Source organism: Eleginops maclovinus, chromosome 22, assembly GCF_036324505.1.
Source record: "Eleginops maclovinus isolate JMC-PN-2008 ecotype Puerto Natales chromosome 22, JC_Emac_rtc_rv5, whole genome shotgun sequence".
Lineage (NCBI taxonomy): Eukaryota > Metazoa > Chordata > Actinopteri > Perciformes > Eleginopidae > Eleginops > Eleginops maclovinus.
The window spans coordinates 14629907-14687294 of NC_086370.1; the positions used below are offsets into that span (position 1 = coordinate 14629907).

General features: G+C 41.4%; 4 protein-coding genes and 1 pseudogene across 4 annotated transcripts; 3 read left to right on the forward strand and 2 right to left on the reverse strand.

Moving 5' to 3' along the window:
* Positions 1-2139: 2139 nt before the first annotated feature.
* Positions 2140-4711, forward strand: LOC134858991 (peroxiredoxin-like 2A; annotated as a pseudogene).
* A 673-nt stretch (positions 4712-5384) lies between these two features.
* Positions 5385-11428, forward strand: LOC134858992 (peroxiredoxin-like 2A). Its single transcript, XM_063875250.1, is given in 9 exon segments — positions 5385-5631; positions 7828-8070; positions 8128-8130; positions 8786-8968; positions 9368-9459; positions 9492-9496; positions 9567-9702; positions 10410-10574; positions 10643-11428. Coding segments are annotated over 8 exon segments (876 nt in total). The 5' UTR covers positions 5385-5631; positions 7828-7874; the 3' UTR covers positions 10739-11428.
* Positions 11429-12340: 912 nt separating this feature from the next.
* On the reverse strand, positions 12341-21459 carry sfxn3 (sideroflexin 3). Its single transcript, XM_063874984.1, is given in 12 exon segments — positions 12341-15728; positions 15838-15885; positions 15997-16046; positions 16227-16276; positions 17303-17430; positions 17546-17631; positions 17738-17813; positions 18341-18398; positions 18401-18438; positions 19402-19572; positions 19846-20018; positions 21377-21459. Coding segments are annotated over 11 exon segments (966 nt in total). The 5' UTR covers positions 20010-20018; positions 21377-21459; the 3' UTR covers positions 12341-15631.
* Positions 21460-24174: 2715 nt separating this feature from the next.
* On the forward strand, positions 24175-37624 carry pdzd7a (PDZ domain containing 7a). Its single transcript, XM_063875285.1, has 15 exons — positions 24175-24375; positions 24805-24942; positions 25086-25260; positions 25794-25970; positions 26420-26567; positions 28114-28174; positions 28740-29267; positions 30465-30620; positions 31071-31243; positions 32055-32146; positions 32223-32314; positions 32442-32510; positions 33650-34306; positions 34593-34693; positions 37241-37624. The coding sequence occupies exons 1-15, from the start codon at positions 24183-24185 to the stop codon at positions 37406-37408; spliced, it is 2928 nt and encodes a 975-aa protein (XP_063731355.1). The 5' UTR covers positions 24175-24182; the 3' UTR covers positions 37409-37624.
* Positions 37625-38498: 874 nt separating this feature from the next.
* On the reverse strand, positions 38499-54214 carry lzts2a (leucine zipper, putative tumor suppressor 2a). Its single transcript, XM_063875211.1, has 8 exons — positions 53973-54214; positions 44547-45200; positions 43210-43872; positions 42972-43094; positions 42677-42823; positions 41873-42388; positions 41614-41718; positions 38499-41481 (listed from the first exon to the last, which is right to left on the reverse strand). Exons 2-8 carry the CDS (start codon positions 45165-45167, stop codon positions 41299-41301), a joined length of 2358 nt encoding a protein of 785 aa, XP_063731281.1. The 5' UTR covers positions 45168-45200; positions 53973-54214; the 3' UTR covers positions 38499-41298.
* Between the last annotated feature and the right edge of the window lie 3174 nt (positions 54215-57388).

Genomic DNA, 57388 nt, shown 5'->3' on the forward strand with positions numbered 1-57388 from the left:
TATTGGCCCCTTTTGCTTTTCAATTTAAAAGCAGGGGTCAGGGTTTTTGGGTTTTAGAGTTAGTCAGATTCAAACTTGCCAGAACAGGATGAGATAAATGAACCCTGGCAGCGACCGGGGCTGTTAACACCTGTTTGTCTTTCCGCGGGTTCAAGGACAGGGAGCTTGCCTCTGCAGCTATGCACTGTGTCTGTCTCTTTACCAACCAGTTTCATCTGGATGTCAGTCACAGCAGGCAGGATAATTTGGATCCTTCCAGTCTTGAACTTGTTTTGCATGGTTAAGAGGGTGTGGAGTATGCAAATTGTGTTATATAATGGTTTACATGTCAATTAAGAGCAGATAATCCACACCATCTACCACCGACAATATACTTTACTGTATATTTATGGAGATTTCTTTTCATCACTGTTATTTTTCTGTGTTTTACAGACTTTATGCTTCAGGTGGCTTTCTGTGTTTTTGTCACTTCTTGTTTGTATTAATTTACAGAATTAAAGGGTGGAAATCTGTAGTTATAAACACATTGATATTACGCGTTCTTTCTGATACAGACTTTTTGAAGTAGTCTGATGCTGCCTCTCAAATGAACTTGGACAATTATTAATGTTGCACTCTGTGTCCTTTTTTTCTTACTGCCCACCTTGCTCTCTGATTGGTTTCACTTGCACAGTAAAAGTTGTACGGGTCAACCAATGTCTGCAAACGAGAACTCCATACAGGAGGTGGGGTGCAAATCTTCAGCTGTGATTGGCTGTTTGTCCCACACTGTCCCCACTAGAGCACCATTGGTCCAAGTAGAGGCTGTTATGTATTTGTGTGTATGTTTGCATGTGTGTGTGATAAGAATATCAGCTGGAAAACAGTACAATCAGACGCGGCCGACACCTCACTTAACCTTACAGATTGTGCATTGTGATGTGCGAAATGTGACTATAGCCTTCACAAATGACCGATTATCTGATAGATTACAAGCATCAGTTTCACTTTGTTAAATAGTTTAGGGGGGGGAAACAATTTGATCATAGATGGAATTAAATACTTTTCAACTACAAAAACAAGCATGTAGGCAAGAAGGCAAACTCTTTCACACACACAGCCCTGCATGTCCGAGGATAGCAACTGCTGGGCTCCTGGAGTCAGAGGGTCAAGCTTTCCCTTCTCTATTCCACCCATATTGGACTCTCAGCACATTCCCCACTGCCACCAATGAGTGAAATATTACCACAATACCATTCCAGCAATGCACTTTTATTTCACACAGAGGTAACGTCAGTCACTCTCTCTCACACACACACACACACACACACACACACACACACACACACACACACACACACACACACACACACACACACACACACACACACACACACACACACACACACACACACACACACACACACACACACACACACACTCCTTTCACCTTGTTCCCCCTTAACTACACTGCAATTGGGTGGACTTGATGGCTCCTCTTACAAAGAGGAGCTGCTATCTTCACAGGCAGTGGTTGTAAAAAGGGTAATAAAACAGAGACAGGATGTTTTTGAAGATGAACTTGATCTTAAGGCGTATCCTTTTCAGAAATGTAATCAGATTTTTAATTATAACATTTTATTCCTCATTTAATTTTCATTAAGTATAGTCAAGTCAAACACCTTTTTGATAATCAATCGATAAATAAAGTAATAAAAAGAAAGAAAAAAGCAGCTTTGATGAAGTATGATAGCAAAATGAACAGCTTTTGGTTCAGGGGTTGGATAAAAGAAGCACATTTTTAGATTGCACCTTAGACCCTGTAAAACTTCACACTTCTCTGACTATACAAACACGTGTTATTAAAAAAGTGTGGTTAATCGGTAAAGAAAATAACAGTTAGCCCTGCAGCCTTGAATTCAGCCACTGAGCAAATTGGATGTAATCGCTCTGTAATGTCACTAACCTCCTGCAGGGGTCGCTGTTGCTCTTAGCCATGTCAACTGGGGAGTCTCAGGACCTCTGCCGTTACTTTGGTACAGACCTGAAAGTTCATTAAAAAAAATCTAACAAACATATTTTCATGTTCTTAACCAACACATGTATTTCAGCAGTAAATGCAAGACATTCACTTGGTGTTTATTAATTAAACTTATATATGTTTACATCTTGAACATAATGAAGGCAACAGGCTGCGATCTGCACCACTGAGAACCAGGTACTGAGGATTCAGCTTAACGTGAGCCTTGTTTCACAGCAGTCTTTGAGGAATTCCTACCATGTAACGTTCAGATAATCAAGGCTTTCACTGGGATTGGATTTATCCGAGTTGAGAGGGTTTAAGGGGCTGGTTGCAAACTTCAGATTCCTCCACATTAGCAGCGAGGCACAGTCTGGTGAGTATCACATTTTTGTTTGAGATATTGAAAATTAACAAAAGTTCAATGTTGGGCCATTATAAACTAAATTATTTAATCTAATTGGCATTTTTCTTTTGCCAATATGTGGAGTTCATACATGTTGTTAATCTAATTAAATGCTGAATGTGTGTGAAGCGGTCACATGGAACACTGCATTCCTGCTTCCTGAACAATAGCATGAATTTTCTTTTCAATCTTTTTGTTGGAGCATCTAAAAAAACTAGGACAAACATGTTTATGGCTACATCTAACTATTTTCTATAGTGAACAATCTGCAGAGACATTTTTGTATCAATCAATAATTGTTGGGTCTATACAATGTTAGAAAATAGTTCCTCAAAGTCCAAGGTGAAGTTTTTCAAAATCTGTTTTGTACCCAAAGATATTTTTTTTCAACATGAGTTTTTATGACATATTTTCCTGAAAAAGTATTTTAAGGATTTATCGGTTGTCAATATAACAAAAAGATTAGATAAAGAAATTAGCAAAGCATGTAACAGTGTGCCTGTTTTGCTTTGTCATGCCATCTTACTGATAAATTAAAACATCCTAATACTGTTAAAAGGTCCCGTCATAGAGAAGATTTAACATTTTATATTTGTACATGTTCTCTTTGTAGGGGGGCTGCGGAGCGAGTTTAGGGTCATGGTGAGCGTGACCACGGTCCTGAAGGCGGTGAGCCTGTTTGTTGCAGAGCTCATCACCTCCGTCACAGACTGGTTCCAGACCAAACCAGCATGGGCAAACTTAGAAGTGCTGGAGGACACAGAACTGAAGACCACTGGGGGCAGTGAGTGTAGATTCAGAATCAAGCAGAATCTATTAACTTGCAGATATGCTGCATCTTTGCTCACAAAGTTGCACATTTTAGTATAAAATGCCCCTTTCATGATGAAACCCTGGGGAAACCAAAGAAGAGGGAATTCTTTACTAAAAGACTGTAATGACTTGTTGTACTAATTGTTTTAACGATCTGAATTCCTGATAATCAGGATAGAATGACACAAACCTGTTGTCTTACAAACAACACTTTAATCAAAGTTGAATACAAATCTGGTTAAAATATAACTTTCGAGATTTGTCATTATCATTTAGATTCAAAACATACTCTTTTATCTCTTCAGTCCATGAGCGACACAGGGCCAAATCTCTGTGGGAGAAGACTGGAGCTGTGGTCATGGTTGTACGGCGACCCGGATGATTATTGTGCAGAGAGGTACGACATCATTTGCCTGTTAGATATCTGTACTCTGTAGTTACCAAAGTGATTTGTATTCCCAATTTTGTTTCTATCTGTCCTTCCCTCTAGGAAGCTGCTGAGCTGTCCTCTCTGAAGTCCCAGCTGCAGGACCTTGAAGTCCCTCTGTTTGCCATAGTCAAAGAAAACATTGGCAAAGAGCTGGACTGCTTCAAGAAGTCCTTCACTGGGAAAGTCTACGTGGATCAGCAGGTCTGCTTTTACACACGGCTTTACAGATGATATGTGTAACACTAAGGGTTACACAATATAAGACATTAAACTACTTTTTTTAATTCTCATAGAGAAATTTCTACGGGCCTCAACAGAGGTGGATGTTTCTCTCCATGTTCCTGCGTGTTGGTGTGTGGAGGAGCATTTGGCGGGCCTACAGGAGGGGCTTCAGGGGAAACATAAGAGGAGAAGGATTAATCCTGGGTGGAGTCTTTGTCATCGGGCCTGGAGATCAGGTAGGCATTCATTTACAGAATGAATCTTTTTTTGTGTGTACCGGAGGTTTTGAATGGGTAAATATATTTATTTTTTCCCCTAACAGGGTATTCTACTTGAGCACCGTGAGAAGGAGTTTGGGGATAAAGTAAATTTGCTGGCAGTGCTCACAACAGCCCGCAAAATGCAAGATGGCTTGGCAAGATAGGCCTAAGTTCATGAATGGATTGATTGTTGGTGAGCCCTTATGTAATTTATGCCATTTGCATGTCTATAATCTTTAAAGTTTTCTCTACACAACAAAATAGCCTCTGTTGAACTTGTATATTTCATTTAATTCCCCCTTTGCTGATAAGTTAGGAAGTGAAATATCTTTGTGTTTGAAATGTGACACTTTGACTGTTTATTGACCCACTGTCTGCAGTTCTTGTCTTGTTTATGTGAAGATATTTTGTGTGTTTTAATGACGATCTGTTTCTAAACTCTGCTGAGAGAACAGCTCTGATGCTCGCACATATCCAACACATTTAAAAAGACAGTCTTTGCCTGATATAATGGAGATAGAACCTTTGGAGTGATTGAACACATTTTATGTTTACCATAAAATAAACTACCTAACAACTCATGTTACTGTCTGTGTGTCGTGTTCCACCTTGTCTTCTTCTTTTGCTGGGTGGCATCTATTTTATTGACGCTTATATTTCTGCTTATCAATCCTATCCTATATAAAACTCTTCACACACAGTAAGCTAACAGGACCTTGATATGTGCTCTCTCACAAATGTTTTAAAAACTCTTCAATGTTAATTTGTATACCCCTAATTCCCCTAGGAATTATTCCTGACATCCATCCCACAAGCCTGTCTGAAGTTTCCTAAACATTTTCAATTAATTGTTTAGTCCACAGAAGTGTTGGAATAAACACCAGAATTTGCATAAAAAATACAATATTAATAATATCTGATATTGAATTGGAGTCACTGGATCACATGTGATGGACCATATTAAAACGAATGAAATGATCGTGTACTGAATGTTGATGTTTAATCAATCCATGAATTATCTGAAAAGTAGTGCCACACAAGACACTTTTATTATACTTTCTTGATGAGCAAGTTAGCACGGCAGTACTGAAAATTGCATTGTTTTTATGTCCTTCAAACTGTTATTTATTGCTGGTTCCAAAGGGAAATCTTGTGGTTAAAAGCGAGGACTGGGTGTGACTGCAGACAACTGAGAAACTGAGTAATAGACAAGTCTGTCGAATATCCAACCTAAAACTCACTTCATCACGGTCTATTCTTGTGACTGCCCGTAGGACTTCATGACATCTTGTCGGCTGAATAGCTTATACCGGACAGGGCCGAGTATATCCCATCACTTGCTCCTCACAAACACCCACGCCAATGTTGAAGTCTTCTGAGCCAGCCATCTTGCTCGATTAGTTCCCCCTGCTCCGTGCCAGGATCGTTTACTACGCCTGTGCAGAGATCTGTTGTTTACAAAAAGCTCCGTTGAGAGAGGCTTGCCGCTTCATTGATTCTGGTGAGTGTACATTATTACAACACTACTCTTAATACAGTGGCAGCATGAGGTGCACCTGCCTCGGAAGATCCGCTAGTTTCAGACAGTGAATTAAAGGTTTAACTGGAAGCTAACTGCTATTTTATAGTCGTCACCGTGCCAACAGTAATTATAGCCACGGGAGCTTTGTAGGCCACTGGAAGTATGTATTCATTACGTAAATGTCATCACCATCACATCTCAGGAATGGTGAATTATTTTGATCCTTTTCGGTTACAATTTAGGTTTAATCTGTAGAGTTATAAGCTAATGTCATTGATTACACATTGGTAGAATGAAGGTCATTTTCTGTCCTGTTGGCTGTCATCACGCAGGCTCAAAGGGCTGAACAGGTTTAACAGCTTTAGTGCCCTTATCATTACTCAGGCTATTCTAATGAAAACAGACTGCTAATGAATGCAGCAAAGTTAAGTATTAAGCCAGAACAATACTACTAGACTGGGCCTAATGTAAAACATAACAAAACAATAATGACCAATGGAGTTAGGTATTTTGGACAATATAATGTTGGGCTTGTTTAAAAGAGGCAGCATTGTTCAGCTTTTGGTGAACATACAGTAAATCAAGAACCAGTCCCTTATCTTTCATGCTAAATGATTATTATAAATAAGGATTTTAACTGGTGGTAAATATATATGTATATTAAAAGTGAAGTTGATTGTGCAGAATGTTCCTCTTCAGATCGATATATTATTATTTAATTATATCATGTTGTTAAAAACAGGGAAGGGTGGGAAGTAACTAAGTAGATTTACTCACTGTCATTAAGTACACTTTTGAGATTCATGTACTTTACTTGAGTATTTCTATTTTATGCTACTTTTACTCCGCTACATTTATTTTGTACCTTTAGCTACTTTACAGATTTGGAATAATAATGTGAAATATAAATAACACTTAAATATCACTTCAGTTACACCTGGAGTGAATTCACAATCTACCCTGCAGTATACAAAGCCATTCAAACTAGCTGCACCTTTACCATCATTGATTATAATCACAAATATAATCTATCAACTTACTCTGAAATTGACCAATATGCATAATAAGTACTTCTACTTTTGGTACTTAAAGAATATGTTGAGGTAAATACTTCTGTACTTTTAGTTGAGTAACATTTCTTTGCAGGACCTTTACTTGTAACCGAGTAAACAACACTCTTGTACTTCTACTTTTACACTTTTACTTAAGTACAACATTTTCTTCAACCTCTGGTTATAAAATTCATTAACATGCAGAATTATGATGTTGTTTTAGCTTTTATATACTGTTGGGTCAAATCCTTGGCACATAAAACATCATATTTCAGAAAAGCAGTATCGGGCATACATCATGTTTGGCATTACCCGTCTTGAAAGTTCCTCTTACTGCTTGTTTTGCAGATGCATTCAAGGAATCTAAACTTCCTGTAGTTGCAGGCGTGGGCATCAGTCTCTATTGGCTGCTGCTCTTATCATATTTTCAGCCCTTTGTACTCTCTGTCGTTACGTTTCAAAGCACAAATTCATTTACTACTTGAGACTGGATGAGCGCAATACCAGGAGAATAAGTTGTCCTCACTTTGGAAATGGAGACACGTTAGTATATTCACTTTTTACTTTTTAAAATAATGAAAGACAAAATATAGATTTCTATTACTCTTTTTTTTCTTTTTTAAATCTGCAATCGTGGTCATACTTTATTATCAGTGCATGAATTGTTGCATACTGTAAACCGACTTTTGAATTAACCCTGCAATTGATTTCCTGATGTTAAATGCACAAACCTAGAGCGTAGGGTGCAAGAATAGGAAGTTTAAAAACAGAACTAACAACTCCAGTGAGATTAATAAGATAAGAATAATACCTTTTATATATACATGCTTTAATCGTTAGTTTTTATCTTGATATTGCACAATTTGCAGGGTTGGATAATACATTCTTATTTTAAGTATCTAAACTTGGCTCACTGGTTTAATGGTTGGTGTAACATTTTATCTGGGCAGTTTAATCATGGAGAAATATGCATGGTGTTTTTCTTTCTTTAATCTGTGAAATCAAAAGCAGACTTCTGGAGAGTCATGCTTGCAGTTGAGGTGGATTGTATTGTCTATAAACAATCTGTGGCGGTACAAGTAGTTTACATTTCTTAGAAAAGATTTCTGTTTCTTTCTTCCAGTGAAATCTTGAGGGTATTTCTAGTCAGATACTTTTTCCACGGTTCCGATGCTGGCTCTGTCCAGGTGTCCGGCAGCTTTGAGGTGGGGACTGTCCCTGCGCTGTTCTCCCCTCTCTCTGGGGAGCACGACCAGGAGCAGCCAGCCTTCCACCACAGCCGGGCTCCAGTCTCTAAGAACCCAGACAGCTCTGTTTCACCAAAGTGAAGCCAATGCCAGTCCTGATACAAACAAGCCCACTACAGGCAAGGACATATTTGACTGCCTACACAATTAGCTCTTCCTGTAACCCAAACTTTAAGTGTGTTGTAGAAACAAATCAGTGACCTGAGCAAAGTATTACCTGTTTCCCACCCACTTGTTATGAAATTGGACATAATATACTGTTCACTTCCTGTATTAATTTAATCTTCTAAGCATTGTCAAAGGTTTTTGGTACGAGGTAACGAAGTTTGGATATATAGGATATTTTAGGATTAGCGAGGTTGATGGATAAATAGTTTTACTTATCGTACTTAAAGACACTGAAGGATTTCCTAAAGGAAAAAGAACGCATTTAAATTACAATTGAAGGCATCCTTCATCAAGAACCACACAAGCTGCAGAAATAACATTTACAAACTGGTTATCTCGTCATGCTGAATAGCATCTCATCTCCTTTGTATGTGCTCTATTTAATCTCTTGGATGAGCTTCGGATAAGAGTAAAGTGAGAAGAACTTTACTGGTAAAAGGCACCACATGCTCTGATTCAACACGCCACTCAAACTCAAGACTGCACGCTGTAAGCTTGGCCTCAGGGAGTTCTGAGTTGGAGGGAACGTGGTAATATCTAATAGTCTGCACACCTTGTGCAAAAACTGTATAATCAACATGCAGCATGTTTTTTAACAATTTATTATGATAATGTCAAACTTGTAACACATTTCTCTCCTGGTGTTGTTGCCTGTTTGTGCTGCAGTGTCCTCCGTTTTTGGGCTGGAGGGGGAGCTGTTTGGGATGGGAATGTGGTCTTTGGGTCTGGGGGCTGTCGGAGCTGCACTGGTAGGGATCTTCCTGGCCAACACTGACATGTGTCTGCCTAAAGTTGCGCAGGCATCGCTGGAGCACCTTGAAGAAGCTGACCTGCGCTCCACCATAGATGGTAGGAAGGCTTTCTGATTTGCTCTCCAATAAGCTTGTTCGTAAAACCAGCTGTTGTTAAACCTACTGAAGGAGAATTAACATTACATCAGTAGTATCAGCTATTTCCAGTTTTCGGCATTGCACATGCTCTGAATGAGGTTTTGTGCAACATTTAATGCAAAGCCGCTTTCTCAAATCTGCTGGCCCTACAGATTAGATCACTGTGAAGGTCTTTGTCTGAAGTGGAAGGGCTTGTACCTATTCTTATTTATTCATATAGATTTTCCATGCGACCGTGAACATTAAGTCTTTTTCTCTGTTTGATGGCTGCATCTTTTATCTTCTTGTGCTTTTTGTCAGAGACATGTCAGATTGAAAACCTTGTTTTAGGAACAGTTTCTTCTTGTTTTTTCTGCAGATGATAATGTCATAAAAGCAAAGAGCCTGTGGGACACAAACGGGGCGGTGGTCATGGCCGTACGACGTCCTGGATGATTTTTGTGCAGAGAGGTGATATAAAATGTTTCTGAATGACAGAGGAGAGGTCGCTGAATGTGTACAGTGAATGTGAATTATATTTTACTTTGTGTTTTAATCCCTCTTCTCTCTCTCTGTAGGAGGCCTCTGAGCTCTCTGAAATCTCAGCTGGAAGAGCTCGGAGTCCCTCTGTTCGCTGTTGTGAAGGAGAACATCGGCACAGAGATCCAGGACTTCAGACTGCACTTCGCTGGGGACATCTACATAGATGAAAAGGTAAGCAGTGAAAACATAACATCTTCCAGAGCCACTGTTAGTTCTCATCTTCCTGTCAGTCCATCAAAATTACTTAGTAAAATAGTCTTCACTGGCTTCCCGTCTTCCACCGCATGAACTAAAAAATACTAGTCCTCACCTACAAAGCCTTCCACCATCTAGCCCTCCCCTACAAACCCCCATGGTCCGAACTACGCAGCTTCGGAGACAGATACTTTTCCGTGGCATCTCCCAGGCTTTTGAATTCCCTCCCCCAAGATCTCCATGATTCCTATTCCCTCACACTATTCCAGTCAAAACAAATCTCCTCTGTCTACTCATAGCACCCCCATCAATCCATGCACATTGATCGTCTTTCTTTGTCCTTGTTTGTTTGTACTCCTCCCACCCCATCCCTGGTATTGTAAAGCGACTTTGAGTGCCAGAAAAGGGCTATCAAAATATCAAGTTTTAGTTATTATTTCTATCTTTAATTTTCATTACAGTCTTTTTAAGCTAAGCAATTTACACACATTAGTAACAATCCTTTGATGGGGAATAAACTCGTAATCATTAGTTATTACAAATATAAATCACATGTGTTAAGAGCTAGTTAGTTGAGTTGACAAATGATATGATAAAGCTATTCTAAATTTGTCACATCACAGGAAATCCTGTAAGATAAGAACTTGATCAGGCTAAGCTGACACTTAATTTTGTGAATGCAGCAACACTTCTACGGCCCGCTGCAGAGGAAGATGGGGGGTCTGGGGTTCATTCGCCTCGGGGTGTGGCAGAACTTCATACGGGCCTGGAGGTCCGGGTACCAGGGCAACATGAACGCCGAGGGCTTCATCCTGGGGGGAGTGTTTGTCATCGGAGCAGGAGACCAGGTGACTATAGCAGACTGCACAGGGACATTTCCATACAACTGTATTTTAAATGCTTTATGTCTTTGCAGGGGATTCTCCTGGAACACCGGGAGAAGGAGTTTGGCAACAAAGTTGAAATTGCAGATGTTTTGGAGGCTGTTAAGAATATTGTGCCAGTTAAATAATTCATTTTTTAGACATTAAACACTGTTTTTAGATCAAAGCTAGAATCAGGAATTTGTCCATCACTGAAATACCAATAATATAACAACATTTAAGTCTGTGTTGTATGATGTTACAATATATTTCTTCATTTGCACATTCATTTGCTGTTTACTGTTGGTTATGAAAGCAAAGCTGTGAAATTCAGGACAGGTACAATATTATCACTTATTGTTTTTGTTAATCTCTGCAGACACCTTCTGCTTTTGAGATGGGCAATAAAAACAGGTAGTAAGGGACTTAAAGGCAGCATTTTCATTCAGGTACATCAGCCACTCAAAGACACTTGAAATCTGAACTAAAGGCTGGGTTGCACATTTGATTAATTATTCTATTAGCGGCGTTAGCGGTACATTCATAACAATGTTCCTGTGTCATTATTTGTTTGCTTCTCCTGGTCAGGCACCACAATGGGCCTCCAGCATGGCAGACAAGTGTATGTGTAGCCTGTGTGTGTGATAATGACAACTTGACTCTAAACTCGACAGAGAGGAGCAGGTTTGATGCTCAAACACACACAGGCTCAGCCACTGGCACCATGTTAAGGAGTGTTTGTGTTGCCTGGAGCATTTGTGTGTGACTGAGAGTGTGTGGATCTGTAGATGTTGCTTCAGAAAATGAAAGTAATAAATAAAGAAGACCTCATCACCATATTTCGCCGTGTGCGTTTAATTATTTTAACATTTCAAATGAATGTTTGGGCAACACTTGATCGACTTACAGTTATGTTGGTAATAAATGATTGCATATCCTTTTAGTAGATGTATTTGTAATTACATTTTTTGGACAAAGAAAACACAGATAATTGGATTCAGATTTTCTGGTAGGTGTATTTACATGTTTGTGTTAACTTAACTGTATACCAGAGATAATTGTTTGCTGTTATAAATTACTACACTAGTGTGTGTTTGACACTCATCCACAATTGGTCTGGTATTATGTATTTATGTAAACATTTTTCAGATTTTAGAAATATTATTTAGAATAATTTACAGTTTATCCAGATTTAAACATTAAAGCCTTCATCCTTCGTTTTGAGATACCAGTCTGACTTGGTCCAGTTTGTGTGTAAATATCATATCCATCTATTTTCAATGACATACACACTCCCTTTTTCCTGAAGTTAAAGTGATAATCCCGTAGCGTATAAATCAATCCTATGTCTTGTTTAATAGTAATTATTAAATAATATAATAAGTTGTCACATCAACAGAACATACTATTCTAAAAACCAAAGGCCAAGGCTTATTTTCTGTTGAAGGATGTGTGCAAACCTGTTGTAAAACTTCACCCTAAATCACTAATCTTGTGAATTTTTTTATCCTAAAATCTGAACCAAGACTAGATTAGACTTGGACATATAATCGTGTTTGTATGTCAAGGATTTGTGTGTCTTGCCAAAACATACTGCACCGATTCATTATCATTTATTTTATCTGATTGTTTTATACTTTACTGGTATTCAAACCAACAAGCCTTCTCAGATCCAAACTGGGTTTTCCCCAAAAGCAGGATAACATTATAAATATTTTTTAATATAGAATTTTTAATAATCAGCAGACAGCTTTGATGTTACATGTTTTATTCTATTGCTCTGAGTAAAGTACATTCCACATCATGGAAATATATTTCAACACAATACAAAATAGAGGGAGAAAGCACGGCACCAATAATGACAGGACTACATGTGGAAGTTTATGTACATGAAACAACCAAAACATTCAAGGAGTGTACCCATTACAGATTGTCTTTCCATCGTGCCTCCAGTATGCAAAGATTGGACATTTTCTTCATGGCATACAAAGGTACAAATGAGTGGGTTTTCAATCAGTGCGTCAACATTAACTTGTGCTATCATATTTATAATGAGATTTTGTTGTGATGCCAGAAACATCGATGGCAAAAACCTTTATTTTAGATGCTATTTGTTAACGGCAATGCTTTGCAATGTTTTTTTTAAGATTTGGTGAGTTACACTGAGGACCATTTCTAATAAGAAATAAAATGGAAAACATGTTTTTGCAGCACAAAGTCTGGCAAAAGGTCCGTAAGTTAAAGCTGGAACATAAATATTCAAAGCTACACACTTCTGCTCCTCATTCCTCCACAATCCATACCCGTCTCGTCTTTGGCTAGATCCATTAGTGCGACACGTTATGGTGGTACAATACAGTCCAAAGCTGAGTTCCACATGTTTACAAATGTATTTAAATGCTAAAAACCCTACGTTTTGTTCTTGACACTTTTGCGCCATAACTCCAAGAAAAAAAGAGGAAAAAAGCACAAGCTAAATCTACTTGGTTATGAGCAATGAAAGCTGCCAGACAATGACTGAATGACTAATTAGCAGTAACCATAGTTCCTTCAACATCGTCCAGCACCATAAACAAATACAATCAACATTAAAAATGTCATTTTAAATAGCAACACAAATCCTAGCACCTACAGCAGCACAGCAAAGGTTATAGCGCAGTTTCACCCTCAGCAGGAACCCAAACACAACACAACATGATGTCTTAACGATGCAGCCGTGGTATCAAATATTTGAATACAGTAGTGATGCTAACTCTGAAACACTGTCCGGCAGTGCATGTGATCATGTCTTACAGTTACAGTTAACAATCATCTGGGATTAGCTGTTTGTATGGAAATATGAATGACAATGGAAAGTTCAAAAAATGATTTCCTCTCCAAATTGGACATCCAACCTTTCCAAATAATACAAAGAGTCATATCAAGACGGTAATTCAGGATAGGGTCTGTGGGTTTACAAAATGATCTGATAGCACTTTTTGTAGGATCACATAAACACAATCATTGTGCATTTCTGTACAGAAGTTGCTTCAGTGCCCACAATCAGTTTACTTTAAACACATTAACGTTGAAACAATTGACTACAGATCCTTAATGAAGGTGAATTTACGTGTAAAAAGATCTGTACAATCTTAATGTTGGGTATAGTTTTCATGGACCTACATACACAAAACATCACGTTACATAAACATTAAATCATAGTTTTAAATCTATGACTGTGTACACTTCATCGAGCTAAAGTCCACTAGAGGAGCGCCCCTCTAATCTGAAAACACATAAGCCCTAAAAAGGTGCACTCGCTCAAATTAGTTTGCAGCAAAACCCCTCTCTCTGTTCTCCGTTAATACGAGCAGCTGAAATTGTTTCCGATGCATATGTGTTGCCATCTGGTGGATTCACTAACAGAGGCACACCTTAAAGTTAAAATCTCTTATTTTCCACATGCATATGTGCTCCATATATAATACATCATATATATATATATATATTTAGAAATATATCCAAGAAAAATATGTATTTTTGCATAATCCAGACCGACAACACTGGGATAAATTCACGTTATATCTACTCACGTACAACATCACTATCTAACCACACAGTTTAATCAGAAAAGCTCAAACTCAGACAATCTTTCCACTGCAACAGAGCAACAACAAACACTGCGCACTGATTTTGATTTTGTCCAACAACTATAGCCATTTCCATTTGGTACAATGGGACTTCAATGGCTCCAGCGCTTACGACAGTTTTGGTTGTCTGACGGATGCACGAAGGAGGAACTGAAATTAAAGAGCATAGACTTCGTCCAACCTTCTCACTCAATGCTTCAGCTGAAATGTGGACATGATAATGAGCTACGGGTTCTCAAATAGCAGTACAACGTGGTCTGTCTTCTGCATGTGGCTGTGCCTAAAACCCACAAGTAATCTTAGCAACAACATGTAGACACATTACAAACAATATTCCTCCACCTGACACAACCAGCAAACAGGCACCACTACCTACAACAATTACATATTTCATTTCATTCATTCATTAGTTTCTCCCTAACGATAGCAACGGCAGTATAGTTTATAAAGTCCTCTCAAATGATGAAAGGCTGCCATGGCAAGTGTTTATTTATGTTGATAAAAAGCACACATACTAATGTTTTCACTGATGCCCTCTACGGCTGCGCTTTGTGGGTTTTTTGCAATATCACTTATATTTAATTTCTGCCACATTGCACCTCAATTACCTGGTCTCTTATTAGGAAGGAGTATAAGTACACTTAAAGGAGAAATGAAAAGAGTAAGCTGCTCCGGTTAACAAGGAGTACAACAAAAGACTATTCTTCAGAGCTAATAAACACGGTTTTTTCTACTATGGCCACATGGTTCAACTACAAGGTGGAAATTAACTGGTGGCAGTAATCTCAAAATACTATAGTCAGTGTAGTTTACACATTTTTTAAACAGAATATCGCAACTCTGGCTAGGCAAGAATTGGAAAGGGTACAGCTAAGTGTAAGGAGACGCAAGGCAAAACATTATTATGTGACATACATGACTTACAACCAAACGCCTACATAAAAACAACAACTCACCAGAGTACTTAAAAACTGGGCTGGATCTAAATGCACCGTAGACAAATTGGTGAGTGAAAAACAAATCTGTAACTTCATGAACTGACTAAAGGAAGACAGAAAACACATCACGAAACAATAAGAAAAAAAAAGAAAATCTGTTCATTTTTTCATTTGTAAGGAGTCATCTATGTACAGAGAGCAATGCCAGTGATCTTAAAGTGTTGTTTTGTTTACCTTCAGTTATTCTTAACGCATTAACCCTGCAATGTCAATAATGGAGCAGCTTTGTCCAGGTACTTTTGAAAAATAAATGATGCACGACCAAAAAAAAAACAACTAAAAAGGAACAAAAATACATGTTTTACCCTCCCACTTGTGCCCTTGGGATTACAGACGTGTGCATAAATGTGCAAGTGTCAGTTTGTGAGTGTGTGTGTGTGTGTGTTTGAAAAGTGTGGGGATGTATTGCAAGATCCTACAGGCCCTTGTTGAAGAAAACGGTGGTGGTGTTGGGACTGGTCTGTCGTATCCTCTCCTGCAGATCTGCTTCCAGCCCGCTCACACGCATAGAGCTACAATGAGATGGTTGAACATGATTAAAAATCATTCTACACGTAAGATAACACGGCTTGTACACCTATAAGCTCCTTTAACTCCAAGAAGAGTGATGTGGGCGCTTACCTTTTCTGTGGGAAGAGGGCGCAGCACAGAGGAGTTGCAAACACCAGGCTGGAAAAAGGAGACAGGAAGGACGTTTGTGGACACTTGCATATTTTAAAGTACAGAGAATAGAGTCCATCCAATATAAGATCAAAATGAAAATGTATGTAATTTACTCACCATAGACCGACAAGCCCAACCTGGATCGGAGCGTTTAGAACGGGGAACCGCTGCAGGGAGACCAAATAAGTTAGAGAAGACTGCAGTGAAACAGACAAGCTGAACATTTGACATGTTTGTATACACGGACATAATGTGGAATGTGTCTTTTCAGCCTGACAAAAACACCAGCAGATCCACAGACTACAAAAAAAACAACAGTATGAAAGCCATGCATGCAGTCTGCTTACCTTCAGGAAAGCTCTCTTCTCCAGAGAATTCATAATAACAGGGGGAATGGCTGTGGGAAAAATGAATTAAAATTGGTGAGTCATAAAAGTAAATGTATTCATGATCCAACAAATTGACCCTGCAGTTATGAAAGTTGTTGATTAATACTAAATAATTATATAATAAAATCCAACAAAAATCGATCATAATATTCCCTTACCAAAAAAACAGGTGTTATCTAAAGTCTGATCTTAGTGTGCAAAAATGAGTATATTTACTGCTAAGAGTTGGTGTGCGTCTAACAACATTGTAATTAGTTTTCACTCAATCACAGTTTATTTATAAAGCCAAACATTACAAATTTTACATTTTCTCAGGGGACTTTACTGTTTGTACAGCGTATGACGCCCTCTGTCCTAAGACCCTCACATCGGACAAGGAAAAACTTCCAAAGAAACCCCACATTTAACTAGGGCTGAACAATTTTGGAAAATAATCTAATTGCGATTTAATTGCATTGCGATTATATGTGATTATTTTTCGAGGTCCTCTTCTCATGTATTTTTCAACAAACACAAGCAATACATCAATCGTGATTACAATCGTGAACCTTGTGAGGTAGCAACAGTAGCGAGGCACGTTCTGCACAATACCTGACATTGCGAAGCATCTTCCTTTTTAAAGCCAAAATAATTCCACACAACTGACGTGCCGCCCCTCTTTGGTACCAAACTTCCAGCCATGCACTCTTCTGATGAGCCTGAGGCCTTGCACAGGTTCAAGCGCAGCGTTGACTTCTTTCCCTGCCTGCTCGGCTTCGCTTGGCTCGGCTCGCTCGCAAGTCACGTGACCAGAAATCTCGTTTTGTCATATCGCGATATTATCGCAAATGCAATTAATCGTTCAGCCCTACATTTAACAGGAGAAAAATGGAAGAAACCTCGGGGAGAGCAACAGAGGAGGGATCCCTCTCCCAGGACGGACAGATGTGCAATCGTTGTGTGTATGTCCTTTTACTCTCATCCTATCAACTACCCTCATTTTAGATCTATTACAGTAATGAATAACCAAACAGGAGACGTGATGTTGACTTTACCCATTGCTGGCACTGCCATGCCGATCCTCGACACCACCACCTGCATGATGGCCTGCTTGGCAGCATTGGGGGACTCTCCTAACCTGTTTCCATTCTCATCCATCACAGGGATACCGAACTTCAACTCTCTGCAAGAAAAACAGAAGTCATTAGACCAGCTGTAGCAGCACTCGCAGCTCCTAAAAGCTCCAGACCCGAGGGAACCGAGCAGAGGTCTTTGGAATTTTACTTTGGAGATCTCACCTCTGCCTCATGAAGGGGATGTTGATGCAGTTAGCAGCAGCGACCGCAGCGAAGGGGACGAACCGGCTGGCGATTGGAGGGAGACGCTGAAACACATCAGAAACACATTAAGACAGCTGATCCCTGCACAAATATTAGTTACATATTGAGTGACATATTTTATGTGTTGATTCACTTGACTACAGGCATTACCGAAGCTAGAGTTTTGAATCCCAAGGCAGTGACGACAGCTCCAGTAGTAGCGCTGACGTAGGCCACGCCAAGCTGACTGCAAAGAGACGGATAAGATGTATATCAAAGATAAATTACCCACTTCCTTTTCAACATTTTAACACCTCATAAATAGGTTGGGGCTGTGACACATTTTCAGACGAGTCGCTTCCGTAAGTGTGCAAGTCCATGCTATGCTTGAATATGCAAAGGTAAAATAACTTCCCCAAAAAAATGATAATGCAGAGGAAATGACATGCTTAAAGCATGAATATGTATTTGCATGTTCTGAAGGCAACCCTCTATTCCTCATGCATGCATTGGATGTTTTTCTGCAGTCTGAAGGATGCATTTTGAGGCACAATGACAAGAATATGCAAGAGCATTTTGACCTGACATCAATTCGTCACACATGTCAGCACGGGTGCATGGTGACATGGGGCTGAACATGCTAAACAGTGGAACGTAATACCGCTGTGAGGGAAGGGGAGGACAGCTGCTCCCACAGCCTCCTTACAGGCACTACTTTAGAGGGAGGACAGGATTGATCTAGAGTGGAAGTGAAGTGAGAGAAGTCCTCCCTACTTCACGGTCATTGGGGCGTCTCCGCTGCGGTTGGTGTAGTTGACGACGGCGTTGAAGACTGGTTTACCCACTGCCAGAACACCACCGCCGGAGTGGTCCTGGAAACACAGGCAGACAGTGTTTGAGGAAGTGATATTTCACAGAGTGAGCACAAACCACGAGTTAGGCTCTGCAGCAGAAGAGTTTGTTGTCAACTTAAATCCTGTCTTTGTAAAAAATACAAGCAAGTCTACAAATGATGGCTGACTAAGAGTAACTTTATTATTTGTTAATCTGCAACAAATGAATCTCTTGGTCTATAGAATGAATGGAAATACTGAAAAATGTCCACCTCTTCTTTAAATTACTTTTAATTATTAGATTTCTTCGCAATTACTTTTATTTTGTTGACTCGTACATTAGTCACCCTTTATGTGTGTTGTTCTCGTATCCCCACAGTGGAAACAATGTAGGTCTGATTTGGTCTTCTTAAACACTCTGTACAGATTAACCTAAGTGTTTTGTGTGTATTTAAAGAACAATCTGATTTCTGGCCTTATATTAACTTTAACTGCTCTGGGGCCTATTTTTATTTTTAAACGCCACTATGTATAGAATGTAAAATGTCAGACTTTGGCGCCCTCGTGTTGCAGTATGCAACAATTACAGTTAAATCTGGAGTTCCTATGTATTGGTAATGAATATATTCAATAATAATTAAAAACTAAAAGAAATGTGTACTATTGTAGTAACTGGCTGGGTATTTATAGTATGTGTAGTCAACATTATAACTTGACTCCACAGTCCTCTCAGCTGCCCAGTAGTTATTCAGAAGTGTCAGCAGTGAGAGTGATATTTTTTATTCTTTAATAGGAGTTTCCCTCGTGCAGGGATTAAAATCTCTACTTTATGCAGGGGTGTTAGCTCTATTAACATTACTTTGGTGTCACATGGAAACTGTATTTTATTTATTAAGTATATTTCTCAATTTCGATTTCTTCCATTTTCTTGCTTTTGTTAAGATGATGATATTTTACGTTATTTAGAATACATTGAATTGTGTATTGAACTTTCAGCTTTACCTGTAGAAGGTGAGCATGGAGCCGGTGATGGACATGTTCATTGGGACCTGAGCAGACATCCTGCCAATCACAAACATCTTCTCCCCGGTGTCGGGGTGGAAGGCGGAGTCGTAGACGTACTTGGCTCTCCAGAGCTCATCCTCTGTCAGGCCGGGCTTCACAATCCCGGATCTGAACAAGTCCAAACAGAGTAGACTTAGAATTTTCCACATGAAGAATCGGTCATCACACAAAAACAACATTTGTTTCTTGCATTGAAGGAGAAATGTACAACATAAGACAACAAGCATGATTCCCCAAATCTAAAATAAGTTTTTACTTACAAAATAAAGAACACTTATATTGTTAGTATTTAAACTATTTGTAGATCTAGGTTTTAGTTGTGGCTGCATAGGCCTATTTTATTTTACTCCGACTCTACCCTTATATCTTATTACCATCTACCTGTAGTTCTCCATGGTCACTCTGGCATCCTCCAGAGTCTCCGAGGACAGCAGGACGTTCCTGGGATCTGTCACCATGAAGAAGTGCTTGGCGCGCCCCATGAATGTGCCCTGGTCCCATCTTGGCTCCTTGATGTTTATGTTGAGGGACAGTTCTTCAGACATCCTGTCTCTCTTCAATTATTAGCAGACATGTGAATTAGTATTCATACCATGTTACAAATGTATACTGGTTTCACATGTAAATACAAGTGATTTTGTCACTTCCTTTTGTCAATCATTACTAAAATAACAACAACCTTGGATGCAGTCAGGTCTCCTCCACCTCTGCTGTATTAATAGCTCTGCTACTATGCAGCGCTGCATTGAGGTAAAGCCCCCTCCCCCATCACTGAACACAACATACATTTCTGAGCAAATAACCCCAACCTGACTAGTGAACCAGGTTTACCTGCTGCAAGCATGATCTGTCTCTCCACACATTCTTTAATTTTGGTACAAAGTTAAAGGTTGATCACTTGCTCTAATTTCTGTCTTAAAGGGGTGCTTTTGTCATGGATGATAGGTTAGTCAAAAGCACTTAGATAGAATCGGAGGATGAAACCCTCTTTGTTAGTCACATACATATATACATAATATTATCTTGATTTGTTTATAAAGTTCATCAATTTGTAAAAAAAAATGTGCCACACAAGTTTCTTTAGCTAATTGTGAGGAAAGACTCTTAGACGAGCAATTCAATATTATTATTTTTGCTTTAAAAATGCAACACAAATACAACACAGCTCTACATTGACACATTTTCCCCAAGTACATAGCAGACACTCCTGGGGCTGAGCACTAACACTCAACTATTACAGGAATGTATTTTGTGTGTGTGTGTGTGTGTGTGTGTGTGTGTGTGTGCTCATTTTGCAGCAGCCCTATAGCCTTAAGCAGATGACCATCTTTAAAAGCATCTGCAAAATGCAAATGTATAACAACATACTTCTATAACTGATATGGTGGATTTGGTAACAAAATGTTTCTGAACACACTAAAGAGTTCTGGTTGTGTTGCTCGTTATAAATACAATTGAACCTTTCAGTTAACTAGAAACACGTGTATTGAGTCCCACTGTGAGGAGATGATGAAATGAATATCGTGACACATTCACTGACAGATGGGATTGGGGAAGTCACGACACGATGCCGGTTGGCTAGCTAGCTAGCAAGGTACCTGATAATGCCATTGAAATTCACAGAGACGTACACAAATATGCACCCTTAACAGTGCAACAAAATCATATCCCTACAACATCAAACTCTAGGTTTTAAGGATTTAACACAGCTTTTTTAACGCATAAAAACAAACCATGTCTGTGCTCTTGGTAAACTAACGTTAAGCTAGCCAGGTAGTTTACAGGCTAACTCATATGCTAACACTTTAATCAGAGTCATACGGACACACAGCGAGGCGGAGTGAACGGTAACTTATCCGTAATGTGATTTTAATGTATTAAAGTTGTTAATGCAAGCACCTCTGAAACATACCTGGTTTGCAGTCGTTGTTTTGCGAAAATGTATGACCTCTCAATAACACAGCTACACCGGGTGGACCTGTGCTGCTTTCAGTACATTAAAAAGTGTCGTAAAACTGAGTTTCGCTGCAAATGATTGAGGTATGCTCATACACTATTTTTTGTTTTACCCAATGTAACTATATTTCATCTTATATAGTGCAATATCTTACGTCCTATTTATTTAATATCATACTGTACTATATTATGCTGTTTATTGATACAGCTTTAGTTTAGCAGGTAATCACACCACTGTCAGTTTTGTGCTTTAACTTTTTCTTGAATTACTCTTCTTCATTTCATTGGAACTGTATTTTGTATACTTGTTCCCAATAAAAAATGTCGATTGATAGTAACTTTTTAGATATTACTTTTTTCCTATTTTAAACGCTCTATTTCATACCCCTCTATTCGACTCTATGTATCTGTAGGTTAGTATTTTTTCTTGGTGCTGCTGTGTAATTACAGCATCTCATCCTATCTTATTAGGACACACTCCTCGGTTATACCACATTTTTGATCAAACATTATTCGATAAAAAATAGTTAAAACACGGTCATATTCGTCCATGTGAGGTTGAGTGCCGGAAATCAGAGCTTCGTACATGTCTTTGAAAGTAGCACCGTGCAGTCAGATACTGGGAGCGGTGTGTCGTCATGGAGGACGTGAGCAGATGGAAACCCCTGGGCGTGGGAGGGTGGACAACACACGATTGGTTAAAAGCAGCTGACTGGCTCGAGGTTGTTTTGTACTTAACATTTTTCAAAAGTTTTACATTTGTCCAGAAAAAAAGTCATATAAATGTATTCAGTGCAAAAAAACCAAAACAACAATTGAATGATTATTCCTGACAAAGTTTTGAAAAGATGTAGGCCTATAGGAATTTGTAATGTAGACAGTATGCAGCTACTGTGATTACGATCGTCTCTTTTCTATTCAATGAAAAAAAACATATTTTAAGTATTTATTCTGCATTTAAGAAAGTGTTTTTAAAAAAATCATAAATAACCAGTGAAACCCTTCTGTAGCAGTTTTTTTCTTACTTAACAGTAGCTATAGTCTAATATATTAATCATATGTCAATAGTATCATATGTTTGGTTATATCTATTTGGGGAAAATACGTAGGGCTACTGTATTTGTTCAAGCTAAGATTCCCTTTGATGTACATGTTTTTTCAATAAAGTTGTATACAATTATAATTATTATGACCAACTGAAACAACCTGCTTTTAAAATGAGTTGTAAACTTTAATCATTTGTGGATGATCCTATGTTTTAACAGTACTAATCAACCACATCAAACGGATCCTTTTTTTTCGAATAAAAAAAATCAAGATTTTCAAGGTCGAAATGTCCTGTTTCTTTTCAGTACCACTGGTATTAATATGATTAATAAATACCCAGGGCACTGCAGCAAATCGGATTTACATGGAGATTGTGATGTGACACATCTGGCCACCGGGTGGGGTTGTTTACCCACCTCACAGGCAGGAGGGAAGAGCTCACTTTCTCCACACATCTCTGCAGTTTTACTGGGAACAATGACTTATTCGACACATTAATAACCTGACGACAAACTGACACAGACTTGAAGCAGTGTAGCTGTAATATAATTCCTATTGGTGTACTTAATCATCATTACTTCAGCGCTAATGGCTGCACAGCTGCAGAGGCTTATGTAAAAGGATTAAACCTTATAGGACAACAATTGTCACCTGGAGAACTACTGGGGTGGCACTAATCCTCCGGAGGTGTCCGATAATAATGCATCAGCCAGGCGGACCGGTGAGCTTATCCCGGACAAAATGGAGACACAGCAGGTAACTCTCATACGATGTTCACTTTATTTTAAACGCTATGTCACGATGAAACAGTTTTGTAGCGTTTCACGGGTTGAAGTATCCACAACATACTTGGTGTGGTTAAAGTTTGTTGATACCTCTGCAAAAACTCAACAAGCAGTTCAAAGGTTTAGTTAGGAATAGACTATAATGAACTGTCAAAAAGTATGTCACTTTACTGTCTCTTAGACGCTGTCCATGGTGCTGATTGATAAACACGTGATGTTTAATGAGAATATGACAACGTAACCTCTTTTTTTTACATTACATTACATTTTATTTTATTCAAGGTCCCAGGTTAAAAGTCATTACTTAACCAAAATGAGTATCCCATGAGGTTCTTCTGAGCCCACAGTACTCTTTACAGTATATTGTCCTCACAACAGATATCCATTTAATTAAACATGACTCGAGGGGAATCACCATGCACCACTGACTTCTCTGTAGACAGGCCGGCAGCAGCTGAAGCAGGGGAAACAGGCACCGTGAGCTCTATGGAGATGGATTCAGATTCTGCAAAGGAAATAAGTGGAATATACCAACTTCTTTAAACTACAAAGTAAAGTCAACAGTTGAATCATGGATCAAGGAACTATTTCGCCATTGGTTTTATTCAGCTGTGTGGAGCTCAGCTTTCACTTTTTTCATGTTGCATTTCTCCTTTGGATCTAGGATTCAATTATTAGGCCTAGTATTGGGTCAGAATTTGTTTTTAATGAAGATCAGAGATGTTGCCTGCAGCCTTGTAAGTTGCGTGCTCCAGTTTGGACCTTTTTCTCCCACTTTGGACAAGCAAGTGAAAGAAAACTCCAGTTCCCCACCACATTTGTCCTCCGTATCCATACCTTCATCCCAGGCTGCACCTCTTCTATTCTGACAGCAAGCACAAGATATCCTCCTGTCTGGATGACTAAGGGAAGGATTGCCAGACACATAGCATGGCTCGCTCTCCTCACCCCTCTGGCTGGAGGGAGATGACAAATGGAGAAGGGCACCCCCATTACAACCATGGCGGCCAGACCGGGGGTTCCCACAGCACCACGCGCTACATGCAGAAGAAACAGCACCGCCACAGACGCAGGTCCTCCTCCCCGATGGGCCGGGTCATTATCATCAACTCACCTGTTGACGGTGAGTTCACCGTGCACATTAGTTGAACAATATTTAAAGGATTACTTCTCTTTTTAAAGCAAAAATAAATACCAAAAATAAGCAAGAAGTGTGCAGACTTTAATTTTGGATGTGAAAACCTGAGGCATTTTTACTATTCTAAATGTTAATAAGATAAAATTGTATTGATCCCAATTTGGGAAACTATTTGACAAGTATGTTGTTAACAAAACAGTTAATGAATTAGTTGGTAAAATAATTGACAATTAAAATATTTATCAGTTGCAGCCTTAGTAAACAGATGTATGTTCCTCAGTGAATCATGGTTGAAAAAAGTTACACTTCTTGGAGGAACAAAAAAACATTATTACTATTTGAGAAATAATATTGATGTATTTGAAAATAGTTTTGAAATATAAAACCTGACTTTCTTTTTCCTTGGTATTGCAGGAGGGGAGGACAGTGAAGACATTCACACAGTGACAGTAGATAAGAGTCCAGATGGGCGGTTGGGGTTCAGTGTCCGTGGGGGGTCTGAACATGGACTTGGCATATTTGTCAGCAAGGTGGAGGATGACAGCACTGCAGGTTAGGAGGAAGTGTGTATGTGTGTGTGTCTGACGCTGACTGCAAGCTTATTTTAGAGTTTGCTTCCATCTATGCATGTGGTCTTTTGTTTCCTTGTGACATTTACTCCGGTGTATCGTACTGAGTGCCACCTGTGTCTGCAGAGCAGGCTGGGCTGACGGTGGGTGATAAGCTGGTGGAGGTGAACGGGGTCAGCCTGGAGAGCATCACCATGAGCAGCGCTGTGAAGGTCCTGACGGGCAACAACAGGCTGCGGATGGTGGTGAGACGGGTGGGCAAGATTCCCGGCATTCGCTACTCCAAGGAGAAGACCACATGGTGAGTTTATTCAGTGCAGGTTGTGCCAATGTGAAGGAGGCTGCCAAAAATGATATCTCTCCTCTGTTCTACAATTAAATATTTACACCACATTCCAAACTTCACTAAACAGAGAGTAAATATTGTGATTGTACTTCGCTCTGTTACGTGAAGTACAGACTACAACCTTGTTTTAACCACCACTGACCCTAGCATGGCCCGTGTTTTGTGAAGTCTTGTCACTTGACTGCAGCTCACACTGGTTATCTTTCTTTTGGGATATACTGTATCTTGGTTTCATGTGGCAGCGGTGGATGGATTACCGCTGTGACCTTTATGGCTATTTGATTAACCGATGCTGATGGGCTTGAGTGCTGGAGATAAAGACTATATTTGAGTTTTTCATGCATGAATATTTGTCATCTATTGCATGTGTGTGTATGTGTGTGTGTGTGTGTGTGTGTGTGTGTGTGTGTGTGTGTGTGTGTGTGTGTGTGTGTGTGTGTGTGTATGTGTGTGTGTGTGTGTGTGTGTGCGTGTGTGTGTGTGTGTAGGGTGGATCTGATTCACCGGCGGATGGTGGTGGAGGAGAGCGGTCGAACACCGTCAGAGACGAGTTCAGACAGTGCTCTCCGGAGGATCGTGCATCTCTTCACCACATCAGATGACTACTGTCTGGGCTTCAACATCAGAGGAGGCAAAGAGTTTGGACTGGGAATTTATGTTTCTAAGTATGAACCATGTGTGGATTTAAACACATTCAGCTAATGTTTTGCACCTGAAGAGTCTAGAGGCATCCGACAAACACAATTATTGAGGGTGGTGCCATGCGCGGGTTAGGAGGAGTCTAGCTGTTACTCCTCCAAAAGTTTTCTTGAGCAAAAAGGAGCACGGTTGAGAACATATTTTTGCATTAAATCTAAGCAAAGAGACATCAATTGGAGCCTATCAAACTGATATGATAAGCTTGTAGAGTGATTAAGACACAAACAGCTCGTAAATAAGATGTACTTATGAAATACTAATAACATCACAGTTAAAAAAAGGAATACTAGAACATACAATTAAAGAAGTATACAAGCAGTTAAGCTTCAGCTTTTACTGTAAGTGCCCAGGCTTTACCTAAGTTCAGATTTGACATACATCTACTGTATATCTGTTTGTGTGTGTTCCTCTCTAGGTTGGACCCAGGTGGGCTTGCAGAACAACATGGCATCAAAATGGGTGATCAAATCCTTGCAGCAAACGGGATCGGCTTTGATGACATCACCCATAGCAATGCAGTCGAGGTTCTGAAGAGCCACACTCATGTCATGTTGACCATCAGGGTGAGGGACAATTTCATAAATAACATTATAAATAATAAACTTGAGGTCACAATTAAACGCTGCATTTATCAACAGTTTTATATTAAGCAGATTCTGCACCTTTAACCTCTTACAGGTCGTTTTAGCTTCTTTAAGCTTACCCTCCACTTCACTTCGTCCAAAAAAGGTCTTACAAAACCCTGTCGATTCCCGCTCAGCAACTAAGAGCTGCAAAGTTAGCGGCTAGCTGGTGAACAAAATGGAGCATTTAGTAGCTGAAAAGTGAAATAGGAGTTGTAGGAGAACAAAACAGAACTAAAAGGAGAGTTAATACTGGGCTTACATTCATCAAATTAATTCTGATGTTGTTCCATGTCAGCTGGTTGTGTAGATGGGAAAAACATGTGTTAATTTCCACTTGAGAAAGTGATAATATATCAATGTTGTGTTCACCGCCTATTCCTTTTAAATGCTTTAAAGATCAGTAAGGTTGTTTTAAGTCTGATTTCAGAAATGTTTGGGCGTTTATACCTCACTGCTGCAGTGTTGTATGACAATATTAATCATCTGCTCAGGTTTAAACATAAGAACTGATTGGGTGCTGTGACAATAATAAATGTTACAGCATGTTAAACAACACCGGCTCTTCTCAGAGGAGACATGGTGAACCTGCAGAGCAGAGCGAACAGCTGGCTCAGCCCTTCAGTTCCTTATGTGTCTGTGTACGCATGCATGTGTGCAAGGGTGCGTCACTTAACCTGTGACATTCTTAGATAAAGGAATTGTGTGTCTGTGTGTATTAAATGGGCACATGTGTGTTGCACAGTGTGTTTGAGCGCTCTCTTAGCTCACTGACACTGCTACGTGCTCATTTTACTCCTCTGATCTCAGGTTCCGCGTGTGAAAAACAGACAGGGAGGACGTTCATTATTCAAAGGCAGTCAGGGATCGGGTTATAATCAACAGAAAGCTGAATATTATTTCTTTCTTGTCTCCCCTATTAAACTCAATTGTGTGTCACACATAGTGGAGCCATGGTTAATTGTAGTTACTAAACTCTGTCACACCTAGGCACTGGTTTTTTGTGGAACATTTTAGAAGTGACCTGCATCTGTGTGTTATTTATTTGACCTTAAACGGTGTTGGTGAAACAATCCCTTAAAATAGACTCAAGGCTATCGGGTACTAGTTCACACAGAAAATGTCTCTTTCCTCGAAACCATTGTAAACTATTGCACTCCGTCATCCTGTTTATTTGTCCTTCTGTGCATGAACCCTTTTTAACTAAAATATCATTCTTTGTATGACATTTTAGGGATAGGTATAAGGATACACATGGATACATTTTGACAAACTAACAAGGCAAATAAAATTGATGTGACACATGTACAGTATATGAGGTAATAAGTATTAAATCTGATAATAGAGGCTACCAAAAAAATATCTATGAAAGTGTAACTTCTGTAACTCTGTCTAACTTTGCTTGTTTCCTTTTCATGGCTTTTATGACTTCATTGACCAATATGTTTTCACTGAGTGTTAATATAATGATGTTTTTGCACTTCAGGAAGCTGGGAGATATCCTGCATACAAGGAGATGGTGGCAGAATACGGCTGGCTCGACAAACGTATGTTGATTACTACATCAGAGATAATGTTTAAGATGAAGTTTTAACAGCGATGATGACTTAAGTAGTAGCATGGAGAGTGTAATTTACAAGAGATTGCAAATCTGACTGGGTGAATTGGAGTTTTACATTTTAAATATCTGTTTGCAAGCCTCGTATTTGCTTTTAAACAAGACTGGCACAGTGGCCACATGTAGCCTGCTTACACTAAATCCCTCTCATTTAATTTATTCACAGGACCCAAATGCCTTGTTCTTAAGTTTTATAACAGCACTTCTGAACGTCGGCAGGGATTAATTCAGCGTACTGAAATGTCTGGAACATAGCATGACCTGACATCTGGGTCATTCAAAGCCAGACAGACGTTGTTCTAATCAAAGCACACAGTAGAATAAGGAAATTAAGCTTCCTGTGCAAATCTGATTCACTTTATAACGTCGCAGCTGTATCTCTGTGTGATTTGCTCACATAATAATTGGACAGTTTGGTTAGGCATTGCACTTGCACAATATTATTAAAACACCAATCTCCATACTTCATACTAATTATGAATTGTTTTCTACAGTGGCCAGTGGGGGCCGTGCTCCATCCTCCCAAGGTTCAGATTCAAACTCCTCTGCCTCCTCGTTGTCCTCCAGCACCCCTCTCAGCTCCCTCAGTGGTCTTTCCCAGGTCCTTTTCCCTCCAGTCTTTGGCTCAGACATGGTAGACATCGCCATCTCTACAGAAGACTGCTCCCGACGTCCAAGCAGTGCCGAGCGAACTGCTGATACCGCCATGCAGACCGACCCCCATCCTCCAAACTACCAGGACCACTCCTTAAGTAATGGGTCTTTCCCTGAAACGCCAGTTACCACAGAAACCAGCAGGACTGTAGGGACCACCATGCTCCTGAAGGACACAGTCATTCGAGGGAAAGGGGAAGGGCCTAGGGAGATGGGTGGAGCTGGAGAAAGAGGGCGGAGACATACAAGGACACTTTCATCTGGGGACCAGGAAGAAGTGAAACAATCACCTCAGACCGCGGCACTGATGGCCTTGAGCAGACCGCGGAAACCAATCAGACGTTCCCAGAGTCACATCACTGCATCAGGTGAGACCCACAGGCTCACTGGGATTGTAAGGATTGTATGGTCACTTCATAGACTTACATTTCAAATGAAAGAAAGGGTAGGCAGGCTTTTTTTTGTTGTTAATCCTTTTTACACCCTGACATAATTCAATAGATCAAATGCTCTCCCAGGCTGGAAATTAGATTGTTCAATCTCTTCATAAATCTAGTGGACTCTTGATGGGTTCTGCTGCCTACTACAGCTTTAATACAAATAAAAAAGATTGAGTGTTTAAGACTGATAAGTTGGTGGGGTTGATATACCAGCTGATATAAGGCTATGGCATACAATTTATATCAGTATTGTTGTGTATGTTGGCAAGTTTAGTATCAGGTTGTACTCTATATTTTGGTTGTTGATTGCAGTGGCAGTTTCATCCATCTGAGTTGAGACATAAACCTTTCCAGAGTCACTGCACGGTGAGAATTGCAGCAACAATCTGGTTGAGTTTTGCGACAGTACCTGACTTGGTTTTGTAATTAGATCCACTCTCAAATCCTCTAGCGCTCTTTCAGCAGGTCATCTGTCAGTGAAAAGACCAAACTTCTTTGAATCACTCCAGGAAGTAAACATCAACATCCAGACTCCACATGGCTGATTTAAGCTCCAGACATAATTTGTCAGAGAGCCCAAAGTTCAACGCAGACTCATGATTAATCACCAGCCTTCGCTCTCACTTGTTGTGCGTCAGTGAGGAATGAATAAGAACAAGCATATGGAGGAATATTTCATCCGAGCCTTTGCTTGGCTGTTGAGTTATTAGTCGTTCCTTTTCAATTTATCCAGCTCATTCATACCTCCAGGACATAGAGGGTGCATGGGTTCAGCTCAGGGCTGATTAAACATTTGTTATGTAAGCTGGAGCACTTCACTGTAGTGCCTTCAATAGATAGGGCTGTGTTCAGGGTGGTGTAGCTGCTATTCATCAGTATTACTGTGTTGCTTTCCCCGGTGGCAGATTTACTTGCAGTGAACAGAGGAGCTGACTGGAAGAGAAATGAACAGTCTGTACTCATATTGGAGAGTGTGTATCATCCACTGTCACTGGCTATCAGTTAAGCATGGAGCAATGTAATGAATTATGTTTTGGACACCTTACACAGAGAGGTAAAATGGGGTATCTTTTCATTATTCAAGACCACTTAGGCCATTTTGTCTTCTCTTGTTCCATATTTTAGAGGAAAAAGAAAAGAAAAAGAGACAGCAAAAGGAGAAGAGCGCGAGAGAGGGTAAAACCAGCCTGCAGCGATCTAAAACCTTTGTCAACCTCTTCTTCAAGAAAGACCGTAAAGGGAAGAGCCGCTCCAAGTCACCGTCACATCAAGCAGATAAAGGTGAGGGCACGGTCTCTTTTCATATTTTGCATCCCAAACAGTCAACTATAGCCTTAGCCTTAGGTTTCCCTAAATTGCCATTTTGTTTCACTTCAGTTATTATATTTGAATCACTGAACAAATCAGAGATACAGTATGTGCAGCAATTCAAAGGTCTTGAACCAGCACAGAGTCCTGTTTCATATAATATTTATGGTGTTTTGGGTTCCAGTCCATAACATAGTTGTTCCTATCTGTGAGTACAGGAGTTTATATCAGTTATGGCCATGTGATGTAGCACTAGGTAGCCATTGACAAACTTAAGGGGTGTATGTGAGATGATGCAACAAACTCAAATACAATATATTGTATTTTTAATGTGAAATCTTGATTTTGCGAAAGCATCTCATGCAACCTGCACATGTTTTTGTATGCATGTGGTTTATTTCAGTCTTCACTTTATTTTCTCAGATAAGGAGCGGGGTCGTTCCTTCCAGCTCTTGACCTCCCCGAGGGAATCCCGTGCTGGGGTTAAAGACAGCAGCCTGCTGCCCCGACCAGAGACCCTGCAGCATGTGGAGGATATGGCTAAGAGACTGCTCAGTCAGGATGAAGTGGCTGCTGTGATGAGACACTGCAGGCGGGTAAGTTCCTCAAACTCTCCTGTGTGTTTTTTCTTTACCCATTGAATGAAAACCTGTTGGCTAGCTACAGGCTTAAGTGTGCATTATTGTTCCAAGTGTCGCTGAGTGTCCTTTAGCGACAACTGTGTCTGGCAGCAGCTTTGACAAAAGACGGATTTGGCCTGTCATTTATGATTAGGATCAAATGTCAGGAATCATTTTATCCCCTTGTCTCTTTTGTTCCATCTCACACTCATCGGCCAATTTTAGAGATCAGCTACATTGTCTGCCCTTTACCACCAATGCAGACGATATCAAGTTTAGAGCACAGTATGACTAAAGACTATTAACACCTTCAGTCAAAGGGCTATTTCAGCAATTTAGTATTGCACTTAAGTGAAGTTCAGAGACTCACAAGGGACAGATTATTTAAACATACTAAGGTTGATGCAGCAGAGCCTGAGATCTCCTAACCCTTACTTCCAAGTAATGCTCCTCCTTAATAATTATGCCTGAGTTTCACCTTTTGTTCCTAAAAGCCCAATTAGGAACAACAGGTGAAACTCAGGCAAAATTATTAACTCTCTGTGCAGCACATCAGTTTAATAACCTGTATTGGAACTTTGATAAATGGGATCATACCTCCCAAATAATGACCATTTCCATTAGCTGGGTAGTTTATCTTGTGACAGGATAACTTAACTTGATGTGTAAAATTGGTGCCCTTTAATAATCATTAGATAGATAGAAATCTATCTTTATTCACAACCACAATAGTTGGTTATGCTTATTTTCTCCTCTAATGTGTGTAAAAATGTAACCTCTCCCTCAGTTTTTGTCTGACAATGTGACTGAGGATTTGGTACGTCCTCTTTTGGCAATCTTCGACAGGCCAGAGAAACTGCTGCTTCTCAGAGAAATAAGGTGAGATTCATGGAGTAAATGCAGAGTATGTGTTGAAGTGAGTAGATCTACATGATTTTGTTCATCTCCTCTGCAGGATGCTGATTCCTACAACCGAGCTGGGTCGGTTTGACAGCATGGTCATGCCCTTTGAGCTCGAGGCGTACGATATTCTCAAGAGTCGCTCTGGTAAGCAGAGGAATGTACTCAACATCACTTTTCAGATCATTTTTTAATGATACCTCAAATCATAAAATCAAAGTGATTCATTTATGGAGATTTACAGCTTTAATTTGTTTAATTTTTCTCTTCTTAGTTCGTTCTCCAGTTCTGCGCTCCCCTCGCAGTGGAACCCCTCGCCGTCACCTCATCACACCCGTCCCAGGTACAAATGTTTCATTTTTCACTCCTCTTACCCTTTATCTAACAAAATCTCTCCGCTCTCTTCTGACTCCCTCTCTGCCAAGTTGTGTCCTTTCTCTAATCCCAAAGTAACACAAGATACACGAGGGGCTTAAGCCTCTCACCTCCCATTCTTACTCTTCCTCCCACACCTCCCTTCTCTCCTGCCTCCTCTCTTATCTGCAGTGTCAAACTAAAACACCTGCAGGCATAGACCCTATCCCGTTCATGGCATTCCACACACACACATCCCAGCCTCACATAAAACACACTTACACACACACCCACACAAAGTATCTCAGGTTTCCTGTGCCTGTGCTGAAGCAGAGGCTTGTGTTACATCTCTGTGGCCAGCAGAAAGGGGATGAGACGAGCCACTGTGACACTTTAACAATACAGAGATGCTTTTATCCTTCATCTCATTCAGGAGTCATTGAGACACAATCAATACAGTCTTATCTTAGACTGACTGCAGCCTTCTCACTTTCTCAAATCACAGGATAGGGGTCATAGGGTCAACATTATTATTTCAGTTTGGTGCTCTGCTCCACAAAAACTGTTTGCTAAAATATTGTGAATTTTACATGACGGTGCCATTTCAAACACTTTTAAGTAGTGCTTATACTAGTTACATGTTTTATGCTGCTGTTGTTTCTTAGAACGGCCTATTACAGTCTATTATTTATTCCAAAAGTTCTGTCTTAAAAAGATAATCCAATCCATATTTTGCCATATTCATCACCTTCTGTTTAACATTTGATGGAAACACTTTGCATTAAGAAGCTGGTTTTAGTCTTTGTGAGGTATCAGTATAACAAGTATGTAGGCTATAGATTAGAATGTTGTTTACTTTTTATATTAAAATGCCCAGTTAAGGAAGTAAAATTGCATTCTACAATAAGCGACTACTATTGCAATACAATGGCAATCCTAGACTGAGAACCCTGGCTTTTAAAAATTATTAAGAAGTATGGCAATATATTTGGTTCTGCTGCATCAATTCTGATCATTTGAATCGGCCCATTGGGCTCAATCAACACTGACTTTATGTTCAGAAGTTTTTTAAAGTAATATCTACCATTGCATGCTTAAATTTCAACTTAGTGTCTTTATGATGTCTAGACTACAGGGGTGGGTTCCACCTCCAGCCGGTCCAGGACACCCAGCCGGAGCGTAAGCTGATCGATGATTTCGAGAGATTACGTTTTTCTGGCCAGCAGTCAGGCCATCTGCCTCCATCCCGTGCCTTCACCCCTCTGCTGGATGTACCTGTGGATAACTACACCTCCTCGCCTGGGCGAACCCGCTCTCTGAGTCCATCACCCACCCACAGCTTACTCCTCACAGAATCACCACACAGCACCCAACGTGGGCGCCAACCCCATCTCTCTCCAAACAGAAGAGAAAACGGGCCCTCACGGTATGATGACGTCTCCTTATTGTCAGCGTCTGACCGAAGAGACCTTGAACGGGGGAGGTCACCTGTGAGGAACGGCCATGGGAGAGCAAGGAGGGAGGTCAGTCCTGACAGCATAGATGGCAGACAGCGCAGGCAGGGGGGCTTCACAGAGGTCAGCGTTCGTGTTCCTTCACAGCGGAGAGGGAGAACCCCTCTGTCTCATGTTTTCCCGACCCAGAGAGACAAGAGTCCATCTACAGGCAGAGAGAGCAGTCAGCAGTTCAACGGACATTCACAAAATGGTCACGGTGTGAAAAGAAGAGCACCTGAGGAGTATGATATCAACACTTTGACCATCACCAAGGCCAAGCAGTCACTGGGTGAGTTATACAGAAAAACATGTATTTACACTTAAGTTTAAGTTTAATTTATTCTCTTAAGTGTTTTTCTTATTCTATGAACATGTTTGTTCAATATATAGAATAAAAACTGCCAAATAAATTCTTGAAACAGTCAGTTTTCATGTTTTCATCTTCACATGTCCATTTCATCATCAGTAGAGGTCAGGGTATCGCATACTTGTGTACTTGTTGTATACAATATTAGACTAGCAATTGCAAGCAATCCTTCAGTTTATTAATGGTTATTTTTTCTGTGTGTGTACAGGTATCAGTATCTCTGGAGGTATGGAGTCTAGAGTCCAGCCCATGATAAAGATTGAAAAAATATTCCCAGGAGGAGCTGCATCTACAAATGAGGCTTTGAAGGTGAGCAGCAAAGGCAGCAACAGAACGACAGGAAGAAACACCTCAATACATCACAAAAAATGGGTGTCTATTGAATGATGTAAACCAAAACAGAAAATGTTTATGACTTAAGCTGAGAGAATAAGTGGTTAACATTGCAAACATGACATCTTTACACAATATGTATTGAAAGTGTACTCTGTTCATACCACCCTCGTTTTGTAGTACATTAGATCCATCCTGGTTGTAGTGTTTTGTAGGTACCGGGTACACCTCTGTTCTGTACTTATGAGTTATTGTTGTCGTTGCTATAACTAAAGATGTCTATGAGGGAGAGGTTTAAAGTATGCAATGAGGAGTGGAGACGAAGATAAAGAAAAGCCGTCTCAAGTATCCCACCGGCTCCATTATTAATGAAGTACACAGGTGCTGGTCTGCTAATGTATTGGTAATATATTGCCTGCACAGTAACTTAACAGTAGTCCGTGATCTTGGCCAGTTAAACACACCTGATACACACACTCATTACAGCTAACCACAGGCTAATTCTTGACTAGAGCCAAACAACACTTGCATTAAGATGCTATCACTACTCAGGTCTAATGCCTGATTAGATTGTGAAACATAAGGGGGATCCAGTTTCCGTCCAGCCTTTCATATTCAAATAACTTCCTTTGTAGTGTCCCTGCCTGCACTCACATAATACACATATGATGTGCACTTAATCTCTGACGAAGACGAACAGAAAGACAAGTAGATGTAATGACAAATTATAGTTTAGATATTAAAGGGAATAAGTGAAGGATAAGTGTGACCTGTTGGTGACACTAGAGAAGAAGTAAGTGGATAATCGAAAGTAAATGGATTCATCTTCTGAGAACCACAAATAGCTTTAACAAATCATGTGTTATTTTTCAATAGCTGTGGATATATTTCTGTGAGGACAAAAAAAGTGTGAAGACCCTTTCTCTCATAACCAGAGACATTGTTGCTACTGTTTCCTGTTGTCGCCAGCTGACACCTCAGCATGTCAGTTCACCAATCAGCTCGCTGGCTCGGTTCAAAATCCCCGCAATTTCCAGAGAGATGAGGGACGTAACATGCATCCTGTCTCCTTAGACTTGCATGATAACATACAATCAGTAAAGAATGAGTGAGTGTGTTGGAGTGTCTAAATGTGTGCTTATGTGCACACATCATTTCCTGTTTGTTCGACAGTGCCAGCTGGACACGAGCGTCTCACGTGCCTTTATTGAACTGTTTATGTACTGTAAGAGTGCGCGGTTAACAAACAACATGTGTCAGGCTGAATGGTATGCTTGGCTCAATGTGTAGGCCTGTGTGTGAAAGATTTGGTCTACCAACATAATTACAAAAACAGTATTTTAATAGCATTTAGCAAGTGTTTAGGGACAAATATCTGAAAACCTGAGAAAATGTTTGGCTTGTTACCATTTGATGTTCACTTATCTATAGAGATTTTACTTATAATATTTAATACTCAAAGCCAGAACTTCACCTCTCCCAAACTAAATAATCTACTTGAATTTATTTATAATGGCCTGGAAAACCGCATTATGAACGATTCACTGATCCCTCCATGCAACTGTAGGAGTTTTTACAGGCTGTGTTATTTTTGGATTGTGACGTCCATTGGCTTGAAAAGAGGAAACCTCATAAATGGGCTTCATAAACGACTGTAAAGAGGATAGGGCAGATTAGGTTGCGATCTATTTAATTCAAGTAAATTACTTTTCAAAAATGGGAAAAAACACTTTTAATCTCCTCTTTGGTTAAATGAATCCACATATTTTGATGCTGTCCTCACGGAAGGCTCTTTTTGGTAAACACATGGCTTTCTGGTGAGTTGTAAGAAAACCTGTCTGAAGAAACACAGCTCCAGCCTCCTCCTGTACAAATATGTTTGACCCATAATAGATCTAATGGGCAGGTGCAGAATGAAAGAAAAACAAGCCGCTTTGTGTCTTATCACTGGAAAGGAAAAGGGAAAGGGAAAAAAGATGTGATTGGGGAAAATACAACAATGGCCATTGGCCTTGTGTGTATCTGTGTAATGTGTTTCTAACCTTCACTGAGGTTGAGAACATGAGGCAGGTGCATCCTCGTCAAACGCTGATGACATCGGGGGAAGTTCCTCTCCTCAGGCCTCTAAAGTTATATCACTCTCTTCTCGCATCCTGCAGGAAGCAGAGAGAAAACGGTCACAAATGTGTGTGCATGTGTGTGTGTGTGTGTGTGTGTGTGTGTGTGTGTGTGTGTGTGTGTGTGTGTCGTTGTCATGTTCTTTTTTTCAACAACCTTCTGCTGAAGGGGAAACTTTATATGTGCACTAGTGACAGCTTTCAGTGTGAATATATTAAACTAACAGGAGGGCCCCAATTCTCTCTGGCATAAATCAGGTTCCCGCTAAGGGACACAATCACTGCAGATTTATGGGAACTGTCCATGAGGGACGGATTGCTACAGAAAAAGAGAATCAAAGATACTGTATATGTAATCATGCACTTCTAATAATAAAATTCTTACCCTTTGTGTTTGGATTTGCAGGCAGGATATGAGCTGTTGTCCGTGGATGGCGAGAGTCTTCAGGGAGTGACTCATCAGCATGCGGTGGACGTTATTCGCAGAGCATTCAGTAACAAGGCCAAAGACCCGATGGTTTTTGTGCTCAAGGTCCCAAAGGTCCCCAGCAGCCCCAGGAGACCTGCAGACTAACCTCTGTGTGCCTCACAGTCAAACTGATGTTCAGGCATGAGGACACAAAAACCTGCAGCTCCTGGGCCGGTGAATAAACTCCAGGATTCTCTCCAGAAGAAGAAATTTGGGACAGGTAGATCTCCGGTCACTGTGGAGGGGAATGCATTGAAGCATGTGTCCTATGAAAAGCAGAGTTATGACAGTAAATATGTCAAATAAAAGGAGGACATTAAAAAGCAGGTTTTTACCACTGCTACAGTAGCTTATTTGTCGGGATAACGATAACTAAAGATCCCTTTTGCTACAATGTTATTAAGTGCACAGCAAATGTAACGACTTTCATAACATTTAGTGTTTTTAGCAATCATTTTACTTAATGCATACATTGCACATCAACTAGACAAACATTAAGTAATACAGTTTTGTGATCATTGTGGTTGAAATTGCGCCATTGTTTGACTCATGGCAACCCTGCCGTGACCTCTAAGTCTGATAGTGGAGCCAGTGGTCTGTGTTTTCCAGTTGGAACATCTCCGTCCTGCAGCCCCACAGGCCTGCCAGAGAGAGATTACCCCAGCCTGCGTTATGAGATTTATAGATTTATACACAGATTAAAACCCTGTATTATGTCAAAAGTGATAGTTTGGGTTTAGTGGATGTCAGGGGGGATTATTACGAATTGCTGCTCAGTATTTTTGTGCCGTATTTCTCTGGCAAAAATGCTAGTGCTCTGGAGCAATCCGCCACTTTAGAGGCTTAATTACACCCCACTGAGGACTGAGCTTATGCAGACATGTGGAGGAGTTGGAAAAACATGTCAGTGAGAAATGCAGGACATGAAGGCCAGTGGCATGGTTTAAATTAAAGTCGGGTAGAGGGGATATGGGCAGCTAGGTAACTGGAATACAGTGTGCGTAGTGCCTTACTTATGTAGATGGCTAGTGGGGAATCCATATAAATGTGCTAAAAAAGCTAAAGGTCAAATGTTTTGATTCAGACATGCAATTGAATTCCATTTACTTTACATAAAGAATAGAAGTGCATAAAAAATACTGCTCAGCTCAGTTCATGTGTTTCAGGTAAGAAAAAAGCAGTTCAACAGTAAGTCTTACATGTGACAGCTTGTTCTTTAATTAAAAAACAGTCATTTGTACAAGAAATGTACACATAAAAATATACATGGACAACTAGATACTTTGTGAATTACTGAAGACACAATGTAAGTAAACATTAAAAAAAATGCACACAAAAGGATGAGAAAAATGACACAAAAAGAGAAAATGTGTTACGTTGCTTTGGTCTAGTCACAGTGGCTACATTTGAAATAGATATTTTGTCTAAATAAAAGACAATGTCACTCTGTTATACTATTTAGTGTTTTACATATTTACAAGGGAAAAACGGTTATGCAACGATGAAGAGAAACTGAGATGTGAGAAAAATAATTGAAGTCCACGGTGCACACAGTACTTGTCTGGTTGGTTTGCATCACGTGTTATGTTGTTAATCTGTTTCTTTGCTGCCTTTAAGGTGAGTGTGTAACAGTCTAGGTCTGGTTGACAAATTGAAAATGGTTGGACGAACCCAACTTGTTCCATTCATGGTAACTTCTCATGGCTTTATGTTGACCTAATAATCTACAAATTCTCTCAAACCACAGTGAATGTGGAAAGGTCATGCAAAATATAGTCTGACAATCCTACTGATTACACTTTCTGAAAGGGGTTTGGTAGAATTTCCAGGTAAAGGAAAATGAATACTGTCCTAGTTTGCATCTGCTACGGCCCTAACCTAATGAACAAGTCATTTAAAATGACCCATCTCATGCTTTTTTAAACTAACGACGTGCACAAAACCCAACACTGTAGGATACTGAGGATCAAATGAAAGATCAACCAAAATGGAGAGACAAGCCAAAACTGAACCTTAAAAAAAGCTCCCAACAATATCAGATGCAAAGTTTGGTCTTCAGAGTGTATGTTAATGTCAGACAGATTATATCATGTAAACATATTTTCATGCATTACAGTATTAGGTGCACTCCTTCTATGTTGCCGCCTCCACTTATAACTGATCCATCATTTGAAGTATTTGTATTTGGATGTGATAGATATTTATATATATATATATATATATATATAGTCTTTATGTTTTGTATATTAAACCCACACTTATATCAGTACTACAACAAAATATCTTCAGGTGCTATATATAAAAAAATATACAACATCTCCTCCATTATATAGATTTCCATTTAATGGCTATTCCTTGATATCGACTCCTTGTAAAATAAAAGTTCTCAGCCCTCTTTTTTTATTCGTGTAGAGACCCGCCATGAGCAGTGTTCCCCACGGCCCTGCATATACTGTGAAAAAACAGCTTCAAATGTGAACATACTCCTCCCCGGTTTATATTTAGGGCTTTAAAGGCCGACCTGCCTTGAGGACAGTCAGCTCTGGAGCCACTGCATCTGCAAACTCACATCTCACCGCTACCTGAACCGGCTTCCTCTGAAATCTGATATAACAAACAACGACATGCAGGCATGCCAGTCTTGCTACCTATATAGCAGTCAGTGAAGATTATAGTCTAGGGGAGACTAGGAAGACTTTAAAAGTGTTATTTAGCTTTGGGCTGCCAAAAGCTAAATAAAGAGCACTAATGGGAATGAGGGAGAATAAACGGAAACTCTGAATAAGCATGCCTTAAATCTCTCAATGACGTCACGACCAAACGGAAAAATATGCTCCATTTTTAGTTTCCTGATACCAACTGCCCAGCTGTTACAAAAATAGAGTGAGAAGCAGATATAGAGATAGAGATGGAGGGAAAGTGAGCGCACACAGAGAAAAAGGCAGATATAGAAAGAAGGAGGAGAATCAGCAGAATATCTCCAATGCTACAGTCTACCTCCTAATGCTACATAATTGTAAAATGTAAATGTTGATGTCAGAGCTTGCAGTCATGCAACAGCACGAGTGTTGGTGGTCTACAAACATGAGCAGCGTCCTTTGAACGTTTGGTTCCTGTGTCCTTGGTGCTTTGAGAAATTAGGATGTCCGTTCTGTATATGAATGTCCAAACTTGTTTTGTTGAAGTCTGATGTCTTGCTCCACAAAAACCACAGTTCAGAACAAAAGAGCTCCATAATTGTGCAAAAATAATACCATGTTTCCCTTGGTGAGCAGATTCTTTGATGATGACCATTCATACTGCATTACACTGAATTGATAACAGTCACAATACATTCTTTTAGAAAATACCCACCTGCTGAGGAATTAGAGCACAAAAACAACTTTTATTAATTGTAAATATGAATTGCAGTGCTGAGCCTCGTGGAGGACTAGTGCAGCTGTTGTTGTTGTTGTTGATGTGTGGACGGGTAAGGGAATAATCATTAATTTCTCGCAGCGGCGGCGTTGATGGGACTAGTGTCATGATGCATCATATCATGAATGCTGGTGGCCGGGTGTTAAGCTGTATGTGCTACAGAGAAAGGTGCGACTGCACTTTAACTGCTGTGCCTGTATGACATTTTTTGCTTCAAGTGCCCGACGATTTTTAATACCCTGATTTGAATGTGGTCTGAGGAAGAAACGCTCTCTTCGCTGCTTTTGCTCCCACAGAGGGAAATAAGTCTTTGTGCTGGCTTTGTAGTGGAATAAACCTGTTAAGCGCTCGAGGGGACACTTTCTAAGGATTTATTGGAGTACTTGTCTGTTGGTAGGAAGTAAGAATGCACCTTTGGGAAATGTCCCTTTTGACAGGGACGAGTGGTCAGTGGTCCAGGTGAAGCCATGGTGAAGATAGTGCAGTGTTTTTCCTGGAGTTCAATGTTTCTTTTACCTTCTCTGATTTTTTTGTTGTGTTTCCATGTACCTGTGCACATATTAGTATAAATGTGTGTTTTAGATTTCAGTGGCGGTGATTTCCTCAAAGTGGATGTCGTTGCTGCCACTGTGCACCTCATAGTCCTCCATGTCCCTGTTCTCCAGCTCCAGACTCAGCTCCCTCATCACTCGCTCGAGATCCCGGTTCCTACGGTACATCTGGATGTAGTTCTGCTGGAGCTGTTTCTGGTAGCGGATTACCTGGGCAGAGGGAAGGACAGTAAGTAAGTAAAACAGTAGCCTGGATCAGAATAAGCTATGTTGGCATTTGACTGAATGAAAATGACAAAGATTCAATCCCCAAGAAAATGAGAAGAGAATCCTCCTTTTCACCTTTTCCTTCTCCTCCTGCCACACCCTCCTCTCATCCTCAAACCGTGACAGCTGCTCCTCATTAGTCCTCCTTTCATACATGAGTTCAGCCTTTAGCCTGTCCACCTGGGGAAAAAATAATGTAAGAAACTGCACTCATAAGGTGCTGGAGGACATTACAATAGTCACAGTTTAGCTTTTACTTTGACTATTTTTCTACAATAGCAAACAGAATTGTTAACCATGGATCATATCTTGAAAGCAAATTGTTATCTTGTACCTGTTGTCTGAATCCCAGCACTGCTTCTGCATTCTGCCTCTGTGCCTTTGCCTCATCACTCTCCCCTCCCCATACTACATGAGTGTCCTCTGCATCCCGGTACAAAGACGGACTGGGACCGCCCCTCCCTGTCATAACTCTTCCCTGCTGGAGGGAGAGGCTCATGCATTGCCCCTTCATGCTTAGATTTGCAGGAAGAGAGTGTCCGCTGTGAAGGGAAAGAGTGTCCCGGAGGCGTGCTGACTCCTCTTCCAATCTGCCCGCTTTCTCCCGCAGCAGCTCAGCTTCGCTTTTGCGCCTCTGGAGTTCATTCTCACAGACTTCTAGCTCCAGAGATCGCGTCCTCAGGGCCATCCCGGCCTCGTGGGACCGAGCCTGGCTGGCTTGCAGTTCAGAACGGGCTTCTCTCAGCTGAGCCTTTAGCATCACAATGTCTCCGGCCTTCTGGCTGAGCTCAGACTGAATCTCCTTCAGCTGCTGCTTCAGGAGGGAGATCTCTCCGGACTTCTGACACACCTGAAGAGTCAAGAGAAGGCAAGTTAGAGAGAGAGCGGAAATTGCTGAAACAAAAAATTGTCTGTTATGGTACATTAAAAAATGTTGGATCTGCATGCTCCTTCTATGTAAACCTTCAAGCTTAAATGCTAGGTATCACCTCTGACTCTTTAACCTTTCTTTTAGAGGTGTTTTATGCTATCATCAGTATGTCAAAGAAATATCCCCTACCAGACTTGAAGAAAGACATTGCAGTTCACAGGGCAACTTGAATGGCTTTAATCACCCTGACCTGACCCTTTCACTCACCTCCCACTTTGTCTCTTCCAGACGTGGCCCCAGCTGGGTCTGCTCCCTCTGGATGGAGGCACATCTCCTTTCCAGCGTCTCTCTGTCCTGCAGCAGAGAGGAGAAGTCCTCCTGCAGCTTCTTTTTCTCTTGCTGTAGTTGAAATACCTGAAAACACACAAAGATAGATATTTTACAACTGAATTACAAGTCGATCTACAAAAAGACATGCACCCTCAAAGTAAGAATCTACAGACTCACATCTGAACCAAAAGACTTGCAGAGTAACAATTTGAACATCTCTGTCTCAGCATACCTGTAACTGTAGCACCTGCTGTGCCCTCTGGGCCTTCTGCGAGGCTTGCTTCATCTTTGCTGCACAGTTCTGTCTCAGCTCCTCCATCTCTCTTTCACAGCGACGCTGCTTCTCCTCATACACCTTTCAGTTCGAAAGACATAGAGTTCCTAGGTCAATGTTTATCTTTGACCAAAATCTTATTATGTTTCTTTCTTGGTATGTTAAAAAAAGGTTTGGTCAGTGGTGAGTGTGTTACCTGGCAGATGGCAGCTTCATTCTCATCCAGGTTTTCCCGGAGCTGCTGCAGCTCCAGGTCTCGTTCCCTCAGTTTCTCCTCCAGCTCCCTCACCACCGCCTCATAGCCCTCCACAGGGGGCGGTGAGTGGCCACAGGACCCGCTGTCCGACAGGGGCTGCCCGCGCCCACTTAGCGACCCCGAGCCTGTGCTTTTGCTGGATGAGGAGCGTCCACTGTCTGAGTTAGTGTGGCCGTGGCTCCCACTTCCACCTGAGGTGGTCCGGCCAAGGCCTGTCACAGGCTCAAGCTGGCCCCCCGAGCCAGACCCTGAGCTGGAGCCCTCGCTGGGGGCCAGACTGTAGCCTGTGCTACTGTGAGTTGGAAGGCTGGATAGGGAGTTCCTTCCTGAATCTGACATGGAACAGGATTGGCTGCTCCGAGCATTTCGTCCTCCGCTGTAGGAGTTGCGCTTCCCTTCAGTGCTAGAAGTGCTGTTCACTACGAGGCCGTTTGTGCCACCGGCGCTGTTGGATCCCCCGAGGGGCAGCAGGAGGTTGAGGCTGGCTTGGCTCTCCGACAGACTGCTGGGTGCTGGCCGTGGTGACAAGTAGTGCACAGAGTGACGGTTCTTGGGAATGACAGGTTTGAACGCTGTAGGACGGATCAGCACTTTCTCCATGTTCTGAAAGTACATTATTATAAAAAACAGAATTAGTGATTGATAAAGCTAAGCTGTGCTAATTAGCAACGGCTGAATAAAACTCATTACAGAGGGGGAGAGTGATATGTTGGAAGGTCACCCCTCTAGGCTCTGATTCGCATACTTTGGTTTAATTGATATTCATAGGCTTCGTTAAGCAATTTTCTTAATGATTGTCTTACAATCTAAGATAAAGTGAGACCGGCACGAGAAGGAGAGGACAGAGAAAATAAGATTAAAGGGCAGATAAACAGTGAGGAGTGTGAAGAGTGGAGGTTGAGGCTGGTGAGAGCTCCGCACATGTTCGGTAAGTATTTTTCTTCTTAATGATCTTCCTCAGGGTTCACTAAATACGTCAGTGAATGTAAGCGATCTCTGACATTGATCATGATGTGTCTGCAAGGTGAGTAGCTGTCAAATGATCCATTCGAGCCTGTCAGGCCAGTGATTAAGCTTCCCTCTGGATCGATGAAAATAAATAGCCAATTAGACAGCTGACGTAATCTGCGGAAAAACATGTCAGCACATACTGCAGGAATGCTCACATCTGTGTAAGTGTTTCATGAGGACAGTGTGTAATCTGTATACCTGCAATAAGCAAAAATAAATATGCCTGGACGATTTATCACTCTAGCTATTCAGTCTGCACCTCTCACCTTCTCTAACTGTCCGGACACTGGGATGAGTTTGGGAGGAGGCCCTCCAATGTTGCCATTCACAGCCCTGTTGTCCTTTTGGTCTTCAGAGTCACTACAGGGACTAACAGCTGCAAGCACCAGGTTGTCGTTCCAGTCTCCAACCACCACCTCATCGCACACATACCCAGAGTTCCCATTAGGGCCACCACCTACTGCCCCAGCAACCGTTCCTCCCCCTGTCCCAGCACAGTTACCAGGCCGGGGCTGCTTCTTGGTGGGCAGCGGTGGTGGCAGGACCTGGGCCTGGGGATGCGTTTGGTTGCTGATAACCAGCAAATGCTCTAGGGAGCTCCCGCTGCGGAGCGTGTTATCTTGGAGCCGGAAGCAGCTGGTCGCTGGCGTGGATCGGCGTGACTTGGTGGTGAATTCGCTGGCAGCCCGGCAGTGTTTCTCCTGATACGTCCGGCCTGATATGAGGCTGCTGACAGAACCCATGGCTGTCCCAGGGCTGAAGGGCCCACAGGGACCCGGGCAGGGGCCTGAAGGGGAATGGGATGATAGCGGCCGGCACTGCTGGACGTCGAGACCTGGATTGGGGTGGTCAGTCACGGTCACAGGTAGTGCCTGTACCAAAGCCATGGCACCCCGACGGCGTCAGACACACCACACACACTGAGGAGACGGAGAGAGAAAGAGATTATTTTACATTAATGACTGCCAACGGATTATGTATTTAAAAAAACAAATGCAGCATGCTAACACACTATACCAGTGTGCTGAACATGTTAAATGATACCTGATATATAACATTAATTCTAAAAGCTGGAAAAGTAAGTGTTAATTATGCATTTTACTGACAAAAGAACAAAGACAACAAAGCCGTTTCCAACCATGTTAACAAAGACTCAAATAAGATTTAAGTTTGTTTGTAAGCATGAAACTAAACCAGCATGCACAATACCAGCACGCTAAAACTGAAACAGCTAAATGGAAACTAGACATAGTGTAGATACAATATGCTTGAACTAAACCAGAAACATTATCACAGTTCTGGCAGACGCTCATGAGATTTGTGCTTAACATCTCATCCATGTGTTATGAATGTAAATGAGGCTCATATGGTAAGTGGGTGATTTCTGAGTTATAGGGCTCATCATCTTATCATTATTCTTAAATAGCTCAAACTAAAATGATTAAATCAATATTTGTGGCCTTTAGTCTTGCAGCCACTCACAACACTTATTATCTACAGCCACTTAACCGATGTTTGTTTTACACATTTCTCCTGGGGGGGCCCCCCCCACATTAAAAGCTCATCCCCTCATTAAATACACTCTTTGTCTCTGGTGACGCCACTGATAATGCTCAATGTCATTAACGAGGCAGGAATAGGAAAAAGGGGATGGATTTAGCAGAGACTAGGGATGACAGACAGTCATGCTCATCCCCATCTGCACCTGCTCGCTCAGTATCCTGAATGTCCCTGTCCGAAACCCGGTGAGCAATCAACTGTGTATTACTTTTAAAGCGATTTCAAAACTAGTCACTTCACAGTTTTGTGATCACAGTGCTCATACGCCTATCAAACACAATCTTTGAAGATAGGATTAATTGCTTCACTTGGTCACTGCCCTATTTTTAGGAAGACAAACATGGATACATATTATGAACACGATAAGTTGCTGCAGATTAAGTCTTCCATTTGCAGATAGTATTATCAGTGTTAGTTTCCCTGCGAGACAGAGATGGGACACATATACTCAGTGTGTCGTGCCAAGCCCAAATCCGTCTGGCCAAGTGGAATAATCCTTGCCTGTCTACGCACTGTCTGCCAGAACTAACACAATCATAACGACTGACAGTCACGCACACACACACTAACACACACAGCGACGAGCACATACGTGAACATCCACACTCACAATAAAAAAGCCAAGATGCATCAAAAGCGCACATCATTCATGCAAGTCCTGAGTAGAAAATATTCTCATGATATAAAGTTATGGAAAACATTGAGAACCAAATTTAATCAAATGATTAGATTGCAGTTTGTTGGCAGCGTCGTTTGAGCTAAATAATGCAAACTCTTTCACATTCCAAAACAAAAAATCTAATGATCTTGGGACCTCAGTATACTCTAAACAAAAACTCTTTGCAACTTGATGAAAGTGTTTAATATTGCTCCACATGGGAATTGACAGAAGAGAATATAGGGCTGTTTTAATTATTCGTTAATGATCAGTCAGCAGGGTGGTTCAATTCCTGCCAGTTGATTATATATTGACTAAACTATGAGCATGCCTGTGAGTGTGTGACAGGGAGTGAGGGGGAGTGAAAGAGAGGAAACAGACTTCATGAGTATCCAAGACTCAAGGAGATTAAGATATGTGTGGTATGTGATCTCTTCCCATGCCAAAATAATCACGCCTCACAACCTCCTTTCACCTTTTATCTTGCCGTGCCCACCTCTTCTTCACTCCCAGGCCTGACAAGGACCTCTCACGCAGGGATAATAGAATTAACAACCCTCTGAGACCGTCAACCGTGACCCCCCTCAGCCAACCCTGTGACCCCCTGATGGGTCAAGGGGAGCTGTTCTGATTTTGCCCTCCCACCCCTGTGACCTCCAAGGGACTGTTTTTGTTCTGGCTACTCTGGCAACAAATCCCAAAAGCTAATTTCCCCGTCTGATGTTGCTCACTGGTTGTTTCTTAAGGTTATTGAAGCTCTGATCCTCCCCTTCTTGGCTGCATTCCTCTGACAAAGTGAAAATACTCTCACCCTCCCTCCATTTCACTTCACCGCTTCCTCCACCTTCCTCATTACACACATCCTCCTCTGCTGTCAGCAGTGCAAGACAAGCAGAGAATAAACAGACGCAGTCACTAAAAATAGAAAACATCTCAAGTGCCTGAAATTATTCTGATAGTCTTTCATGAGGTGTTTCTGTCAGCGAGGCATATGATTCGATGTTCAAAAATAAACTCCAATAGTGAAGCAGCTAGCTATTGCAGGGTCAACCCAGGGCCATTTAACACCCAAAACCACTTCTCTATAAATGATGCCGAATAGCCTAAACGCATCCTCACTTCTTCGAACTGGAAATAAACCAAATGGTTGTGAGAGTTCATCCTCCTCCAACGGGCCCAGGATGAGTAAAAGCAGCACTGACAGACGAGAGAGGTTCCCAGGTAGCTCTCTAACAAGATCCAGCGGGGGGTTCTGTGACTGGGAAATAATCCCGTTATGATAAGTCTGTTCATAACGCCAGTATTACCCAGGAGAGGAAGCCCATTATTTTGCAGCAGCAGATCGCCCCTCACAATTACAGGCAACCTCCGAGCTGTTCCGGAGACTCTGCTGGGCTCAGTTAGAAAAGTTAGAATAGCGGGAATAAGGCAGAAGAAAAAGAAGTGGGTTTAGAAGCAAGAATACAAAGGCAGCTGGGTGGGGGTGATGGTCGGGGTTTAAAGGGAATTCCAATACCAGGTATTCAAAGAGAGGCTCCAAAGAGGTCTGAGCTCTTGGGAAAACCATTTATAATCCTGTTTGGACATTATTTTGCCAGACTGAGGTCTAAGCACCTTAAGATCTCCTGAGGAGAAAATCAAAAGTAAAGGCAGACATCAGTCCCTCTCTAAACCATCTCCCTCTTTTATCCTCTTCTTTCCACATGTCTGCCTCTCTTTTAAGGATTTTAACAAAAAGAGACAAAGAGCACCAAAGAAAAGACATGAAATCTACATTTGGGCCTGTGGTGAGTTATTGCTGTAAAACAAGTAAAAGTAAAGCATCCTCAGTCCAGGTAAACCAGAAAGCGCATGTTTTGGATCTACATTAGAGCAAATCCAGCAGACTTGTTGTAGATAGTTGTGTTAAAACTTGGAGAATGTACATACCAGCCAAGTCTGGTGCTAACCATTGTTCTAAAGTGTTTATATTAAGCCATTTGGCCGTTAATATGATTAAAGTATTGATGAGTGCAGCTATTGGTAAAGGTGACGTCCTCCAAATGTACTGCCATGTTTTTTCAGTTCTTCACCTCCTTCCTCATCTTTCATCCTTCTTTCCTGTTCCTGACTATTTTCACCCATATCCCTTTCCTCTCTTCCCTACCTCCTGTGCTCGATTATTGCTCCACCGCTCTCCAGTCACTCTTTCCTTTTCCATCCCCCCTCTCCTACGAACCTCCTGTTCACTGGTGTATGCAGCTACATTTCCATCGGCCCCTTCTTTAACAGCAACACCACAGCGTGACTAACCAAAGTCAAAGCCAGTGTGAAGACCAGAGCAACAGGTGGAAAGTATAAGATTGTCAGATCAGAGCAGGAACTGTATGGACGGGGGCAAAAGTATCAGTATGCGAGCCATAATACGAACCATTCATAAATATGTCTGTGTGTAACGTTTCTCTTTCTGTCACTGCTCAGTGGAGTTTCACTGATCACAAGAGCATATCCAGTGGCACCCAAACAGTTAAAATAAAGCAGGATTTTTGAGCGAGCCGTGTGAAGTTGAGAGCTTGTTCAAACCAGTAGAAATATTCCACTTAGATAAACAGAGCCTGGGTGGCCTTGATTAATCCTGAAACCAGTGATCCCAGTGGATGAAGTGGGTGAGAAAGTCAGAGAAACTGAGGTAGAGAGGAATCAACAGGCTAGTGAGTCACAATAATCCTGCACGGCAACGAAACAAAAGAAAATCCACAAGTACAGGCAAGGCAGCAACACACTGACACACACAATACCTCAGAGAGGCAATCACTCCACACCTAATCTACTCCCCCATATAATTGTTACGCATCCACTCACTGAAAGTCCACAATAAAACTTCAAACAGGCAAGAAAATGGTATTGCAATGAAGTCAGCCGACTCCACTGTAAATTGAGTTGAAGTCTTTTAATGTTTTGCCAGAAGACCTGAGGTTATAATATGCCTCCATTCCAACACAATGACTGTCTGTCTGAGAGGTCGCTCACTGTCACCTACCCCCACATGGCTTGGCTTTTGTGTGTGTGTGTGTGTGTGTGTGTGTGTGTGTGTGTGTGTGTGTGTGTGTGTGTGTGTGTGTGTGTGTGTGTGTGTGTGTGTGTGTTGGAGATTGCTGAATACATGCAAACCTACTCAATCCTCATTAACCCATTGCCTCACTGCCAAGAGTATTTCGCTCAAACCAGCAAGCTATTGTCATCTTTGGCAAAGTAACATAGTTGAACAAAAGTTGTGAGTTCAGGTTTTCAGTGGTGATGCATACGAAGAAAAAGGGTTTCGAAAAAGTGAAAAAGTGTGCAGGAGTAATTGGCAACAGGTCCTCCCACAGTCCAGTTTTTTCCCCCTTTTCTTCTTTAACAACCAACTTGTTGCCGTTAGCTTCTCCCTCTGTTTGGTAGCGTTGCGATGGCAGCGGAGGCCCACATTCTTCATGCACAGGGCGAAATGAGATAGGGAGACAGGAAAAGCAGGAAAGGGAAGCAAAGAAGAAAGAGAAAGAGTGACTGTATAGGTGAATGAGTAAGTTAGTTTTGTGCGTGTGTGACAGTCTGACAGCAGACAGTTTTGGCTCTTTAGCATCTCAAAGCATCTGGCCTCAATTCGGACTTGAGAGGCTGCTGGAGAGGGGGTGAAGGAAGCCTTGATTCTTTTCCTCTATCACACAAGCATATAACTGCAGACAAACTCACAAAGTCCCTGTGGGGGTTGACAGGGAGAGCAGCCAGCAATCTATTGAAATGGGATGCAGTAGACGTCAATGACATGATGAAAGAGGCGACACTGCCTTGTGAAAACACTATAGTCGTTTAGGGAACCAATCTGCGAATCACATGCTTGTTTATGGGTCCAGTTGGAAATTAATTATCATGTTCGTTTCTACACAGAGACACGATCGGAATAATTAAATGAAGGTTGCATCAATATTCAGTCCAGGAAAACTCTTTACAATTTGACAACGCTTCATGCATATCGGACTTTCATTGAAGTGCCAATACTTGGTTTTGGGAAATTGTATTTCAACGTGTTTTCCAAAGAATACTCTCATTTGAAATAAGAACACGTTATTTGCTTTCTTGCCAATGAATTAGAAAATACGATTGCCACTTCACATGAAGAAAGGAAACATGGGTCTTTCCAAATGTAAGAAAAGTCCATCTACAAGATCCTGTAAAACTTGTTTTATCTTATTTGTAAATAACCTAGTTAAAGAACCAAGTGGAAAAAGGACAAGTTGTGATTTAATAGGGCTGCATTAGCCTGAATTATTTCTTGCCTGAGAGCAGAGACTTCCTGGAGTCTGCACTAGTTGCATGAAAAACTAAAGCAAATAATAAGTAAAAATGTTTGTGAATCTGACAATTTGATTCTAGCTCTAAGTACTTGATAGTATTTTTTATTCTGTCTCATCTACCCATATCCATGAAGAGTTTCCATCCCCAGCCCGACACAGCGCTAGAGCTGGAGAGTGCTGGTTTACAGTCAGCTGGCATTGAAGTAAATTGAGGTAACAGTATGTGAAAAAGGGAAATATGGCTGACATTCTTGGTCAGCTCCTAATGTTGGATTTTCCAGGAGGTTTTCCAGCCACAGACAGTTATCCAGCGGCGGTCAGTGGTCAGACCCACAGACACTGAAAATACCAAGAATGCCAGCGGTAGAGACTCAGAGATTAGTCTGGCCAGAGGACTACTGTTTGTCAGGATCAATGAACCAGTTCAGCTTTTACTTTTTGACTTGTACAATACGCAGGGACAGATCTGAGCTCTTATTACTGCTGGTCATTTTGTCTAGAGTTTATTTAGGAAAATCAGGGTCGAAGACTGTCCTGACTTCTCATTGTACCAAATGTAGAGAGAAGAGTTAAGTTTTCCCTCCTAAACTCCCCTTCCTTCCCCCCCTGCTGCTTTGGCTGTATGAGCAGTGAGAGGCCATTGTTTCAGTTAAACTGAGGGCAGAGAGCAGTCAGAAGGAGCCTGTTATCTCACACTGAAGGCAACAACACTTTGACTGACAATGTGACCCACAATGTGAGGGAGGATAAGAAGGAGGGGGGCAGTGAGTCTCGGTTTTTAGGAGAGCACTTTACTACTAGGCTTCGTTGAGGAGAAGTATGCCACAATATCTGCTTAGAAAACGTGTCAAAGCTTAGTGTGGAATCACAGAGTATCGCACACACACACATACACACATACACACATACACACACACACACACACACACACACACACACACACACACACACACACACACACACACACACACACACACACACACACACACACACACACACACACACACACACACACACAAAGATACTAACACACTGGCAGTGATACTAAATACATCAAGTCAGGCAAATGAGTTTCACAGAAGCTATTACATAAGCAGCGACGCCTCACTTTAACTGTGCCAACTTCGATGTATAATTCACTTCCACTCATCTGAGAAAATATCTGACATGGCAAAGAAGCACATGTGCAGACGTATTAGACACACTGTCCGTGTCGCTGTAAACTGGAGGAATATGGAGGAGGGGGGCAGACTGGTATGGAAAACTCTCATTCAGCAAACTGAACAGAAGCCAGGCCGACGTCTAATCTCCCGGTGTCTCACTTTCAGGCGTCTTGCAGCGTTCCACTATGCTCCTAAAATCCAGGATTTACATAAATACCAAACAAGATCAATGGAGAATAATATAGCCAGGGTTGGAAGTCAAATTGAATCTGAATCCAGTTGAATCCTTTAACGTGTCTGTTTGGTGCTAATGAGGCACAAAAGACGATGTGAGGCAAAATGCAATATCTCATAATTTGCATGACAATCAGGTCAGTAGTTATTCAGTAATCCTTCTGACAAAATACAGACACACAAACCAAAGGAAAAGGAAGGAAAATATAACCTCATTGATGGAGGTAAGCCTTTGTTTGCCGAGCCTTACAAATGTGTTTTACCAACCAAATCCAGGCTATGGGACCTTAAAGAAAAAGGATAAATCACAGGTAAAAAAAGAACTCTCTCCTGGTTATATGTAGCTACTTTACCTCCTTTAATGCTGTACACACATCTGCACACACAGGAAGGTTGAGTCAACATGGCTGGAAAGGGTTACGTATGTAACCAGCAACACGTGACATACATTTACCTCATTTGTTTTGATCAGAGCAGATGAGGTCACCGATCTTCTCGACTATCTGTCCCTCACTCTCACTCCCCTCGAATTAAACTTAATGTCAGCATTTCTTTCTTGACACCTGCCCATTTAAAGCCACTTTGTTTATGGAGTGGAACGTCACTATGTATGACCATGCCAAAATCAAGACTACGTAATTACAGTCTTGTCTTAAATGAAACCTCAACATGACACGGTCAAACAGCTACTTTGAAAAGTTGAGTGAATAGAAGGCCCTCAAACCGCCTTGACTATAAACATATCTGCTGACACGTCACTCTTATGTCCATAACAAACTTGATGAGAAACTACAATATGTGGCCCAGGGCACACGAGGAGTCTTGTAATTACACGCGAAGGCAAGACAGAAGAGAAACAACTGCAGCCTGTGTCTCCCAAAGTGCTTAGTCATCAAAAAGATTTCTCTTTGAGCCTTCCGGATAAAAACATGTTTCGTATGGGTCACACTTCTGAGATGCAGCCTAATTGTCTGCTCTGTTAGAAATGTATCTGCTGCCTCATGCTCTTTCTTATCTTGAATGTGAGTGTGTGCGCAGACAGATTGAAAAACACCATCCTCCACCTCCTCTTTCTTCTTAGCCAACTGTCCAGAGGGAGGGACAGCTTTTCCAAAGGCTAAAGTTTCAAATCAATACCCCAGCTGCCTGAAATTAGCAGATTACCCAGGGTTGGGATTAAGAAAACCTGGGTTCACACACCCCCAAAAACTCATCATCCCAACTCAACAAATCCCAGCAAATCTGTTTGTCCTAGCTGGAGCAGGCCAAAAGTCTGCAGGGTCAGCTACAGTTGAAACAACTTTTGAAACTAACTTCATGTCAGCTGACTGAACGATCCAGCTGTCTTCAATCTCTGCCAAAATAACAGGAAATCAGGTTTTCAAGGGATTATTATCTGACCAGTTAAAAGAACAGTTTATCCATATTGAAGAAAACATCTCTGACATTCCTTAACTAGTTTCAAATCCTGTTAATATGGGGATGTGTGCATGAATGGGCCTGCTAAGCAACGTTTGTCTCCAACTCTTTCCGTTACACACGTTCCATTATTAGCATTTTGGCAACTGACACCCTCTTAAGTGGCTTCACACTGACTTGCTCATGAATACAAAGTTTCCTTAGGCACATTTTTTTCCTAATTTTGACAAAGCCAAACTGGGATTAAGGGCAAGGTAAAGAGAGTCTGGGTTTTAGAGAATTGAAGAAACACACTTATGCAGACACACAGACAAACACACACACTCTTGCCTGCTCCACACTCACCCCTATGAGAGCCCTGCATCGCTGCCTTCACTTGTCTTCGTTTCGCTCAGGAAAAAAATCACTCCAGTCTCTGTTGGCTCAAATTCTCCCTGTTTCTCCTTCTTTCCCACGGTCGTCTACCTCTTTTCTACAACACTCCAGCTTCCTGCCGTTGCATCTGCAGCACACCTAGACTTCATACCCCTACACGAGGACTTTCAAATGGAAGCCCCCTTATTTTCCTGTCCTCTCCTCCTCTCTCTTCTCACTTCACTCCACTGTTCCTCTTCTCAGCTTTCCTTCCCTGCTGTCTGCCTTAGCACCGCCTCCCCTTCCTCCTCCTCCTCCTCCTCATTCCTCCCTCCCCTCTCTCACTTTTGTCTGCCAGCCCCCCTGCCTCTAGTTCCCCTCTTTTAACACACACACACACACACACGCACACACACACACACACACACACACACACACACACACACACACACACCCCCCTCCTCTGCCTCTCTATCCTCCCCCTTCTCTGTTTAGCCTGAGCTCCATCCATCCCCTTCACTTTCACACACTTTGCATCAACACAATCCTGTGTCAACTGGAACATTTTTCTAGAAAATATGATCCACTTTGTGTGGAAGCTAAATGGCTCACAGGCATTTAGGGAAACACCTCCTCTCATCCCTAGTCAAGCATCCAAGCCTTTAGCTAAATTACAGTGCAGTTATCAAACACATCGACTACATCAAGAGCTGCAGCCGCTACAGAGGGAGGGGGTCAATACACTCCAATGGGGTAACTTACATAACACATTTCTGCTCATCTTTGTTCCTGCACACTCCACATGCTATGTTGTCCAGTGCGTTAATCGGCCGTCAACAGACAGCGGGGACTGCATGAGTGCAAAGGGAATTAAAAGGTCTTGTATTTTGAGTGATTCGTTGAAGCTCTTTGCTTAGAGGTCAAGTTGAGAGGGTGAAGATGGAAAGAGTGTGTGCAATGCAATAAGGCATGCTGTTGCTTTATTAAGGCAGCAAATAGACATTGTACTTCTCTTTCAATCAACCAGTTTGGTCAGTCCATCACGTTTATTGAAAACTCCTTCTTCATCTTATCTTAATAAATATTGCCAGGGATGAATCCTTATCTGGTGATTCTCTAGTGTTTCATCTCGTGCCATTATTTGGTAAAAAAAAAACACTCTAAAAAACTAAGATAAGCGGATCTACTTTAAATCAACATATTAGCATTTGCATTGTTCAACACGGCATGCTTACTGGTACACAACATGAACCACTGTTGTGTGCTTCCATGGAAAACCATTAGGACGACTGATTAATGCTGGAGGAGAGGCTCATATATGTGTGTGTGTGTGTGTGTGTGTGTGTGTGTGTGTGTGTGTGTGTGTGTGTGTGTGTGTGTGTGTGTGTGTGTGTGTGTGTGTGTGTGTGTGTGTGTGTGCTTTCTCTCTCACTTTACTGGAGAAACTACCCTGTACCTCCCTCTGGGTCCCACGCTAACAAGTGAGAAGAGAGTTCACTTCTGTTCACTGACTTGGCACTTTACTGCCATTAACACAGCCCACTTCGCCGAAAATAAAAAAAAAACACCAAAAAGCTTTTTAGTGTTTTCTAAGTGTGTGTATATGTGTTTGTGTATGTGACTCAGCAAAACTCCTGACTATAACTGAGCCGCCGGTAATGTTAACTTATTATACCAAACTGTGTGCATCTGCTCAGTCTAACATGTTACACTCTCATGTTTTAAAATCCTTATCAATGCGCTCATTCTCTAGTTTGCGTTTTGTGCCAAGAAGTTAGCATATGAGAGTTAACAAGACTTGTGATGCTGCAATCAATGCTGAGGACAGCAGTGAGACAGTGAAAAGTAAGGCATTTCTTCATAGACCTCTAAACATTGGAACTACTTTTTGCTTTCAGTGGATTTGCCCCCTTCTGGCCGAAAGGAAGAATGCAAGTCTAATGCACTTTGACACTTCTCAGACTCAAAGGTTGCTGGTTGGACTGAACCAAAACCATGTATCTGCAGCATTAAATTAAAACACAGAGGTTAAAAACTCTCTCTTTCACATTACAGACAGTATGTCTAGCCAGTGTTAACATCGAAATAGGGGTTTGTGCAGATTTCCTTCTAAGAAACATAAATCAACCAAAATAAAGTAAAAAGTTTGACTTTATCCGAGTCTTTTGTCCTTTGAAAGTGACTTTGCCCAAGCAGGCGGTGGGTATTGTTGTGGGACGGCTAATGAAGGAAGGGGACAGCTGGTCTGGGACAGGCTGAGCTGGACCGGAGGAAGACAGAGAGCAGAGGAGACAGCAGATCTGTAATGGAGATGCTGGAAAGAAGAGAGGAAGACAGCTGCTGCCGTGTGGACCACACATTATCACCCCACACATCTTACAAACCTCGCCCTTTACCGTGAGGCCTTGAGAGGATAGAAATGATAAGGAGCTAGTGTTTGGTGACTGCTTTTGGCCCAAAACAAACACAAAATCATTGTTGTAGCTATCCAAAGCAGATTAACACAAGTGAGTTTACAAACAGCTTTTGGTAGAAGAGGATTTGGAGAGCAAATTTGATTTGTGGCAGCATTAAACCCACTTACATCTTACCCTGACTTACGGCAATATTTCCTGTCATCCAGCTGCCGTATGAAACAACACAGTCTGAGACTCAAATTCCTGACCTCCATGACCCCTCATCTCCCCCTTGACCCCTCATCTCCTTTAAACCCTCTCCCACTGTGTCACACACTCCGACTGCCATCCATCTCCAAACCATATTCCTAACCAGACACTTCAAAGTCAGAGGCCATGACCCTCCATTTCCATAAATGTGTGTGTGTGTGTGTGTGTGTGTGTGTGTGTGTGTGTGTGTGTGTGTGTGTGTGTGTGTGTGTGTGTTTGTGTGTGTGTGTGTGTGTGTGCGTGTGAGACAAAGTGACCACAGCGGGTCCCTCCAAACTGAGCCGACACCAAGAAGTCAGACCATTGATCAATGTCCCCAGTGCCCCCGAAAGACAGGAGAGCAAAAGAACAACAACGACAGGGAGGGAGAGAAAGTGAGAAAGAACAAAAGGCGTAGGACAAGTGGGGGACGGATGAGTCAGCAAATACTGAAGGTCAACGTCGTCAGAGAAGGGTTTTGTCCGCAGAGGGTGTTTTACTTTTTTTGTGTGGATCTTTACCTCAGAGTGTTGCCCAGCGTCCTCCGTCTGAAGGTCTGGGGGAGACAGGGAAATGGCAGAGAGCAAACATCCCAGGACCTTCCTCCTCTTTGAGCCACCTGTTCTTCACTCTGGCCTATAGGAAAAACATAAAGCAATAATCTTAACCTGTTGAATGAAATCATATGCATTTAGATTATATTAAACCTGCTACACCACTAACAAAAGCAGGGAACATGTGACGCTGACATTTCATCGCCTT

Excerpts from the sequence above, each read along its gene's own strand:
- pdzd7a (XM_063875285.1), top strand. The coding sequence starts at position 24,183 with ATGGCTCGCTCTCCTCACCCCTCTGGCTGGAGGGAGATGACAAATGGA. Across the intron at positions 24,943-25,085 it reads GGAGGATGACAGCACTGCAG|AGCAGGCTGGGCTGACGGTG; the intron begins GTTAGGAGGAAG and ends CTGTGTCTGCAG. Across the intron at positions 25,971-26,419 it reads CTGGGAATTTATGTTTCTAA|GTTGGACCCAGGTGGGCTTG; the intron begins GTATGAACCATG and ends GTTCCTCTCTAG.
- lzts2a (XM_063875211.1), bottom strand. The coding sequence starts at position 45,167 with ATGGCTTTGGTACAGGCACTACCTGTGACCGTGACTGACCACCCCAAT. Across the intron at positions 42,824-42,971 it reads AGCAGGTGCTACAGTTACAG|GTATTTCAACTACAGCAAGA; the intron begins GTATGCTGAGAC and ends GTGTGTTTTCAG. Across the intron at positions 41,482-41,613 it reads GGCAGGAGGAGAAGGAAAAG|GTAATCCGCTACCAGAAACA; the intron begins GTGAAAAGGAGG and ends CCCTCTGCCCAG.